The 69,963-nt window shown below is 51.1% G+C and overlaps 2 protein-coding genes across 2 annotated transcripts in view; both read left to right on the forward strand.

The window, feature by feature from the left end:
• Positions 1-1,218: 1,218 nt before the first annotated feature.
• On the forward strand, positions 1,219-19,273 carry RAB7B (RAB7B, member RAS oncogene family). Its single transcript, XM_016215875.2, has 6 exons — positions 1,219-1,306; positions 7,381-7,449; positions 7,960-8,086; positions 8,780-8,995; positions 14,097-14,222; positions 19,180-19,273. The coding sequence occupies exons 2-6, from the start codon at positions 7,397-7,399 to the stop codon at positions 19,258-19,260; spliced, it is 603 nt and encodes a 200-aa protein (XP_016071361.1). The 5' UTR covers positions 1,219-1,306; positions 7,381-7,396; the 3' UTR covers positions 19,261-19,273.
• Positions 19,274-60,876: 41,603 nt separating this feature from the next.
• SLC26A9 (solute carrier family 26 member 9) overlaps positions 60,877-69,963 on the forward strand; it is an 18,418-nt gene continuing 9,331 nt past the window's right edge. Inside the window, exons 1-10 of the mRNA XM_016215863.2 lie at positions 60,877-61,001; positions 64,071-64,210; positions 64,312-64,422; positions 65,035-65,210; positions 66,746-66,910; positions 67,452-67,604; positions 67,921-68,003; positions 68,739-68,886; positions 69,175-69,288; positions 69,478-69,555. Coding sequence (XP_016071349.2) covers positions 60,877-61,001; positions 64,071-64,210; positions 64,312-64,422; positions 65,035-65,210; positions 66,746-66,910; positions 67,452-67,604; positions 67,921-68,003; positions 68,739-68,886; positions 69,175-69,288; positions 69,478-69,555 — 1,293 coding nt within the window. The remainder of the gene's footprint in view (positions 61,002-64,070; positions 64,211-64,311; positions 64,423-65,034; positions 65,211-66,745; positions 66,911-67,451; positions 67,605-67,920; positions 68,004-68,738; positions 68,887-69,174; positions 69,289-69,477; positions 69,556-69,963) is intronic.

Raw genomic sequence — 69,963 nt, forward strand, 5'->3', positions numbered from 1 at the left:
CAATAAAGATATATTTTTTAAAAAATAAAATAAAATGGAGTCACTATAGTCAAGCTGCTCAATTACTAAAATCAAGTAGGTTGAGGCATGAGGCAACAATTCTATTCTTGTTTTAACAACCTGGGAACTTAAGCTTTTGAATTTGCTAGTCCTGCATCAGTCTCTGGATATACATCAAACCTCCAGAGAACCCTCTGATTACCCCCGAGGACTGAGGAAAGAATGTCCATGTGTCCAGGCCACCTGACTTCCGTTACCGTCTGAGAAGATTACCCCCTGAGACCAATCCAGAGGCTAAGAGTGCTGGACTGATTCTTCTCAAGAATGTGCTTTCTACTATAAGAACTGTTAGCTTTCCTTTCTTCTTTAGAACACTCTAGGTATTGCCTACTTATGTTTCCAGTTTGCAAACCCTGAGACCCTTGAACAAATCTCTATCATTCATTATCTCTAGCCAAAGCCTCCAGACTCTTTTTGAGTTTGTTTGTTTGACAGGTCTGCCAACCATAGTTACCCAAAGCATGGTTCCAGGAGGCTCAAGGAGATACCAAAATTAAGCTCGCGCTAAAAGCATTTTAAATTGCTGTAGTCTCCTAACTACTTCAAGTTGGGTCACACATCCTCATCTGAGAGGCCAGGAAGATGCCAGGACTTGCCTCCCACACGTCTGGGGGGTGTGTGTGTGTGTGTGTGTGTGTGTGTGTGTGTGTGTGCTGATGGGGTATGAGGTGGTGTGTATACAGGGCAAAGCCTCAAGGCCAGAACCTCCCCTGACCAGGCTGGTGGTGGGACCAAATCTACTCCACATGTGAGTCTAATACTTCAACAAACAAAAAGGCCTCTTTGCTGGGTGGCTTTCAGCAGCAGAAGCAGAAGTTCCTGAAACCAGCCAGAGGCTTTCTTTGGTGCCCACAAAGGCATGATACCTTCCAGGTCCTCCCGCCCACAGACCTCCCCCCTCAAGCCTTCCATTCCTCATTCCTCCCGGGGACAGAGTTCCCGTGAACTAATTCTCACAGGGCCCCGAATCCAGTCCGCTCTGAAGCCTAGCTTTTCCATTCCACCCACCCGCTCCACCCACACAGCTGAGGTCACCCAGCCCAGCCTCTTTTGCAACCTTCCCAAGTCTGTGCATGAGAGGGAGAGGAGGAAAACTCCGAAGGAAGTGACTTGGCCTCAACAAACTCTTTTTTGCTCCAAAGCCTTTTGCTCCGACCCAGCTGAGACTTGATCTAAGAGGAGACCCCCCAGACTCATAGGGAACTCCCGCCTGCCCTCGGAGGCCGGATGCTAAGCAGCCACAGCTGTAAGTACCTTGGAAGTTTTTTGGGTTCTTCTGCCTGTCCTAGCAGCCCCCAGAGGTGTTTGTGTTTTGGTGGGGAGGAGTGGAGGCAGGGCACACAAGGATGAGGCTTAGAACCTGGCAGCTGAGGGCTTAGATCCAGCCCAAAGACCCTCACACGGGAGGAGCTCCCAGGGCATGGCAGCAAGCCAGGCAGAAAAGACTCCCAGCCCAGCCCAGGGAACTGGGGCCCAGCTCGGGGCTCTGCACAGGCCAACGCAGCTGCTGGGACAGTCAGAGGAAGGACAGCCAGGAACTGGAGTCTTTCGAGAGGGCTGAGCCCTGGTAGCACCAGGAGTCCCCTTGACACATCAACAGGGTACCTTCTAGGATGGAACCGTCTCATCCTACAGGTCTCATCAGGAGGGGGGAAGCCCTGGAGTAGGAAATGTTCCTCTTGTTCTAAGTCATAAGTATGTCTCTTAGCACAGCTCTGCAATGCTAGGCGAGCCAATGAACAGAGTCAGGCAGACCTGGGTTCTAGTCTCAGCTTGCCTCAGGAATCTACTGGGCTATGATGGCATTTTGTAAATTGCAGAGTACCCTGTAATTGCTAGGCACTATGTATCAATAAAAATAATCTATTTGGGCTTACCTATCAATCCCCCAGCACACAAGTCGCATGGAGAGAGTACCTCGTCTGTGCCCTCAGCCATACATAGTGCCGATGCGTAGTAGGCCTACAGTACATGTCCTGGGTAAATGGACAGATAGATGGATGATGAATGGGCGGATCAATGGAGATGGAGGGAAGGATAAGAGATGGATGAATGAACAGAAGGATGGACAAATGGCTGGCTGGCTGGAGATGGATGGATAAATGGATTGGATGGGTGATTGGATAAATGGATGGGTGACTATTTATTGCAGACTCAGTATTCCCGGCATGGGTCAGGCTCTTTGGAGGGATACAGAGAGGTGTGAGGCACTGTCCTGCCCTCTGGGCACTGCCAGTCCACTTCGGGAGACAGGACTAAGGCTCCCAAAGAACAAAGAACAGGAGCGCTGAGCCTCCTGAAGCCAGAACTGTTGGTGCACTTCTCGGAGGGAGCAGGTCTAGACCTGCTAGGATTTAGGTGGATCAGACAGAGTTGTGAGTCTCCCTGGGATAGCCTCTTCTCAAAGACAAACTTTACTCCCAAGATTGTAAATCCCATTATATTTTAATGTGGATACGTTGTCATTTTCCAAGGCATGGGAGCAGGGAGGGGAGGCACTGAAAGGGGCGTGAGGTAATACATGGAGGGTGGGAGACTTTGCCCTCTTCAGAATTCTCCTCTCCCCTTCCTCACTGGTCTCCCTCATCCCCTCTCCTTGTCAGCAGAAATGACACCTCACCCAACACAAACAGGGCAGAAGATTGTGCCCGAGTCCTGCTTGGCGCCAGTGGGATGGGAAGAGAAGGGAAGTGGGAATGTGAGAACAGAGGAGGTCCGAGAGCTCTTACATGACTGTCCCCAAGACCCAGGGCTTTTATTTTTATTTTTGTGAGGGGCATCAACTCAGCCTTCCTTACCCCCAGGGCTGAGCTACACTATAGCTTTGGCGGATGGACAGGGCCAGGGCTCCAGGCTTAGATGTGCTTCCAGGCAAGAGGGGGTGAAGAGTTAGTCACCTGCGCTGGAGAGCAGTGGCCTGAGATCCCGCTCTGTGTGGACCTGAGCTGGCTGGAGCCAGGGCCCTGCATTCCAAACCTGCTCCTCCCTGTAACTTAACAATGGAGGGTGATGACAGCCCGGCCTATAGGATGCCCGGGTTTGAAGGAACGGAGTGATCTGAATGGGTGGGAGGAGGCTCGAAAGGACAACTTTTTGCCAAAGCCCAGCCAAAGGAGAGCACAGAGTGCATGGAAAGCCACCGTTTGAAATCTGGGCATGCCCCCTTGGTGAGCCCAGCCAGGGTCTACCCCCAAGCTGCCCTTCCTTGCCACTGACAGTCCTGGTCACCTTCTTGTTTCTGCCAGTTATCCTGGGCCCAAGGTCCAGGCTGTTTGAAACAGCAGCCTCAGCAAGGTCTTGGCCTTCTGGGAGTGGGGTTGGGGGATCTGCAGTGTCAGCACACTTTCAGGGCACCTCAGGGGAAGGGGACCAGGGTGGGGTGGGGCAAGGGGAGCTCAGAGTCAAGGCTGAGGTGAGTTACAAGGATCTGGAGGAGAAAAGAGTCAAGTAAAACTCAAAGAGAAGACTTTGAACCTCAGAAGGGCTGGCATGGAATGGAGCATTTTGTGTGCCTGCCCCCCGACCCCCTGCCCCAGGAAAAATTCACCCTGAGTGAGGGGAAGAAGCTCTATGGAGGCAGGTCTGGCTCCATCTTTCCATGAATGTGGCAGAGATGGCTTAAGTACGGGGCAGGAGACTGAACTAGATGTCCTTCCTATAGTGTGCTGGAGCAGGCTCCGCTTGGAGTTTGAATCAAGCCGTGGTGGGAATATTTATACCCTAGAAAGTGGCAGGCACAGCAAATCTGCCTCCTCCTCAAACCGCCCCCCACCCCACCCAGTTAACCATTTATCTGGGTCTTCCCCAATTTGGGGAGCCAGTTCTGCTATAAGAACATGACACATGCCACCCTGCAGAATAAGCCACAGGCATGAGTGATGTCCATTTTACCCACGAGGGAACAGACTCAGCAGCGTTAAGTAACCCAAGGTATATATAGCAGTGGGATGAGAACTCTTGGTTCCCAAACTCATGATCGCTCCACGGGACTAGGTGGCCTCCCTCTCCTGCCCAGGCACAAAATGATTCGTCCTGTCAGGAAGTCACACTCAGATGACTTTGGACTGCCATCCACCCATGTGCTCTATTTAAAGAAATGTCTTTATTTGACATTTTTTAATTACAGCAACTTAGGCTTGTGTAATAAATATTAATATAAGACATATAAAATAAAACAATAGCTCTAGCTTCTACTCTACCTTTCCCCACCTCCTAGTAATTATTCAGTGTGTCTATCCATAGCTTTCTGTGTATTTACAGGACAAGCATAAATATAATATCAAACATACAGTCACACATATAAGGTTGTTGTTTGTTTTTATACATTTGGGATCATACTATACAAAATGTTCTTTTTTAACTTAAATTATCATCATATCTGTCTGCTTCATTACTTCACTCTCTCTCAGAGTATGAATGGATTATAATTTATGTAGAGTGTCTTACTGATGGATATTTAGATCACAGGAATGCTTTTCAGCAATCATCTTTGTACAAATTTGTGTTTGAGTATACATGTATTCTGTAGGATAGGTTTCTAGAATTAGAACCTAAGTATGCACCTATTAAGTTTTGATATTGTCAAATTGCCCTCCAAGACTCTGACAGTTCATTATCTATCAACAATATACAAGAGTTTTACTCCCTCACACTTGCCAACACTAAATATTATCACTAATCTTTTTTAATTTTTGCCACTCCAGTAGGTGAATAAAGTAGTATTTTAAAATTTACATGTCCTTGAAAATTAGTAAGGCTGAGTTATCTTTTCAAAGCTTACTACTAATCATTTACGAGACTTCTGCTGGATTAGCTCATTTCTTTATGCTGTATGCTCTTTGGTTATCTGTGGCCTGCTCTGCACACAGCGGATTTTGGTTCTGCTGTACGTAACACACGGTTTTCCCTTCTTACGCTGCACCGGCCAAGCCCGCACCACCAGGCCCTCCAGCCTCTCTGACAGGGCACCGAGTGGCAGGGGGTGTGATCCTCATGCTAGGTTTGCAGAAGGCAGTCTAGGTGTGTGGGCTCTGGAGTTAGGCCTGGATTCAGCTCCCAGCTCCAAATCCAGGTTCTACCCCTTGTGGGCGATGTCCTTAGAGATGAACCACCTAACTTCCCTAGACATCTGTTTCTTCACTAGTAAAATAGACAGGATAATAGTGTCAAGCCCACAGGCTACTTTTTGGGTGCTAGTAGTCACAAAATAGCTAATATTTCTTGAGCCCTTAATTTGTACCAGTAAATGTATTATAATGATGTATTGTTATATGGTTTAACTGTGTTATACTAGTGTATTAATTTATTTAAGCTTGTAATGGTATGCATATTGTTTATTTGCATATTTACAAAGCCCTCTCACAGTGCTGGGAAATAAATGTTAGCTTACCGAGTGAGCCTCATCTCATGGCAGAATGGCCATCAACACGTCTCCCTGCCCCTCGGTCCTCCCACGACCACTCCAGCTCCACAGCCTCTGTTCCCTCCAACCCCACTGTACCTCTTGTCACTTTGGCTGCCTTTCTTTCAATCTCCTCCAACTCTGCTAGGGCCTTGTTAGACTCACCAAGCCTGAGCCCAGTGCCCTGGATCCTGTCCACACTTGTTCTATGAGTCTGAGCTCAGAAGGTGGGGAGGCAACAAGGCGCAGCTGGTTCACGTGCTACCTGTGTGGCCCTGGGTGAGTCACCAGTGACTTGGCTTCTCTGAGCCACAGCTGTAAGCATCTCACAGGGCTCTTGGGAGGATTCCCTAAGCTCCACAGAGGATGCAGAGCAGCCCCTTGCAGGTTTCTTTCCACACTTCCCTCTGCCTCCTTTTCATTCTGACTCCCTTTCTAAGGCCCAGTATTGGCTCTGAAGCTATGTTAGCACGTGTACCAAAGCCTGAATTCCTGCAGCACTTTCTCTGTGCCTCTGTTGGGACTCTTGACACTTTCTCTCTGGTGTAACTGCTCAGTCCCTGTCCTTTCTACCCTGGTGGCTCCCTGGTTGGAGGGTGAGGAGTCTTGTTTGCTTCATCTGTGTGCTCGTCCAGTGTCCAATGCAGGGCTTTGCATAGAGTAGACATGTGGACACTTGTTGAATGAATCTATGAACCACCGAGAAGACCTGTTGCCCACCACGCCAATCTAGCCCTGCTGGGTAGAAGGTCCAGTGCCACCAACTCTGGCTCCTGGGACAAACAGCTCTGAGCAAAGCCTCAATTCACCTTTGAGCCATGGAACAGCTCATGGAGGGACATTAATAATCCTAGGCCTCTAAGGGTTTTATTTTAACTTTGCACTAACTAGGCATGCCCAGGCAAAATTTTGGTGGCCCAGTGAGTTACAACTCCGATAGATAAAGCATTTGTCAACCAGAAGGGACCTTGAGTCTTTGGGGCCCAACTGGGTCATTCTTTAATTGGAAAGCCAAGACTCAGAGAAGGCAAGTGACTGGTCCAAGGTCACACAGTGGCAAAGTGATAACTAGAACATCCAATGCCTTAGGACATCCAATTCAGAGCTTTTTCCAAGTAGCAGGGGAAGCTCAAGCTGGTCAGCCTTTGACTCTTCAACCACTTTCCCACATTATTATAATATGCTCAAAATTCCATTTTAATGACTGTTTCATAGTTCATTGTGTGCCCTGATTTTTTTAATCACTTCTTTACTGTTGGATGTTTATGAATAATCCTATGAAGAACATTTTTGAACAAGAATCTTTGCCCAAATTTCGGATTATTTCCTTAGGACAAATTCCTGGTAAGTGGAGAGCGGGAACATGCTTAAGACTCTCACTACTTGCTGCCAAGTAGCTTTCCAGAAACATGTACCAATTACAACCCCACCAGCTGCCTCAAAGAAGAGCCTTTGATTCTGCAACTGCAGCAACACCTCTGGGTGGGGGAGGGGCACTCTTTCATCCAAAGCCTCTTGGGTAGTCTTGACAATGGACCCCTTGTCCTGCCCCCCTTTCCTCTTCCCATACCGCTCTCCATTCCTGGCTCCAAGCTTCCCTGTCTGCGAGGCCTCTGTCCAGTCCCCTCCGGCCTTCCTGGCACTCCAGGCTGCCTCTGAGATCAGGGCTGGTAGAGCTGAAAGGTGAGAGATGCACCTGTCTTGGGGGGTCACCGCCCTTCCAGCCTCGGAAAAGCCCCCAGGGGAAGTGAGGAAGAGACTGTGTGAGGGTGGCTGAGTCATCCACCTGTGAACCCACCCAGGTCCTCGGCCTAAGGCAGTGACCTGCACACCTCGGAGGAGAACGTAGAGGCCAGCCTCAGTGCCAACAGCCAAAGGGGACTCTGAGCAGCATGTGGGTGACTTCTGTTTCCCTGCAGGCTCTGAAGCCCCTCCATGAATCCCAGGAAGAAGGTGGATTTGAAGCTCATCATCATTGGGGCCCTGGGGTAAGTAAGCCAAGCTCGGCTTGGGGCTGGGGCTGAGAAGCAGACCCCTAGTCAAGGACAGTGAGACCTCCGGGACATGTTTCTACCTCCCATGGGTACCTTTCTGACTCAAGTTGGCACTAGGGAGGGCATCCCACCCAAGTAAGGGAGCTCAGTAGGAGAAAGAGGCTGGGAGTCAGGCTACCTGGTTTCTGGTCCAAGCTCTGTGTTAACAAACCACTTAGCATCTATCCGCCTTCCCACCTCCTGCCATGTACAGGGGAGACCTGACCATTGCTTTGGGGCACCCAGCTCTCTTCAAACCTCTCTGCTCACTTTGACTGGCTCCTACTTCTAGAAACGATTCCTTAGTCCCTTGTGATCCTTAGACCACAAATGTTAGAAATTCAGAATCTCAGGGAGAAACAGTGGTGAGGGGGGCGTGGTAAGATTTTAAGAATGGTATGGATGTGTGTGTGTATGTGTGTGTGTGTATATGTGTGTTCACACGTGTCTGGGGGTTTTCCTCAGTGTAGGAAAGACCTCCCTCCTCCACCAATATGTGCACAAGACCTTTTACGAGGATTACCAGACCACACTGGGGGCCAGTATCCTCTCCAAGATTATCATACTGGATGACACAACTTTGAAGCTGCAGGTGAGCAGCCTCCCTTTCTCTCTTCAACATTCATTCCTAAAAATCACCCCACATGCTCTGGACAGCCACTCACAGCAATGTGTACCAGGAGCTAGAATGGTTTGAGCCAACACCAGCAAACTTCAGCTAATGACTAAATCTGGTCCACCACCTGTTTTTATAAATAAAGTTTTTTGGCCCACAGCCATGCTCACTTGTTTACTGATGGTCTATGGCTGCTTGCACACTAGAGCAGGAATCATTGAGTAGTTGCAACAGACAGTATGGTCTGCAAAGCCTAAAATATTTACTATGTCACCCTTTACAGAAGAAAAAAATTTTAAATGCTGATCTCTGATCTAGAAGGATGAGCTTAAATCCAGGAGTTGGGGGGTCTTACTTCTAGTCTCAGGTCCCTGGAAAAGTTGGCCAGTGGCCTTGGCAAATCACTCCCAAGGTCCAAATCTATCAGCTGGGAATAACAATACCTGTCCTGATGGCTAGGGGAAAACAAGAGCTCAGATGTGGAAGAACTCTTGGACACTGAATGCGAGTGCCAAGACATGTAGTGTCAAGGGCGATAGGGTCAAGGCACCTGTGCCAGGGCTGCCTGCTCCCTACCCAGAAATGGGAGCTTTGACATGACATGATCCAGTTGGGCCAAACCTCCAGCCATTCATCACAGCCCCATGGGACGGCTTCTTCTTCCTCCAGATCTGGGACACAGGTGGCCAGGAGCGGTTCCGCTCCATGGTGTCCACATTCTACAAAGGCTCCGATGGCTGCATCTTGGCTTTCGATGTCACTGACCTGGAGTCCTTTGAAGCCCTGGATACCTGGCGGAGTGATGTTCTGGCCAAAATCATTCCAGTGGAGCAGTCCTACCCCATGGTCGTGCTGGGGAACAAGATCGATCTGGCAGACCGGCAGGTACCATTCATTCATTCATTCACCCAACACTATGTGAGCACCGACTGTATGCCAGACACTGTGTTAGACCCAACACATACAGGGCTGAATCACACACAGTCCTTGCCTTAAAAATTTTACAATCTAGTAGTGGATAGAGACACTCTAAAGGGTAATTATGATACAATATGGTCAATGCAATGACAGAGATAGACCTTGGAAATTTGGAGACCACAGTGAATGTGCATGTACTATGGCCAAGATCTAGAAAGGGCTTCCTATAGTAGGTGGCTTCCAGGCTGATAAAACAGCATGGGTAAAGGAGAGAAATAGCATGATATGAACTGAGAATTGAAGAAAATTTTGTCTAGAGTCAGGGAATAGAAGAATTAAGGCATCAGAGACAGGCAGGCAGAATCTGAATTAACCTGTAGAACAGTATTCTTAGCCAGGGAAAGTAGCATATATTTTTTATTAGCTTAAGCATACTTTGGGTCATGTGACTAACCACAGGGTGGCTTGTCTGTTCCATGGCAGCAGTGACCCCCGCTTTGTGTAGGTGTTCAGTGCGGCAGGGTCAAATAGAGCCCTTTCATCGTTGCCTATTAATGGGAAGAGACTAGATGTAGACTTCATTTGTAAAAGATGCTCTGGGTCCCTCAGATGCATGTCAGACACAAATCCCTGTAGCTACCATAACTCCAGGGGTCGAATGATGAGCTTTCCAAGTGGCCTCCTTGAAGCCCTTTTTGGGGTGGAAGTGAGACTTTGCCTGTTCTCCCTCCTGTGGGGGGGGGGCCTGCACCCACAACACAACTCTCTCCAAAGAAGTCCTTTCTACCCCTCCTTTTCCATCTTTTGATATCTGTGCTGTGCATTTTGGAGTCACCTAACAGATCCTTGGTCATGAACCTTTGGAAATATACGAGGTCAGGGGGCCTTCTGTCTCCCCGCCCACCTTATATCTGGCATCTATCAAATTGAAGGGCGTCCCCAAAGCTTCCATTTTAATTAACATCCTACTTCATACACCTGTAGATCGTAGGGTGGGACGTTGAGGGAGTTCAAGACTGAGTCTGACTCTTTCTCAGTGAAATAAGAGGCATCATCTTCTTGAGAGGGAACCAAGTAGGAGTTTTAAGAACGATGGTGAATCTTCAAGTTACTCTGGAGAGAAACCGGTGAAGAAGCTAATTGAAGACAAAGACAAGAATTGATGGGTGACACTCAGGGCTTAGCTGGAGGACACCAGGAGTGGGAGGCGGAGTCTGTGTTGTGTTTTTCTTCAACATCCCTGTGTGGGGTAGGAGCCAGGAACGAAGGACCTGGGACTAAGGTTCTTCCAGACAAGAGTAGCTCAAGGATAGGGCTTCCACCTCTGCGAAGTGGAAGAGCAGGGCAGAAGGAATGAGGCCCCAGGGCGAGGTGGAGAGGAAGCCTCAGGGACCCCAGGCGTTCAATGAACAAGGCTACTGGCAGGGTGGGCAGTGCAGGCGAAGGGTGGAGGGGCCCAGCCCGAGCTTGGGTGGGGGCATGAGCTTTGATCTCCAGGGAGAGGGAGATAAAGGCTTGAAAGAAGCAGTAAAGCCCCAGGCAAGCCCAGCCCCATCTCTGGGACGTGTGTCCTCAGTCAGTTCAGCTTCTTCATCTGTGAACTAGAGACCAGACACAGATTTCAGGGGGTTGTGCGAGGGTTGAATAAAAGATGCCTCTAAAGCATGTGTTGAGCTTGATAAATGGTAGGGGCGGTCATCTTCATTCTCTCCAAGGCAGGGCTGGGGGACCCGGGAGCGTCTCCTACTCGATAAAAGGAACATAAGTGTTTAAAACTCTGCTGCTAAGGTTTGAGAGGAAGAAAAAGTTCCCGAGATGGATGGGGGTGCTGGTTGCACAACCATGTGAATGTACTTAATGCCCTTCAACTGTGCACTTAAATATAGTTAAAATGGTAAATTGTACGTTTATGTATATTTTACCACAATAAAAAATATATATATTGCCAGAGTGATTTTAAAGAAATTACTGACCTAGGTTTTTTTAAAATCCTTACTCTTTCTAGAGAAGGTAATAGAGTGAGAACAATATTTGTTTAAAAGAACAGCTCTGCTAGCATCTATGCTGCAAGGGATTTACTCACTAGCTTGTGAATTCTTTGCTCTAAGTTCAGGTAGGCAATTTTTGACTTAACCACTGATTCGTAATGTTGGGATTAAGTTTTCTAAAAAGTATTCTTTATTTTTGGTAGTGGTTTAAGATATATTTGACACTCTTATTTTAACACATATAATTGATCATTTTAAATGTATATGAGATGGAAAAGCATCATAAATAAAATTATATAAACTAGACTGATTTTTGTCAAGCTTTTGGCCTCTGAACAACCATCAAAATTGTACAGGAGTCCTGGCTGAGGTGGCTTAGTTGATTAGAGCGTCATCCAGGGCACCAGAGGGCCCTGGGTTCAATCTCCGATCAGGGCACGTGTGGGAGGCAACCAATTGATGTTTCTCTCTCACATCGATGCTTGCTCTCTCTCTCTCCCTCTTCCTTCCTCTCTCTCTAAAGTCAATAAAAACATATTCTCAGGTGAAGACTAAAAAAAACTTGTAACAAGAGAAGTAGAATGTTAGTAGTATATTGTCAGCCAGAAGCAAAATTAATAGAAGTAACACTTCCAAAATTTTTATACTTCCCTTGTCCCCAAGTATCAGAGCCTGAGTTCATTTCTGCAGAGTCTAAGATATAAATAACCAGCATTTTATAAATAAATAAAAACAGGTCGATTTTAAAAATTATGAAACTGTAACTGGAATTGGAAGAGGCAAGTGAAAAGTTTCTTCCCAGGCCAGCTTTCTGAGGTTCAGTGAGAGAGGTGATAGGAATACCAAAAAAAAAATGTTAATTTGCAACATAATCTCCACTGATATTTTGGAGTTGTGTATTTAATCATTGCAGGTAAACAGAACAGAGAAAGAGTGAGGAAAAGGAAATTAAATATCTGTCATAACCCAGTCACTGTCCAGCAGGAGAGAAGGGACAGCTGAGATCAGGCAGCTAGAGTTGTGAACTTGTCTTCCTAGCTCTGTCACTGGGTGGCCTGGGGCACCAATCCTGGCTTCTGCCATTAAAGATAAAGACTCTCCCTGCCTGCTGGAGAGGCGGAGGCCTTGACTTCATTGCACTTCAATTCCCACTGCAACTCCCGAGTACCAATGACGAGCCCAGGAAAATGTCCATGACCTGGTGGGTGTGGGGGGCTAGGCTGGGAGAGGGGGTGGGAAATAAAGAAGGGAGGAGCAATCCAAAAAGTAAGTGGGGTCCTTGCCCTCAAAGACTTTAAAAGATACAAAGCCTATATTATTGTATGTCAACTGTAATTGAAAAATAAAAAATTATCTTTCAGAAAGATACAAAGCCCTTTGTGTTCCTAAGATGCCATCTGGGTATAATGTGCTGATTTCTAATGAGCATTTATTTGCATGTCACTAGCGAGGACAACGGTAATCAGTAGCCTGGCCGTCCTTGTTTCTTCCCCCACATATAGTTCCGGATTTTCCCCGAGCTGTGAGGCTTCTCCTTGGTGACTCACCAAGTCCTCGGTATCTGTGCTCCACAGGAGGGAGCACTCGTGGCCAATTCTGGGGTCCCTATTCCCAAAGGCAGGAGGATCTTAGAAATCAGAGGCTAAGACCAGGGCCTGGGGTTTTTCCCTGCTCTACTCAAGTTCAGCAGCAACCAGGAGACTGACTGGGCAGAGCCTGGATGTGGGGTGTAGAAGTCATCTGGGCTCCCCAAAAGGCAGGTTGCTTAGCCAACCCCAGTCTCCACCCTCCAGTGCTAGGTAGTAGGCCTCACAATGCCAGAGCAATGCTGGAGGGACAACAGAGGCATGTGAAAGAGCCCTGAGCCCTGTGCCCTGATGCCACTCCTGAGACCAGGGGAGCAAAGACCAAAGAGAAAAGGGACAGCATGGTGCCTTTCATCTCAACAAGATAAACTCCCAGAACCTGCAGGAGCAAGGGAGAAAACTTGATGCGGGCAGTCTTTGATCTCCCCCTGCTGTGCTGTGTTCTGGGAGAGGGCAGAAGGTCCTTTCTCCATGTGAAAAGCCTTGTCTCCCTTAAATAAAATGAAGTAATGGTTATAAAGTCCCAAGCACAGCCAATGTCCAATACGTGGTCATTTTCCCCTCCCTGAAAGAATTAGACATTAAACTCAGTGTTCCCGATGTCTCTGGGAGTAACCCGCAGTGCAGCCGGGACATTGCCCAGTCCAGCAGCCTCTCATGCGATCAGCCACTGGCACGTGGGTGGTGATGTGCCCATTCGGCCTCCACTGAGCGGCTCACGGCTCCAGGCCAAGCGCTAAAAAGGCTCTGACCCTGAACTCAAGGAACCTGCAGTCCAGTGGGAGGGACAGAAAAGCAGCCCAGTTCTCATGCCGTGTCCTGCACTGGGCAGCTCAGGTGCCGTGCAAGCGCTGAACTGGGGCTTCATCCGAACCGCCTTTCACAGCCGCGTGATCTGAGGCAAGTCCCTGAGCCTCTCTGAGCCTCAGCGTTCTTATGTCACAGGGTTATTGAGGATTAGATAAGTTAATATGACAAGATATCTAACACAGTGTCTGGCCTATAGGAGCTTATCAACTGTCCCTAGGACTCTACCCTGGAAAAAAGGGTTAGCAGGGGCCTGAGTTTCTGCCCAGCAGCAGGCCTCCTGGGTCAGCGAGCCCAAGGGAAGAGAGCCTTCTGTCCCTGGCCAGTGTCCGTCACGTCCATCCCCTTTTGAAGGGACTGGACAAGGAGCCAATGGCAGGAGGAAGCTCCCAGGGTAGGCCCTCAGAAGGCAGCACAGTGCAGTGGGCTCTAATTCGGCCACGCCTGCTCAGCCCCAACACTCATAGCAAATTCTTTCATTCTCTAGTCCTCAGTTTCCGCATCTGGAAAATGGAGCCACAATAGCCACCTCATAAATTGATGTTACGAAATAACGTGTAAAGTTACGGACACAGGGAAGGTTCTCAGCAAATGGGAGTGGTGGAACAACAGTGTGAGGATGGGACAATAGCAGAGCTGGTGGTGGTGGTGACACAGAAACAGTGATCGTTTCTGCCCTTCATCCAGGTGCCACAGGAGGTAGCCCAAGGCTGGTGTAAAGAGAAGAACATTCCCTACTTTGAAGTCAGTGCCAAGAATGACATCAACGTGGTACAAGCCTTCGAGATGCTGGCCAGCCAAGCTCTGTTCAGGGTGAGTGGCTGGTGGCCTCACTTGGCCCAGCTGCCCCTAGGATGGGGGAACTCCCGAGCTTCCAGAAAAGAACACATTGGGCACAGGCAGGGATGTGGGTGGAGCAGGATTGCTCGTCTTAATTAATGAGCTGCTGAATGGGCTCAACAGGACTCCAACTCTGGGGCCACAGGATGCCAGAGGTACCAAGCTACTTTAGAGTGTCTAGTCGGTGGTCCCTCCAACTGGCTGATATCAAAGTCATTTGTGGAGTTTCTAAAAAAAATACCACCCTGTGCCCCACCCCCAGAGGTTCTAATTAGTAGGGGTTTGAGAAGTGATTAATTCAGTCCTCCTGAGTGGGAGAGACGCCCCATGGTGCCAAGCATTTGTCCAAGTAGAACATCAAACCTGCAGGAATTGCTGACATTTTCCGATCAAAAGGATGGATAAATGCAGGCCCCAGGTGTGACCATTCTATAAGCATGTGTTGAGCGTGTCATGTGTGCCAGGCACTGCACAGGGCTTGGGGGCCCCTCGCTCTCATGGGGAGACAGATAAGCGCCTGAGGTTTCAGTATAGGTATTGTAAGGTGGGGTAGGACTTGGTGATGGGACCCCAGAGTAGGGCACACAGCCAGCACTCTGGGAGGAGGGGAAAGAGAAGGGAGGAAGATCAGAGAGGGCTGCCTGGAAGCAGCATCGAAGTTTTAAGGCCACTCTGATGTGGAGTCTGGCAACTCTGAAGGGGGCCCGTGAAAGATTAGCGTGGGGAGGGGCTCAGCTTGTTCCCTTACCCTGCCACATTTAATCAAGGTGGGCTTCTGAGAAGAGGGGAGGTCGTTGCAGCAGTGATTTTGAATTAAGGAAATGAGTAAATGAGGATGGGAGATTGGAGGCTTGTCTGGCCTGCTCAGCCAGCTGCCTGGAGAAGAGCAGGTCAGGACCAGCCTGGAGGTGTTCATGACGGAGAGGCGGCTGCCACCTCTAGCAGCTGCCCGGGGGAAGGCCCAAGCTGCCCTCTTTACGCCTCGGAGCCTCAGTCTCAGGGTTTGCCTCCGGGGCTATTCTTACGGTTCCCCTCCCAGCCCCAGCACCCACTGTCCCATAAAGGGAGGGAAAGGGCCGGCCATTTCTAGGCACGGCCGAGAAGTGTGGTTTATTACACAGCCCGTGAAGCTGGCTCCTAAAATACAGAAGTGCCTGCTCGTGCCACCGCCCTGGAAGGCAGAGGAATGCTCCTTGACTTTGCACAGTGATACGATAAACGACCCTCCACAGACAGTGCAGTGGAGCAACCATCGGCCCACAAGCAGTGTCCGTGTGAGGTTGGCAGCTGTCTTTTCTGGAGAAGGACTATCCTTTATTCTTGAAGTTATGTCCTTCCTGCTGTGTCACTTTTGTGATGTGGTCTTAGTAGATGGCAGCCTGTCTTCTTGGTATTTTTTAACACCCTACTTGGCAAAAGAATAGGTTGGCAGCCCCATGTCAGTCCCTCATCTTAATGGGGGAAATTTTCTGGTGAGAAGTCTGAAAGTCAGTGTGGTGTCTGCAGTCAGGCTGACCTGGATTTCATTCCTGCCCTGGTGGACCACTGAGCAAGACGCGTGACTTCTCTGAGCCTCAGTTTCCTCATCTGTAAAATGGAAATAATTCAATCCCATGGACATTTCTTACATTGTCAGGCTAGGGCTGGAGGTATGCGCCTCAGTGTCCCCATGGTAAGGCAGAGGGGTAGTCACAGAAAGACTGTCATGGAGTGAAATGAGTGCCACAGGGGGAGCAGGGGGAGGCACTGAGGGAACCCCGAGGCACTGGTGGTGAGATTGGGCAAGGGTGTCTACCCAAGGAGTGGCATGTGAGAGGTGTTGAAAGACGATTTGCAATTTGCAGATGGACATGGTTGGCCACTGTGGTACAAGCAGGAGTGGCAGAGGGTGGAGAGAAGGGCATGGCCAGAGGCCCAGGCAGGAATCCATGGGGCTTATATGAGGAACCAACTGAGGGTTTTGTCTGTAAGAGAAAGAAGCGTGGCATGGAGGGAAGGGGGCGTGGGGCCATGGCGAGTAACGAAGCCCACAAGGTCAACAGCACCAGATCAAGAAGGCCCAGTGGCCCCAGCCCGGACCTCAGACTTCTATGCTCTTCCAAAGCAGAAGGCCCCTGCTTCCCAGAGCACACTGCTGGGCCCCCAGGGTACACAGGGGCCAGCCTGGACCTCAAAGCCCAGCAGGGCATATCTGGGCACATCTTTCTACGGTGCCTACACTACTCAGAAATTTAGAGGAGGAACATTTTCACATTAAAACAAACATACCTAGTAGGGCATAGAATGTAAAATTCACATGGATTTTTTAAGGTGAAACTGGTTCTTTCAAATCTGTATTTTAAGGTCAGATGAGAATTTTTGAAGACATTTTTCTCCAAGGACCTCTCTCTCCACTCCTTCCCAGGGAAGTCCTGTGCTCATTCACTCTGGCCCAAAATGTTTCCAGAAGATGTGAGAGGTGCTGCTGGAATAGAGAGGGAAGCCCCAGACTAGGGTGCAAGGAGCCGGGGCCCTGAAGCTAGAGAGACCTGCCTGTAAACCCTGGCTCGCTGTGCTCTTAAGGAAGTCATGCAGCCTCCATAAGCCACAGCTTCCCTCCCTTTAAAGTACAAATAACAATGTCTTCCTCATGGGGATGTTGCAGGGGCTAAATAAAATAGTCTGGTAGCAGAGAGAAGGCATTAAATAAAAAGTAGCTATTTTTAAATGAGAGCTATATGTAAGGGTTTTCAGCAGGGCGTTTCATGCTGCAGAGAGGATGGGCTCTATGGGTGGCTGAGAAGCTACTGCAACAGTCCAGGCACGAGCGGATGGAGATGGTGACAGGGTGTAAAAGAAACTTTGGAGGGAGGACCATCAGGGGTTGATGATGGGAGAATGCAGGAGAGAAGGAACCAGGAGCTGTTAAGGTTGATCACCAGGTTTCTAGCTTGGCAAACAGAGGAACGATTGATTAGGGATGCTCTGGACCAAGACAGAGAAGAGAAGGGAAAGCAGGAGCATGACAGGGGGCAGGCGAAATTCGGTCCGTTGGAGCATGTGGCAGTCAAGGGTCCTTGAAGTGTGTGAGTCCTGCAGTGAACTCTGGATGGAAAGAGCAGTTTGCAAGTAGAGCGCCTTCAGAATAGGTACTCGGTTAACATTTTGAGAGGAAAAAGGTAGGAAGTTACTTTAGTGTCCCGCTCTGGCCACTTTCAAGAATTAGGGTATTTATTCCAAAATAGACTAAGAATGCCCTTATGATCAAGAAGGACACCCACCTATTTGGGGAGATTTGGGATGACGGGTTTTGATCTCACCAAGTTGGCAGTACCATCCTTGCTGGGCTGGCCAGGCCTGGCTCCAGCAGCATGCGTGGGCTACAGCGTGGAGGCCCAGTTCCCTTCGGGCCAGTTGGAGAAAGACAAACTGTCCTGTCCAGGAGGGAAGCAGGTGTGCACGCTGAGGCTACAGCACCTTCACGAGATGCCCAGGATGCAGGATGCAAAGGCAGGGCCATGGGGGCAACCAGGCTCAGAGGGACAGGCGCCCCTAATTACATCCACTGAAGTGGTGTGCACATTTGGATACTGTGAGTGACTTTACAGTTTGCCAAGGGGACCAGGGCCTGGAGAAAAAAGTTACACAGAAATCCTAATTATGGCCTGCCCACTACTTAGAAGTTTTACAGGAAATCCAAGGGGCGAGATAATGCCTTTATCGAGTGAACTGGTGTCATAAGTGGGAAGTGCCCAGGGTGGACTTGGACCTGGGAGGCTGCGAATATCACTGGGTGAGGAGAACTGGAGTGAAGAGCTCAGCGTTGCCAGTGTGGCTGAGGGAGTTTCTCACACCTTCCTGAGGCAGCACTCGTCTGTCCCTAGAACAAAGTGCAGAGGATCTCAGAAAGCCGCAGCTTCTCCGGGCACTCAGAACCCCTTCCCAAAGGCTGGCAGTGTGCACAAGGCAGCCTGCGGGCTCTGGGGTCCCAGTGGGCCTGGCGTGGACATGAGGGTGGGTCACAGCAGGCCCTGCCCCTGGGGACAAAAGACCGGATTTTTAAAATTCCTGATCCCAACCAAGGTCTCTTTGGCTTACATGGTGAGAGAGGGGTCAGGAAAGGACCACAGTAAGAGAATCCTGTCTTGCTGGGAGAAACGGATCATCCCATGTAAAAGGGGCTTAAATAGTAACGTTCTGCTCCTCCCTGTGCCTCATGTGAGGTCCAGAAATGTCAGGATTTTCACTGCAATTAGCTCAGTGGAGTGAGTGGGGCCCACGCACAGCAGAGGGGCCCGCTGGAGGACCGGACAATGCCCAGGTCTGCGTAGGCCCGAGCCCCCGCCCCAGGCCTGGGCGGTGCTGGGGTGGCACTGAGAAGTGGCCAGCTTGTCAGACTGAAGAGGGGACTTTTTCTGGATGGAGTCAGGACAAGAGAGTTTGGGAGGGTGGGCAGACAGGGGAAAAGGCCCAGTAGAATTGCTGAGTCTATTTAGGAAGCCTTCCTGAACATGGGAAAAACAGGACTGACAGGAGGGTGGGGGAGGGTGGGAGGTTACCACGGTGCAAGAAGGTTGGGGTGTGCAGATGTTTGCGGGGAGAGGTCTCCGGCAGAAATGAGGAGTAGTCTGTCATCATCTCTGCTGAGGCCACATGTCACCTCAGTTGTCCCCTCTAGAGAATGGAAAGTTATGGGACCTGGTTAGAGGTGAGGAGACCTGGGTCCCTGACCCAGCCACCCAACTGCTCTGGGTTCCTGGAAGACCCTAGAGGAGGTGAGGAAGAAAGAGGGTGAGGAGCCCAGTGGGTCCCTCCTCTGGGCCTCAGTTTCCCAACAGCACAATGAAGAAGGGACAAAAAGCCTGAACACTGTCGGCTGTTAGGAGACAGAGGGCAAGTGACTCTCTTTGCCCCTCAGATGTGAACGCTGACTTCTCCTTTCCTTCCCCAGTATCAAAACATCTTAGAGAATTACCTCACAGACTCCATCAAGCTCTCACCAGACGACCAGTCCAGGAGTAGATGCTGCTGACCTCCCAGACTCCCTCTCTGGACACCAGAGACCCAGAGTGCCCTGGGCCTGGTCATCTCAGGCACCACCAGCCCCACCACCTGCCCAGGCTTGGCCCAGGCTCTGTGGCAGAGCCCCTGGTTTCCTTGGGTCTGTGCTGGGCCCAGAATCAGAGGGCAGCCCCTCCCCCAGGCTGAGCGAAGTGAGCACAGGGCTGGGTCCTCAGGAGTCCTGATGAAACTCAGAATGTCACAGTTAAATCCTGGCCTGGAGGAGTCACAGTTTCCCCGCTGGCTCCAGCTTTCCTGCCACCGCCTTCCCCAAACACACTCCTGCTCCAGAATGCTCATCTCTGCAGACAGGCAGCGCTCTGGAGTCCTGTGGACTGGCTGTCCTGGCCCACGCCACCCAACCCACAAAGCCACAGCACAGCTCTGGACAAGGGTGCAGCTCAGCCTCACTCAGGAATCAGGGTCAGGAAGCGAGGGACTGGACCTCACATAAGGGCCTACCTCCACCTGTGGCACAGCTGCCCAGTCCTGGGACACCCTTCTGTCCCCTCAGCGTATAGGACTGAAGGACCCCAGAAAAAGCCACCAGCGATGGGATCATTGCTACTTGTTGATGCTCAGGCAGCTCCCATAAATCTCTCTGAGCCTCAGCTTGTTCACCTGTCAAATGGGAATGGCATATGCCCCGCCCACATCAGAGTGTGATTTTGAGGACCATCCCTCTGCCCAAATGTCAGTTACTCTTGTTGATACGTATTTATTTATCCTTTCATCAAGTGTTTTTGAGCATCTACTATGTATCATGCACTGAGGTCCAGTGAAAAAGGAAATAGACAAGGATTCTGTTTTCCTGGACCCTACATTCTGGTTAGGGAGAGAGACAACAAAGAATTTACACAGGTATTTTCAAAGAGTAAGTAAGTGCTTCAACAAAATGAAACAAGGCAATGGGATACAGAGGGACGGGAGCTGGGGTTGGGTGCTGTTTCAGACAAAGTAGTCCAGGAGGGCTTCCCTGAGGAGGTAATATTTGGCTTGAGGGCTAGAAAATGAGAGAGGGCCTGCCACCTGAGATCAGGGAGAACATTCCGGGGAGACAGAGCAGCAAGGGTCAAGGCCCCGAGGCGAAGATAAGCTTGCTGTGCTCTGGGAGCAGCGAAAGGACATTCAGTCGCCTGAGCACTGAAAGCTGCTGTCCCTGAGACAGCGGAGGGAACCCCGCCTCCTGGATGGTTCCTTGATCCTCTGCGGACTGGCCACCAGAGAGCAGCAGTGTCCTTCTCGCTCAGGCTGAGCAGACAGTGGCTGCTCCAAGGACACTTGAAGAGCAGGCTCTGGATAGGCGGGTGCTTCAAGATTCGTGGGTCAGAAGAATCCCAGTTTCTTAAGCTTAGTAAGAAATGGGAAAAGCTGCAACATCAATGATTCAAGCAAGAAATCCACATAAGTGACAAACGCTAGAATGAGGGGCCTGGAGAGCTCATGGATCCTCTGTCCCTACAGACTCTAAGGCCATAATGTTTCTTCTGGCCACGGGCACCATAGACAGAGGGGTGGACAAGATGACCTCCTCATGGCCACAGAAGTCTCCTGTCCACACAGAAGTATCCTTCCTGAGCTGCAGGCAGAGCTGGGGATGTTAGTCTATGACTTCTGAGTGTCACCTGACTCTGAAGATACACCTAGAGGTAGGGGGGTGGGAGTACAGTCGGGGGGAGTTGAGAGACCCTTCTCCCTTCCCCAACTGTGAAGTGAAAGCTGGCCTGTCCTGGCCAGTGGCATGGACTCGGCCCGGGGGCAGGTGGCCTGGAGCACAGCTCTGCCTCTGTGGCCTTGGTGGGCTGGCTGGCATTCTGCACATCCCTCAGCTCTCCTGGGAGGCCGTCGGACTGTGGGTTGGATACATGGAGTGTGGGAGAGTGTACGCAGCAGCTTGCGCACCGCGATGGACATGTGACCGTTTCTAAGTGTATACAATAAATAAACGTCTCCTTTGTTTTTATCCTTCGTGGGGTTTAGTTATTAAATAAAAAAGATATGTCTCCATAATTTAAAATGCAAAAGATACTAAAGGGAAGAAAACAAAAAGTAAATAAGACTAGCGATGTGACTGGAGGGCCCCAGTGCAAAATGAAAATGCCCAGCCCCTGATTCTAAAGTATTAAGAATTTCAAGACAGCAACAGTGGCTCACTAAGCCAAGCACAGGGACCTCTGGGTGCAGGCTGCACGGCCCCGGAAGCCGCCCCGAGTGAGTAACTACGTTTTCAGTGCCTCCAAGACGATAGAGCTCCTGGCCAGCCCACCTGGGCTGCAGACACACCGCAGCTTGTAGATAAGAGGACACCTTTGCAAGAGCTTCATGAAGATTCCAGCCTAGGCCCAAACTGCAGACAGAATGCTCCACGTGGGGGTGGGGAGTGGAGATCTGAGAACCCACAACATACCTCCTCTTATAACGAGGGAACATGCTGACCAATCCACAAGGCAGAGGGATCTGAACTGACAGACTTCAGACTGGCCCCACTCCCCACGCCCATGCCCACCTCTGAGCCTGAGCCTGGCCCCCTGGCAGTAAGAGGACCGAGATGAGCAGAGCTGCCGACCCAGGCTGCCCTGGCATCCACCAGAGCCCCGCTCGGAGGGGCAGCTCCCGGAGCCAATCAATAAGGAACAGGATCCGGGCCAGGGCTCTGGGAGGCACAGGCCCTTGGGGCTTGAGGCAAATCAAAACCAAATGTAATCACCAAATAAACCTGAGTTGGGCCACATGCCCAGAGGGGTTTGGGGAAATGCTGACTTTTTCTGCTGTTTGCTGCTGCTCAGCAGAGGCTCCCTCGCTGCCCACCCACCGGGCATGGGGAACGCGCAGCAGAGGCAGGCGCATGGCCGGCGCCCTCCACGTGGTCTTGTTCCTAGGAGAGCACAGGCCAGTGGTGGCTACAGAACAGCCTCGCAGGCAGCAGCTCCCAAACTGACCGCCCCGGGCATGGCAGGCCTGCTGGGCAGGGGACTGGCGCGAGGACGGGCCTGCGGGGCGCGTGCCCGGATGCTGCCTCTGGGGCGTGCGAGCTGGGCGCCGGGGGAGGAAGAGGGCAGGCTAAGTGGCAAGTGTAGTTCAAGCAGCGGGCGCTGGCCTGTACCAGGGCTCTGCGTGCGTGTGCTTTGGTGTGTGTGTCTGTGAGGTACGGGGTGCTTGTGTGTGCAGTTTGCTTGTGTGTGCAATACGTGTGTGTGTGTGCATGGTGCAATGCATGTGTGTGTGTCTGTGTGTGTGAAGGTAGTGTGGCGTGTTTGTGCCGGGCGCGTATAGTATGGGCTGTTTGCGGGGGAGGTGTAGTGTGTGTAGTGTGTGGGGGGGTGTAGGCTGTGTGGTATGTTTGTGTGTGGGAGGGTGTGTAGGTAGTGTGCTGTGTAGTGTGAGTATGTGTAGAGTATGTTCTGTGTTTGTGTGTGCGCTGTGCTTGTGTTTGGGGGGTGTGTGTAGGGGGTGGTGTATGTAGTGTGTGTGATGTGTTCGTGTGTGTGCTGTGTTTGTGGGGGTGTCTGTGTGGTACATGTATGATGTGTGCAGTGGGGGGTGTAGGTAGTGTGGTGTGTGGTGTGTGCGGTGTGTAGGGCATGTGCAGTGTGTGGCGTGTTTGTACGTGGGGTGTGCGTGTAGTGTGTTCGCCTGTGTGGTGGGAAGAGGAGCGGGGACATAGAAGGTCAGACAGTAGAGTGCCCTTGTTAAAGCACCAAAACACTGCCAATAAGCTCACAGGCTCGGAGACGACAGCGTGGGCACTGGGCGCAGAGGTGGGGGGACAGGAGCGCTGCTAAGAGCCTTCCTTGTGCCATTGAATCCCCAGCGCAGCCACGAGGAGGGCGTTAGCCTCATTTTTCCAATGGGAAGACTGAGGCCCCATCTCCCTGCCCCTGTCCCCTCACCAGGCCCTGTCCTCACCACCGGGCATCCCCTCCGATCCGCTCCCTTCTCCCCGGCCCTCTGCCCGCGGGTCCGGGTGAGCGGCAGGCCTAAGCCACACTGCCGCCCGCGGGCCCCCTGCCCGCCCTCCCGCCCGTCCCCAGCACTCCACACAGCAGCCACCCCAGTGGCGTCCACGAGGACAGAAGCCCTCTGTGGTCCGCAGGACGCCCGCCACTGGCCACCGATGCTGTCCGGCCTCAGCTCTGGCCACAGCCTCCCCGACTGTGCACATGTAGGACCTTCCCTCAGTTCCCCAGGGTGCTGGCTGCTTCTCCGCCTCCCCGCCTGCTGTGGCAGGAGGGACCTCTGTCAAAAACGCGGGCCCCTCTGTGGCCCTCCACCTGGTTCATCCCACCTTAGCTGTTAATTATCAGCTACAACATCATTTCCTCCAGCAAGGCTCCCCTGACACCCAGACCAGGTTAGGGGCCCTGCCATGTGCCCCACCGCCCCCATTATCTCAGTGCCATGGGACAGGGATTTTCATCAGTTTTACTCACCACCATCTCCCCTGTGCCCAGAGCAATGCCTGACAAGTGGTTGGTACTCAATAAATATTTTTGGAAGCGAGAGCACTTGCAATCCTTTATCATAATTGTTTGTTTGCCCTTAGACTGCCGTCTCCCTGAAGGCAGGGTCTGTTTGGATTCATATTTTAACCCAGCGCTCAGCACAGAGGTTGGCGCATAGTAGATGATAAATAAATATTGTGGAATACAACAGAATACTGTACCGCTGTCTTTTAAAAGGAAAATGATGCAATGTTCTATGTAATGACACGGAACAGATAGATATCTGAGACACCGTTAGGTAACAGGCAATAGCAGAGCCCTGCATGTGATGTGCTATCTTTTCTATAACAGAAAGAGGCTTCCCCTCACATTCACTGCTACTTGTACATAAAGAAAACTCTAGAAGGATGAATAAGAAATAAAAACGGTTGCCCTTCCAGCAGTTCCACTTCTGGGAATTTGTCCGAAGAAACCCAAAACACTAGTTCGAAATGTATCACCCTATGGTCATTGCAGCGCTATTTACAAGAGCCAAGATCTGGAAGCAGCCCAAGTGCCGTCAGTCGAAAAGTGGATGAAACAGCTGTGGGACAGTCACACCAGGGAACACTACCTGGCCGTAAAAAGGAAGATCTTACCCTTTGGGACAGCATGGGTGGACCTGGGGAGCATGATGCTCAGTGGAATAAGCCAGGCAGAGAAAGACAAACACCGTATGAGCTCACTCAGACGTGGGATCTAATGAACAAACTGAACTAGAGACACACTCATAGAGCAGGCTGACAGCTCTGGTGGGGGAGGGATATTGGAGGGGAGGGGTGGAGGGATTGCGCAAAACAGAAAGAAAGAGAGGAGTCACGGACACGGACAACAGGGTGGTGACTGGGGTGGGTGGAGGTGGGAGAGGGCATAGAGGGGATAAATGGTGATGGGAAAAATAAATAAGTGGTTGCCTTTCAGAGTGGGGACTGGGCAGATGCGTGTCAAGGATGAGAGCCAGACTTTTTCCATATATAATTTCACACTTTAAACTTCGACCTCTTTGAATGTACTACAAATTCAAAAATTTAAAAGAAGGGAAATGAACATTGGTGGGAGAAAGAAGGGGAAGGCCAAGCAGGGCCAGGCGGAACTCCAGCCAGGATCTGGCCGCCTCCAGGCAGTTTCGCCCCAGCCCTGAATCCAAGGCTGACCAATTTGGGTCCCGGCTCAGGAGGAGAAGCACCTAAGATTTTCCCCTTGCCCACATGCTCTGGCGCAGATGCCAAGTCTCCCAGGTGGGGCAAGATCACCTTGACTTTCCTTTGTTGTCCCGTGTGCCGGAGGAGGATCCTGTGACCTGGGCTGTCAGTCAGTAACCGGGTGTTTCCGATCTCGGGGCGCAGCTGTGCAGATAACTATCGAGTGTGTGCCGCTGGGCGAGTTACCGGGTGAATCACTGCACTTAGGGTGGGTGCTTCCCAAGGCCATGCACGGGGCCAGCCAGCCAGTCAGCACTCTGGGGCCCCCTTTCCTGAACCCAGCGCCCACCCCAGAAAGGCTCCTCCCCCAGCTGCAGGCTTCGAGGTGAACAGGCACAACTACTTTTTGGCTATTGAGTAAAAGGCTCCACGTACAGGCCCTGTGACCCCGCAGTTCACCCCTAAACATACACAACCCTTGCGGGTGTGCACCAAGGGGCACGATCAAAAATGTTCTTAGTCGCATTGTTTGTAATAGCAGAAGAAAAGCAAAACTGGAAATGACCTGGACGTCCTTCTACAGGAAATTTGATAAATGACATGTGGTGTGTCAAACAATGGAATTTGACAGCAGTAGAAATGGATAAACTAAGCCACGTACCTCGGCTGGGTGCATCTCGGGAGCATGCGGAGACAGCAAGCTGCGGAGGAAGGCGCACCTACACCATTTATGCGAAGTTCAAAGGGAAGGAAACTAAGCAGTTTACCTTCATACGTGTTTATCACAACGCAGGCGGTGAAGTAACAAAAATCAGACGAACAAGGGAATGGTGAACCCCAAATTTAAATGTGACCCTGGGGGGGGGGAATGCTGTAGGGACCAGACTCCAGGGAATGCTGAACCCCAAATTTAATGGTGACCCTGGGGGGGAATGCTGAACCCCAAATTTAATGGTGACCCTGGGGGGGGGGAATGCTGTAGGGACCAGACTCCAGGGAATGGTGAACCCCAAATTTAATGGTGACCCTGGGGGGGGGAATGCTGTAGGGACCAGACTCCAGGGAATGGTGAACCCCAAATTTAATGGTGACCCTGGGGGGGGGGGAATGCTGTAGGGACCAGACTCCAGGTTACTGGGCCATGCTGGGAATGTCCTGTTCCTCCAGGTGGGTTGCGGGGCCACAGGCATCCATCTCATTACTACATTTTGCATCTTTGATGGGTGTTACACATATTCTTTTTATGACTCATATATTCAAATTTAAAAATTTCAAGCACAGCCCCGGCTGGCATTGCCCAGTGGTTAGAGCACCGGTCTGTGCACCACAGGGTCCCAGGTTTGATTCCCAGTCAAGGGCACATACCTGGTTTGCAGGTTCCATCCCTGCGGGCGGCAACCGATCTATATGTCTCACAATGATGTTTCTCTCTCCTCCTCTCCCCTCCCTTCCACTCTCTCTAAAAATCAATGGAAAAATATACTCAGGTAAGGATTGACAACAACAACAAATTTCAAACACAGCCTGAGCTTTGGAGTCAGGCCCCCTCTTGACTTTCTTTTCCATAGCTGTGTGACCTTGGGCATGTCACCTGACCTCTCAGAGCTGCCACTGCCTCACTAGTACAATGAGGGACATAAAGCTTACCGCAAAGGTTCTAGTTATGTATGTATGGTGCCTAGCTCATATTAGGTGCTCAATAAATGGTGGCTAGTATTGGGTCAGGAGCAGCTATGGGGGTGTTTGTTTTAAGTCTACTTGTGAATACAGCTGTAGGACTCTGGGATCCCCACTGTGGTCTGAGGGCGCAATAAATGAGAATTGAAGAATAAATAAGTGAACAAATGAAAGAATTTATGAATTCTTTGTCTACCTCCACACCTCTTTCCTTGAGCGATCTCTGGGATTCAAATAATCTGCTTAGCATCGTGGTCACTTAAAACAAAATTTAAAATACAATGATCACACCTACCCAGAGTTCCTGGAAGCAGACAGCTGGCGAGCTTATTCCCAGAAGATTCTACCTCCATTTTCCAAACTGGACCAAAGGTCCCTGTGGAAGGAACTCACCATGTCCTCCCTGCCCCTACGGCACCTGGCACAGTTCTGGGCCCACGACAGCTGCTCATGAAGACAGCTGCTCTTTTGGAGGAGAGACTGTTGCTGGGCTGGGAGCTCTCCAGACATTTGTAGCCTCCAGATCGGTCACTCTTGAATCTGTATAAGTTTTCCTTGACCTTAAAGTCTTAGTACATTTGTCTTATATACAATGACAGCCCATGATTAGAGGAAAAGAAATAGTTTTCCAAATCCTGCAAACAGGACAGACTAATATTTATAGGCCTTTTGAGGCTCTCTGCCATGTCTCTGATTTTGTTTGTTTGTTTGTTTCCTGTTTCAGGCTAGATCTGGGAGAGGGAATTACTTGTGGAATCCTGGACAGGTCATATATTTGAAGTCAGATCATCTTAATCAAGCCCTTGTGTGATCTTGAGCAAGTATCACTTCTAGCCTCAGTTTTCTCTTCTGTAAAATGGGGAGAATAATTAGTTCTTGCTTATTTCACAAGGATGATATAAAAGTAAAAATAAAATCATGAATATGTTGTTGATTGGGAAACTGTACAGCTCTACACAGCATGGTCTAAAGAAAGAATACTGGATTTGAGTGAAGATTGTCGAGAAAGGACACTGGATTTGCAGTGAAGACTGTAGAGAAAGAACACTAGATTTGTATTGGTTGGTTCTTAAGTTACCAAATATGTATTGAGGCTGTTTATGTACCAGGCACTATTCTGAGTGCTTTATGAATGTCAACGCATTTAGTCCTTACAATAAACTGAATATTTGAGGGCAGGAACAGGTCCATACTTCGTTGAGTATGAAACAAAGGTATAATTATTCATATTCATAATCTCTATTTAATGATCCCCTACAGGTGTCAGACACTTATACACAATGTTGAATTTAATCTTCAACATATAAGTTATTATTATCCCTGTTCCCAGAGGAGGAACAGAGGCTCGGAGAGGTGAGTAACTTGCCGCAGGCCATTCACCAGTGGGTGACAGAACCAGGTTCAGAACTTGCATCTCTCTTACTTCAAAATCCATGATCTGTCACCAACCCCAAGCTGTCAACTGGCATTATTATTCATACTTATTCATGCATTCACCAAATATTTTGTGAGCACCTACTGTGATCTAGGTGCTTTACCAGGTGCTGTAGACATGGAGATGGAAAAGACAGCTGAGGTTTCCATCCATATGGAAGACAGAACCAATCAGTTACCAAATAAACCAGATGGGCACTGATTGGATACACTGGGAGTCCTATGAAGGTGGGAGGCAAAGGAGGGTCTGTGGGAAGGGCAATGCAGAGCTGAGTCCTGAGTGATGCGAAGACGCTGGCCTTGAGAAGGCCTTGGAAGAACTGCCAAGGCAGGGAAGTTGAGGTGTAAGTGAGCTAGGAATGGAGGCCAGTGGGCCTAATGAGCCACGGAAGAGGAGGACAGTGGTAGGAGGTGAGGTAGGAAGGGGCTGGACGTGCATTATGCAGGGCCTTCGAGACTGTGGAGAGAAGCACTGAGGTTTCCAGACAGAAGTGATGTGAGCTGATTTATGTTTTAGAAAAGGTATTATTATTAATTATTTAAATAGCATTGGAGTTTGTTAATAATAATCATAACAATGTTCTGTTTTGATTTAACTTGTTTAGAAGGTGAGAGAGAGCCAACAAGAGGGCCGGGAAGGTGAGGTAGGCTGGGAGTAGAGAGTCATTCAGTAGAGAGTCATTCAGCCAGCAGATGACTTCTGCGGGGGTTTCCCTTCACTTTAGCTTCAGCTGAATTAAGCCATTCTTACCTTATATATAATAATATACTTACCTTATATATAATAATAATGGGCTGTAAATGGACATAAGTAAATAGATTGCCAGGGCTGTGAGAGGGATCAGATTTCTTCCCCCTTCCCTTCCTACCTCAGGGAGAGAGGTGGCCCAGAGCCCTGGGGGAGAGGAGGCCCATTTGCTACTGTGTAGAGTAGGGTGTCTAATGAGCAGATACTTTTGGAAAATGCTTCTTAAGATCAGGCCCTTCTACCCAGGAGCCAGGCTCTTAATTTCTAGATGCAGTTGAGCCTCTGCCAGAACGTGGCCTGAGAGTCAGGCCTTCTGGGTTCTTCTTACATAGCTCTGACTGCCCTGTGGGAAATGGGCACCCACACTCAGCCTCATCTCCACTCCACTCCCACAAATGGCTTTAAGAGGGCAGCCCGCATGTCTCGGGGCTCTTGGGTGTCCCAGAAGCAGGACGGTGGAAAGGGAAGATGGCACTGCTGGGGCCCAGGAGAGACCTCAGGTGTCTGCACTGCCTGTCTCTTCCTCAGCCCCTTTGCCAGTCTCCTAACCCAGCCCTCTTCTCCCTCCTGGAGAGGAAGCAGATCCGCATCTTAGGAAGCTGTCAAGAAGCAAAGGAAAGAAAACCTCAAGAAAGAGGAACTTTTAGGAAGCGAAAAGATTGAATTTGAAAATTTCTGGAAAACTGAGTAATCCCGTCATTCAAAGCAAATGACATAGAATTATGCAAATCGTGATGTGAATCAGCACACGGTCACATTTCCTCCTGCTCATGTCCAGCCCCAGCTTTTGGGCTCCTGGAGGTATCTGGGCGTGAGGGCATCCTGGCAGAGCCCCTGTGCTTATGTAAGGCTGGAAGAGGTGGAATTTCCACTCCCTCTCACTCCCTGATTGCAGATTTCCTACTTGGCTGTTCCCCTTCGTTCCCAAGGCACCCCTGGAAGGGGCCTGGGGAAAGCCACTGTAGCAACTCCCTTCCCAACACCGCCCACCCCAGACTTCCCTTGTCCTAGTGACTGGACAGACATGTGCGTGCCATGTTCAGAGATGATGGGGCAGGTTTGGAGAAGTGAGGAGCTGAAAAGAGACTTATGCAAATAGAGTCTCTTTATGCTAATAATATGCAAATACACCCTGATTCCCTGTTCTTGGCCCCCTGGAGCCAAGAATGACTTGTCCATGTGCAGTGGACCAAAAAAAGGCCCGGAGAGGGTGGGGGGTTGGGGGGAGTTGGAGAGAGGCAAAGGGAAGAAAGAGAGGCCTGAGGGCCCTGGCTGACACCCCTAGATTCAAGTGACAACCTGGGCAAAGGACAGCAGAAGAGGCAGTCCAGGCCTCCTGGAGGGAGCTGCAGATTCTGGCCACAAAGCTTGGGACAGGTGGGGGTGGGGGAGTGTCTGCTGTGTCCTGAGCTTTCAGGACAGGTGCTGTCCCCCTTCACCATCCCCCCACATCTCTCCACCTGCGTAGAGATTATCTCCCTCTGTGCTATTATCTCCTACAATTGCTCATAAATGACATCCCCAGCGGCCTGCCCAGCACTTGAACCTCTCTGGCCAAAGCTGCTTGTGAGAGGATTAACTCCTCTTTGGAGAACCCACAATAGCTCTCCACATCCTTTGTGCCTCTGTTTGCAGCAAATATTGAAGCTCTCTCCTGAAACCCATTACAGGCCGTGGGGACAAAGGCTTTCCACGATCTCCAGGACAGAGCCAGCGCCAGGATGTTCCTGGCCACTGTACCTGCCGCCTCACCTGCCTTGTCTTCTCCAGTTACCCCCCGAGGGAAATAATCCACCTTCACACCAGGCACCTCTGTGCTAAGGCAGCAGGCAGGGGGATGCAATGGTGCCCACCCCTGGGCTTGCCCACTGGAAGGGAAGGGGAGAGCTGGGCACCCGAGGGATGGGAGAGGAAAGCATACGGATGGGAAAGGAAAGGATATGGGCCTTGGGGTAGAGCTGAGGACACAGCAGCAGGCACGCCATGCTCTCCTTTGCCATCGGGCCTTCCCAAAGCCTGTTACCTCTTCCTGGAACATTCTTCCCTCCCACTAATTCTCGGAGGCTACTTTTATTCATCCTTCTGGTCTCAGCTTAAACTTTGCCTCATCACCTCCTCCAGGAAGCGATCCTCCCACCTGGTATCTTAACTACCTGCTCACCATCAGTTTCTGTTGTCCCTCTGCCACCTCAGCCTCTGAGCCGCCAGGGAAGTTCATCATTGCACCCACAGTTGGCCCGGCTCCTAGAGCATGGCAGATACATGTGATTGAACAAATAAATGATTGAATGAATTCAACAAGGGTGAGCCGTGCCTGCTCCGTCAGTCCTCAGAAGTTTTACTAAAGTGGTGTTGAGGCACGAAGGTGCCGGGGCGGGGAAAGACCCAGAATCTCTCATGGTTTTCTATGGAAGCCCTCAGTCTAGTGAAGAATGCTGGGCTGAGAGTCCACCAGCCTCAGGGAGCTGGGCAAGTCCCTGGTCCCGCCCAAGCCTCAGTCCTCTCATCTGGCAAGTGGGAAGAATAACATTGGAAAAACAAGCAGAGAATGCTCTGAAAACAGCAAAGGAGTTGATGCATGAGCCGTGGCACTGGGGGCTGTGAAGGACCCTGGCTCAGGGGGAGAGGATACCTCATGAGAAGACAGGGAAGTTCTTCGGGCACAGTGGGGAGGCTTCGGTGGTCACCCAGCTGCCACCCTGTAACAGTGCTCGGTGGAGAGATGCAGGGGCTCTGCTTCCAAGTCTGAGGAGGGGTAAACATCTGGGAGTGGAAACTTCAGGGGGCGACCCCAGGGCCTGTGAGCTGCTGACCCTTTCACGCTCAAGGTCACGGTAACGAGCCTGGCCAGAGGGGGTGGGGAGTGGGGCTGAATCCAGCCACCTAGTGGGCAGTCCCTTATTTCACTTTGCCTCAGTTTCCCCTTCTATAAAACAGAAATACTAACAGTGCTACCTCATGGGGTTGTTATGGAGCTTAAATGAGGTAATGATATAAAATATTTCACAGTGTTCCCAGCAGGTGACAAGTGCCCAACAGACACAGTCATGGTTCCAGGCTGTCCTTGTTCTCACCTTGCCCTTGGAAGGAGGGAGATGTAGAAAGGTTCGGGAACCCAGCCCAGGTAATCGGTGACTCAGGACAGGGAGCGGGACACACACCTCGGTGCCCCATTTCTACGCCTGTTTCTTTGTGGTTTTGGACCTGAATCCTTCTCTCTCATTTCCTGTCCAAATCCAGGCCACCCTATGAGGTAGGGACAGGTCTCTCTTTGTCCCTCTTGCCCCCTTGGCAGTGCTGGGCCATGGAAACCCTCAAAATAATGTGTTGAGAGATGGGACCAAAGCAGAAGCAGTTCCTTGACCCCTCCCAGCTCCCCAGGGAAACCTGAACCAAACTGAGGAGCCCAGCTGAACGGGGGTGTCAGGGATGGCACTCCGCAGGCCTGGCACATGGGGCCGGGGCGCTGGTTCTGAGTGAGGCAGGAGCTTTCCCCAGCAGGACCGTCGGAGGTCGGGTGGCCTGTGGCAACCTGCTTGAACACTGGCAGCTAGTCGGCTCTAGAAGTTTCCTGCAGAAGCAATGGGGCAGTAGTTGAGGGAGGGGCACTCTCGGGGTGGGTATCTTCCCAAGGTGGAGGGAAAGAGCAGAAAGGGCATTCAGCCCTCCACGCCCTCCCAGGGTCACCTCGCCTCCTAATCCTCCTGGGGAATCAAGCCAGGCCAGGCTGTTTGAGCAAAACCACACTCGGCCACGGCTCCCACGTGTCTGTTCTGGGTGGATTGCTCCACAAGGAGGAACAGTCTCCAGGCTGAAGGGACTTTCTACCTGACCTTCAGCTCAGAGGGCAGGGATCTCGCGTCCCTGTCCATGGTTCTCCTTCCTGTACTGAGCAAGTACAGTAGACACTACATGTGTGAAGAACAACTGGACAAACTGCCCTCAAAAAACCCCAGCACAGAAGCTTCCAGGCCTCCTTCTGGCCCGAGTCAGTCCCTCCCTCTCACCAGTTCCCCCCTCTCACCTGTCCCCCCCTCACCTCACCTCGGTCCTTCCAGTCGTAGCCTAATCTCCGATGGTTGGGTCAAGAATCTAATAAATAAGGCTCTCCAAGTTCTTGGGTGGAGATAAGCACCCTCAGCCCTTTCTGGAATAAGTAATCCTAAAAATATCTTTCCTCACTTCCTTGGCCCATCTCCAAGCCCTTCCTCAAGTTTCCCCCTGGGCCCAAACCTGAGCACTCCTGGCTGGCTCTGCTGAGGGAGAGAACTCTTATGTGAAGAAATCTGAGGTGGGGGTGGCATGGGGTTGGCATGGGGGCAGGGACCGGGAGGTGAGAGAGCAATTTTCTGCTTCAAGGGCCTCCAGTCAGGGCACTGCCTTCCTGCCTAGGTTTTTGAAACTCTACTCATTCAACTGATCTTATCTTACCTCTTACCTCCACCAACCCAGACTCCTTGGGGCATCCTGGGAGAGTAGTCCCTCCCCCGTAGGTCCATGTGATCTCCCGTGGTGGCTCTCTCCCTTTCCTGTTCCTAAGCACTCCCATGGGAGCCTGTTAGAATGCAGATGCCTGAGTCCCATCCTCAAAAATTCTGATTGTAAGGATCAGTGCGGAGGCCCAACCTGCTTATTTTTAACAAGCCCCGTGGATGCTGATGGTCCAGGAACACTGTTCATGGTACATCTCACCGGGAGACCAAAGGAACCAAATGAGATATGGGCTGCTCCTACAAGGAGCAGAGACCTGGCCACATTGCCCACATTGGGCAGGATGCAGATGGAGAGGTGGGGTAGGCTTGAGCCAGGATCTTGGATCTGGCCACTGCAAAAAGTGGACCTTCTCCTGCCATCCTCCAACAAGGACCTAGAGCAGCAGGAAGCCAGTGGAGACAGGGGCAGGAAAGCCCCAGAAAAGAGAAGAAATGACACTGCCTGGCCAGTGGCTTCTGCAGTTCACTTGGTCACAGGGCATCTAATGGGCACCTAACAGGCAGAGCATGGCTGTCTGGTTGATGATGAGTTTGGTGGCCGGGTGAGGGCCTGAGTGGCCCCTTAATAACCTATAAGGCTGATCAGTTGTCCCTCTAGTCTCTGCCTCTGTCTGATGAGTCATTTCAGCCCTGACAGAGCTCAGCTCTATTCTGAACTTCCCCAGTTGAAAGATGACAGCAAACACACCTTCAGTGCCCTTCACCCCACCCAGCCCTGGGACCCCACCACAGTTCTGAAGTCCCAACCCCGAGATTCAATCAGGACCTGTGAGGACTTGCTGCCCACTGACCCCACCGCATGGAGGGAGTTCTGGGCAGCCAGGTCTGGACTTAGGGTCAGGGGGGGAGGGGGGGGAGTTCTGCAGATCTGGGCCTGCCACTAACTGCAGTGTGAGCTGCAGCGGGCTCCTGCATTTCTGAGCCCTGGTTCTGTATTTAAAAAGTGGGGCCTAGCAATCCCCACCTCCCAGAGTACCCAGGAGGGTCAAATAAGATCAACAAGCAGGGGAGCCTCACAGAAAACCCACTCTGAGGGGTTTTTTGTTTTGTTTTGTTGTTTAAATGTATCTTTATTGATTTCAGGGAGAGGAAGGGAGAGGGAGGGAGAGAGAGAAAGAAGCATCGATGATGAGTCATTGACCGGCTGCCTCCTCCACGCCCCCGACTGGGGATCGAGCCCGCAGCCTGGGCATGTGCCCTGACCGGAATCAAACCACAATCTCCTGGATCCTAGGTCCATGCTCAGCCACTGAGCCACACCAGCCAGGCGAAACCCTCACTTTGAATGCTCTATGGTCCTACCACAGCCCCCCAAGGGAAACAATGCAAAGAGACATCTATTCAGCTTCTCTGGTGTCCAAGGAGGTATGTTCCAAATAAAGGTGTCTTTGCCGCCGTCCTCCTTCTGGGTGGTGTCTAGCACCCTCTGGAAGCAAGAGCTTGATGCATCCAGTGTGTTCTCTGGTCACCAGACATGTCCTGCTCAGCCTCAGCTGGCCTGACCTTGTCATCCACCCTCAGATGCCCCACCCTCTGCACCCACTCACTCACCCTCCCTCTACATACCCAAATCCTAAGCGTTTCCCCAAGCCCACGATTCCCACCTGAACTGAGTTCTTTCATCACTCCCCAAATCAGAGCCCCCTGTTAGTTCTCAGTCCCCACCTGACCCCACACTTCCCAAGAGCAAACTCTAGGACTTGTCTATTTGATCCCAACCTTAAAACGCATCACACAACCCATCGCCAAATCTGTCCCTCTCTGGCGACAGAAGCTAGCTGAGGCTTTTGCAGTGTCAGGTGATGTCACAATGACCGGGCACAGCAATTCAGGGTTAGGGGGCATTCCAGTTAGTGGCCTGCAGATTGCAGTATTCACCGGTCCTGTTCAGGGGCTTTGGTGAAAGAGAGACCCTCCCTGGTAGTGCTGGCCACTGGCCAAGACCTCTGTGATCACAGCCCAATGAAAGTATGAGGAAGTGTTTTATTGGTTTGTTTGTTTTACAATACATTGTACTTTTAACATAGAGGCTAGAATTGGAGCCTTAGGGACCACTTAGTGCCACATCGCCCTCCCGCCTCCACTTTACAGATGAGGAAACAGGAAGTGACCTGCCCAGAGTCACCTGGGGATCGAGGGGCAGAGCTCAAGTTCACAGCACTCTGATCCTACTCTGAACGCTCCGCTGGGTTGTTGTGTTTTTATTTTAATTTACAAAGTGCTCTAACAGTCAAATTTCATTTAGTCTCCTCTAACCTGTGAGGTAGGTATTATCAATAGCATTCTAAGCACCCTCTTAGGGAAGGGGCCTCCCAAAGGTTATGGCACCTGCTTAACCACACGCAGCAGGCGTATCCGGGACTCTGTCCCTGGGGAGCCAGTCATGACAAGCTGTGTTAGAGACCTGAGCTCTGTGTTGCCCTGGGCTTGAGCGAAAGGGGTCCTTTACCTCCTAAGTGGGGGTGGGAGCTGGGAGGGAGTTTCACTTCATAAATTCTTACCTTAACAATGTCATGAGGGGACTGTTCCCAAGGTTACACAACTACTGTAAGTTAGTGGCAGCTGTTGGGACCAGGCACAAAGGAGATATGTCCTCCTTCCGGGTGGTTGCCTCCCTCTGTAGCTCTGCGTACAAAAGTCCATGCATCTGAAAGTCCCATGGTGGAGACATTTGCTGTGACCCAGAACTCATTCATTCACACACTCACTTATTCAACAAACACCTACTGAGCGCCAGCCATGGGCCAGGCAGGGTGCTAGGCACCAGGGACACTCAAGTGAATAGTACAGTCTAGCAGAGCCAGAGGAGATAGGGCTCCTGGGGGCGCTGGGGTCCCCCTGGCCCTCACCTCTTGGCATTAACCCATACTCTAGTGGGGGAGACAGACGTCTTCACAGGGAATTGGTCATTCATCACGCAGGGGCTCAAGGAGCTGAGCGAGGAGCACCTGGTGCAGGCTGGGGGGCGACAGGAGGAAGTGGGCTGTTTATAAGAACGCGTAGAAGCAAGACCAGCAAAAGGAAAGAAAGGGAATTCCAGGAAGCAGGAGGAGGCCTCACGAGCAAAGGTGGGGGGGGAACAAATAGCCTGGCAGGCACAACTGTCTGTATCTGCTTAGAGAAAGTCAGTATGCTAACTGCTGTGATTGGGTAGCTCAGGAAAATTTGATTATGGAGGCTTTTGCTTTCTTATTTGCACATTGCTATTTTGTTTGAAATGTTTGCAATGAGCAAGAATTACTTTCCTGAGCAGAAAAAAATAACTAATACACAAGAAAGGGTGTTTTGTGTATGAGGAAACCTTAAGAAGCATGGTATTTGGGGAGCATAAAATTGGAGGGGGTACTACTAGTAGCAGAGGAGAAAATCTAGGGAGCTGTCAAAAGTCCCCCAGGTCTAGAGAAGCAGTGGGTCTGACTCTAGCCCTAGGCGGTGTCTGGAGTGCTCCTTAATTGGGCCGGTCCTCGCCTCGGAAGCCGCAGGGCAGCCCAGGAGGAATGCCCATCAGGCCAAGCTAATGTATTCCAGCTAGAGCTCCAGGGAGTGAGCTCATCCCCAGGGCCCCGGTGCCCTCCAGGAACGCTCCCTCTTTCCTTCAGGCTGGGAGCCACGCAAAGGGGAGGCTGGGGGGCTCCCAGGCTCCTACTCAGGGTGTCGCTCTTGGTCCCTGTCTCTGCTCCACCGCCTCACTCCCCAGCCTGGACCTGGGCTAGGTTGGCAAAGCACAAAACGCCTGAAGCTCTTTGTGCAAGGTCATTTGCAAAAACAATATATTTGGCTTCATTGAACTTTCAAAGGGGTTTTTCAGTAAACGTCAGTGTTTTCTGCATGTGCTTTTTAAACACCCTCAGTATTAGCAGGATCTTCCTCTATTTGTCCTTTGCCACAGGAGCAGTAACTTGCAAGATGTAACTTAGGAGAATCATTGAAACACTCACAGTTTGTTTGTTTACAGTTTGTTCATCCATTTACAGTTTGTTCATCCATTCAGTAGGGCCTGTAGGAAATGGCTGCAAACTGAGGGTCACCAACAAAGTCCCCAGTCCAGAATAACCTCTCTTTCACTGCTCCTGGAATTTTATCTTGGAGTTAGGCACGGCTCACCTTTTTCCTATAGCTTTCTTTCTTTCATTAGTTCTCTCTCTTCTCTCTCCCTCTCTCTCTCCTCTCTCTCTTTCTTTCTACTACTAGAAATGGCCTGGAAAGATTAGGAGGAGTTACATCCCAGTAATTCATTTCAGGTTTTTGGTGCATATTTTCCTCCGTGGAGATCACAAACCCAGATAGTATTATCAGTTCCGTGGCTTATATAGCTCAGAAAGGGGACAGGGTGCCTGCAGATAGGTTGGGGGTACTGCTGGTGTTATCAATGTGAGGAAACATCCAAACCTGTCGAGAATTTCTATAAGAGTTCTTGGAGCCAAAACTGACAACAGTTGCTGGGAAGCGAGATCTCAAATGCTTCAGAGGATAACAATTTTGCATTTTATTTTTTGCATTTGAGATTAAGAAAGGGGAACATAAGGAAGATTCCATGAAGGTGGGAGAAAGCGAGGTGGGAATTGGATTACAGGAGAGTTGAGATGATGTGCTCCCTTGAAGGTGGTTACGCATTTGAGGGGTATTACTTCTGGCATTTCAAAGGTGTGTTAACCTGGATGCCCAAGAACAATGGGCAGGACCAGCTTAAAATTCTTTCACTAAAGAAGTTATAGGTCTGGGGCATGACTGCCCATCATGACCTTCCCAGCTAAGCATTTATGATCAGACCCTCCAGTAAGGTTACTTTCTGTAGAACCCCTTTTCCGTCCACGGTGAGCATTATCACTATCCCTCCTCTTTGAGGACTGAGGAGAGTCTCTCAAAAAAGGGGGGGGGGGGTGAGGGGAGAAACCAGGTGTTCAAAGGAAGAGCTTGATTTGGGGCTGAGACTAGAGTCCCATAAGGGCCAGTCCCCAACTTGACCGCTTCCCTTTTGGCTAGAACAGTGTGGAGCTGCTCTCCCCTCTGCCTCCTAGAGCCTCAGCAGTTGAGGAGCAGCTTCTGGAGGCAGGGGCGTCGTGTCTTATACAATGACAAAGATGACGGTTTCAGTATCAGTTTGGAAACGGCACAGGAGACGGGGGATGTTTCAGAGATGACTGATTTAAAAGTGAAGGCGTGAAAAACCATCCATTACCGATCAAAATCACATCATTTGTGCTAGAAAAACAGAACACTTACTTGAGAGGTTTAAGGGGAAAGGAGGCAGGATTTGGGGTAAGGCCGGCTTTCCTTACCTAGCTATGTGTTTGGATTATCTAAGGACCTTTTATAAAATACTCATGACTGAGACCCACCAAGATGCAGTGAATCTGAATATCTAGGGACTAAGCCTAAGAATATGTACATTTATATTATTTTAATCCTCCAGGTAGTTCTAAAAGTACAGCCAAGCTGGGAAACCTAATTGTGGTTAAGATGAGGATGGGGAGCTGGGGGGAAAGAACCACCGGGTTAGAGCAGGCGGGGAAGGGGGCCCAAGCCTGAGAAGATGTCAACATAAGGACTGTCCAAACCTGTAGAGAATTTTTATGAGTTTATCTGAGCCAAACTGACAACATATGCCAGGAAGCAAGCTCTCAGATGCTCCTGAGAATAACAGTCCTGCAGCTTCGTTGGGAATGAAGAGGGGAACATGAGGAAGACTACCTGGAGGTGGGGGCAAGGGATGGATTACAGGTTAGTTGAGGCTATGTGCTCTCTTGAGGGTGGTTACGGCTTATTTCAAAGGTGTGTTACCCTAGATGCACAGAAACAATGGGCAGGGCTTAAGACAAAGGTAAACCTTCTACTAAAAAGTTATATGCCTGGGGTGTGACTACCCACCATGACCTGCCCAGTTAGGAATTTATAATCAGATTGCCCTGTGAGGTTACCTTTCATAGATCCCCTTTATTTCATCCACAAAGGAAAGGACTGGAGGGAGGAGGCTGACCAGAGGCAATCTGGTCTCATTCGTGGTGGCCTCCGGACACTGAGAAGGCCCGTCAGGAAAGAACCTGGGCTTGAACCGCCACAGCTCAGGAGCACAGGCTAAGCGAGGAGTGGCGGTGACAGAGAGGAGTCTAGCCCATGTAGCACCCTCACATAGCACAACCAACGTCCTGATAAAAGGACTAACTCGGATTTTCTCCAGGGCCAGCAGAAAGGACTTAGAGTAATTTTCTGGGCCCCTTAGACCCCACATACCACTTCCCATTTCTCCCCCAGGCCTAAAGTGTCTTTGTCAAAGGCTGTGCCTCTCAGCCTAGGGCATTCCAGGGGGTAGGGGGCAGTCAGAGGGTCCCAAGCCCAGGGAAAAACATGGCACATGTTCTAGAGCCTCATACTCAGAGATTGGGCAGGGTGTTGGGGTGGGGGTGCTTTCACTTCACAAACCTGAACACAGTGTGTAGTGGATGCCTCAGTCACACACGCTTTTGAGAAAATACACAATTCAATGACACTTCTGAAACTGTCCCCATCTTCCCTCCCACTTTTCCTAACTTTCATCATGTTGGATCTTCTGGCAATTGTCTTTGGGTCTTCCAAAATGTTAAAGCTTTATGTATTACAATTATTTGGTATGTGTCAGCTCTACACAGTGGCTATGGCCTCCCTCCGGGAAGGGCATGGGACTGGCACCATCCCTGCCCCTTCTCCTGCTCCTGCCAGCGCAACATTGCTCTTCTATCAGCAAAGCTCTAAGCCTTCTGTGCTGTACCTATCGCCTGAGCCTAACAATGACTATAAATCAATTTTTAAATTTATCTTTATTGTTTAAAGTATTACAGATGTCCCCTTTTTCCCCTCCATTGATCCCCTCCACCCCACATCCACCCCCCCTTCCCCACACTATTGTCTGTGTCCACAGGTTATGCATCTTTGATTAATCTCGCCCACCCACCCCCATCTTCCCTCTGAGATTAGATCTACATTAAAGAAACGTCGCCGCAAGGCCGGTGTCCCCCAGTGGATTGAGCGACATCCCATGCACCAAAAGCTCACATGTCGGATTCCCCGAAGGGGCACCTACCAAGGTTGTGGGGTCGATTCCCAGCAGGGGGCGGGCAGGAGGCAGCCGATCGATGTTCCCCTCTCATCGATTCTCTCTCTCCCTCTCCCTTCCTCTCTCTCTAAAAAAAATCAATAAAGACATATTTTTTAAAAAAGAAAAGAAACGCCATGCCCACTGAGCGCGGCAGGTTCTGCCTTCAGGCCCTGTCCTTAGGGAGCCTCAGAGGAAGGCGGAGAGGAGCCTGTGGGCCCCATTCAGAGATAAAATCCAGAGCCAGCCACCACCCCAGCGGAAGGCGGCCCAGCCACCGTGTCCCCCGACTGTCAGTTATCTAGGGTGAATGGCGGGTTATGTCAGATCCCGGGGTCTGAGCTGGGGGAGGGGGAGGGTGTGAAGAAGGCAGAGCCCTGCTGCCCTGAGTGGGAAGTGGGTGTCAGGTGGCGCAGGGGCTCCCTGGAAGGGCAGGTCGCAGCAGAGGGGGAGGCTGGGGCCTGAGAAACCCGCGCCTCACATGTCTCTCTGGGCCCAGCCCTGTTTACCTTTAGCCGGTCGAGGACAAACCGAATGGGTGTGCCCAGGTGTTGATCATGCCCTGTAAACACAGCTTCCCTGTGGTAAGTGAAGATTAGATTGGGACACATGTTTTTGGGTGGGTAAAAAAAAAAAAAAGAGTTCTGACTTTACGTAAAACAAACTCTTGCCCAAAGAACTCGAAGTCATTCAGCCTAGGGAAAGAAGCCTTCTCAAGAGAGCGTATTGGCCCTGGCCGGATTGCTCAGGAGTTAGAGCTGTCAGCTCTCAGACTGCAGGGTCTCAGGTTCGATTCCAGCCAAGGGCATGTACCTGGGTTGCAGGCTTGATCCCCGGCCCAGGTCGGGGTACATGCAGGAGGCAACCAATCTATGTCTCTCTTTCACATTGATGTTTCTCTCTCCCTCCCCCCCCTTCCACTCTCTGAAAAGCAATGGGGAAAAAATCCTCAAGTGAGAATTAAAAAAAGAGAGAATATATTGTATGATCTCATTTACAAATGAAGTTACAGAACAGGCAAAGCTCATCTGTAATAAAAAATCAGGACACTTGTTGGGTTGGTGTGGGGTGGGGATTTATTGGAAAGAGCCGTGAGGGAACTTCCTGGAGTCATCACTATGTTCTGAATCTTGGGCGGGGGGGGGGGGGGGGGGGGGGTGTTGAATTGCACAGGTGTAGACATTTGTCAGAACTCATACAGGGTACACCTGAGATTCGTGCAATTTGTTGCATGTAAAACATGTCAAAAGAAATAAATGACTGTGAAAAATATTAAACTCTTGTTAATATGAAGCTAATGTGTTGGCCTAGATGATACACCTCACTTTAAAGGGCATCCCAAACTAAGAGGGGTTAATGGATGGACAGAGGGATGGACAATTGGGTAGACATGTGATTATAAGTGATAAAGCACATATAACATGTTAATGGTAGAATCTAGGTAGTGGGTACATGGTGATCACCGTTGAAGTCTTGCAACTGCTTTGTATGTTTAAAATTTTTCATAACAAAATGTGGAAATAAAAAGAATTCCAGTGTCCAGGGAATCATCCATCCCACCTCCTTAATACCCTCTCAGCCCCTCTCACAGGGTCTTGGTTCATTTGACTTGGCAGAGTCTGGCTACATGACCAGAGGGGTGGGTAACCCTTCTTTCACCCTCCCTGGCCCAGCTTCCCTCCTTGCTCTGTCCCCTGAGTTCACTTGCCCAGGTAGACCTGCTGGCCATTCCAGATGTCTCTGGCCCACTGGACACAAAGAAAACCTGCATCTCACAGATTCCTCACCATTTCCCTGTTCTAAGGACCAAAGAGTCCTTCTTCCTTGATGACTCCTGCCCAGCAGGCAAGTAGGCCCCTCACTGCTGTATCCAAGCCCAGAACTCCCTCTTTTTCTCCCATTCCCAGGCACAGAAAGAAGTAAGGGATATAGTTTCTACTATACCTCTTACTTTGTTCTTTTATTGCTTTTCCTTCTGCCTGGGCTTGAAGGCACTCATCAGGAGAGATTGCATGCCTTATTTATCTGGCTTCCTTTGGGCAAGTCCAGTTCAAGGATCTCCCCTACCCCCACCCTCATCCCCACAATCAGAGGGATAAGCATTTCTTTTACATTTATAGAGACTTTCATACTTCCTTCAGAAGATTCCACACTGTCCAGTCTCTGATCTAATACCCTCACCCCAGGAAGTTCTTTTTTGTGTCTAACTCAAGTCCTGCAAGCTGCTTTTCCATAGGAGCCAATGGATCTTGGGGTCTGTGGCTCTTGACATGTGGGCATGCTCGTGTCGGGTGCACAGGGCTATGTTTGTGTAATTGGTGGGGCAGCAATATCAGGGGCAGTGGGGTTAAACCAACCTTCCTTCTCCATTGGCCCTTTACCCTGCACTCCACCCAAGCACCTGGTGTGGTGGGGCCACTCAAGGTAAAAGTCTCCCTGGGCTGAGGACTTCTCTCGGGAGCGGCCTAGCGTGATTCACCCCAGGTGGACCAGTCTGGGTGTCTCTTCCTCCCCAGATCCCAACCTCCCAAGTCAAGGCCTACAGACCAATTTACCTTGCAGTCTTGGAGTAAGGGCAGGAATTGGATGGGGACAGGTGTGTGGGAAGGACAACAAACCCTCCACTTGGTCTGGAAATGGCAGAGATGTCCTCCCCTTTACAGAAGAAGAAACTGAGGCCTGAGTTGGTTAAGTGGTTTGCCCAAAGTCAACAAAACGCCCTCTCCTCGATGCCATCCTCAATCAAAACATGTAGATTTTCAGCCTGGCAGGGTATAGAAATAAGAGCACAGACTAGAAGTCAGAGACCCTGGGCATTTCCCTGGGGCAGGTAAGTCCTCCTCAGTTTCCACATGTAAAATGGGGTGACGAGCTCCTGTCCATGTCCTGAGGCTGTGGCCTACGATTAGATGAGAGGATGCATGTGGAAGCATTCTATAAACTGGTGTTCTACAAATTCAAGGAGTTTTTAAAGCACCATTTTTTTCTTAGCCTCAGCTAGTAGCACAGCTTCACCCATCACTCACTTCCCATTCTCACTTTGAGCCAAGCAGGAGGGCTGAATTCTCATCAGGGAAGCTTGCCTTAACAGAAGCAGAGGTTACGAAGATTCTGCTATTAGAGATGCACAGGGCAGTCTGTCCCAGCGGACCCTAAACTGGGCTCCACAGCCTGGGTGTGTCTGATGAGCCCTCTAGGCCTCTATAGTCAAGAGGGGAAGAGTCCCTCTAGTCAAGTCTCAGAGACAGAGAAGAGAACCCAGGAAAGGGACCTTTATGGCCTCTTTCCATAGGATTGGCCCAGCTCTTAGAGAGTGGGGACAGGACCACAAGCAGAGCTGGAGGGGTTGTGCTCTCATTACACTCAGGTCCCGTGTGTGCTGAAGACTAAATTCCAGTACAGTGGTGGAGCTCAAACCCAATGTCTTGCAGAATATAGGTGTTTCTCTCTCATACAAGTCTCAAGGTGAGTTGCCCAGGCTGGTGGAGCCCTGACTTCATGATGTTGCTCGCAGGCTCCGGTCCCTTTCATCTGTTGCTTTCCCATTTACCAGGCCATTGTCATCACCTGTGGAAGCTGAGTCACCAGCATGTCAGGAGGAGGCACATCCAACACCTTAAGGCTCAGACCTGAAAGTGGCTCACCTCACTCTGCAGTCCATGGTGAGGGCTCAGTCACATGACCCCACCTCATTGTAAGGGGGGCTGGGAAACGGGGTCCAGCTTGCCACCAAGTGCCTCCATCAGGGACAGTAAAGCTATCCCTGATGGTTGACAGCTAGTAGTCTGTACCACAGCACCACCACACAACGTGACATGGATCGAAGAGAAGCCACCACATATGACATGGCTGCTGGTCACAATGTGCACTGAAACATTGGGCCCTCGAGAGCTGGACCTCCGAGAGATGGCAGAGCAGAATTCTTAGGAGGGGCCCTCTCTCCATGGCAGTGGGCAATAGACGATAAGAATGAGTTTGGAGCGCTAGCCGGTTTGGCTCAGTGGTTAGTGTCAGCCCGCAGACGGAAGGGTCCCGAGTTCAATTCCAGCTAAGGGTATGTACCTTGGTTGCAGGCTCAATCCCCGGCCCCTGTTGGGGTATGTGTTGGAGGCAACCAGACGATGTGTCTCTCTCGCATCAATGTTTCTCTCTCTCCCTCCCTTACACTCTCTCTGAAAAGCAAAGGGAAAAACATCCTCGGGCGAAGATTTAAAAAAAAGAATGAGTTTGGAGCCCTGGCCCGTGCGGCTCAGTCGGTTGAGCCTTTCCCATGCACCAAAGGGCCACCTGTTCAATTCCCAGCCAGGGCACATGCCCGGATTGTGGGCTCTATCCCCAGTAGGGGGCGTGCAGGAGGCAGCCGATCAGTGTTTCTCTCTCACATTGATGTTTCTCCTCCCTTCCTCTCTCTAAAATCAATAAAAACTTATTTTTTAAAAAAAGAAGAATGAGTGCTCTCTTCAGCAGCACATATAAAATTGAAGCGTTCCATATTAAAAAAAAAAAAAAAAAAAAAGAGTTGGGAGCAGGTCATCCTACCCAGGGCCCCTAGGGACTCCCAGGCCTAACCACAGGAAACTATAGCCAGGGAGGGAATTCAGGCTCTGAAGTCAGAGGGAGGGGGCACAAACCTGCAAAATGTGGGTAAGTCACAGTAATAGGAGCTCACCAGCTGGTGGAGTGTGGCTGCAACTGAAGCACCTCTTTGGAACCCTTGGCTCTCACAAAGCATGGCTGAAACCTCAATAAATGATGGGTCTTCTAATTGCCCTGGGGCAGGACCCAGGATGGGTATGTTCCGTCAGTAGATAAGCACTCATGTTAGTCTGCTTAGTACAGTTTGGTCTGTGAAGGACAAAATAGAAGCAAAACACCCAAACCCTATGCTCCAGGATGGTTGCCTCTTGTAAACCATTAAAACCAAATCCCTAACAGCACGTGGTCAAGTGTCTAGCTGCAGTTATCACCTGAGAGTACTACAGGAGTGTGGATACAATCCGAGCAAAAAAGGTGGGCTTCATGGAGGAGGTGTGGCTTGAGCTGAATGACTTGGAGAACAGAAAAGGGAAGGGAGAACATTTCAAGCTGCATGGGAAGAGGGCATTATAGAAAGGACAGGGTTGTGTAAGCCCTCTGGAAAGTGCCAGCCCCTGTGCTAAGTGCTTTTAATGCATTACCTTGTTCAATCTTCCCAACGTCACTTGGAGGCAGGAGACATTTTGCAGATGAGGAGACTGAGAGTTCAGAGAAGTTGACTAATCACACAGCTTGTTCTTTGGGAGCCAGAGCCAAGCCCAGATGCTCTGGTTACAGAGTCTGCTCTCAGCCTCCACACCAGGGCCAGCAGCAGCATCGGAACTTCCCAGCAGACTTGCTGCTGCCCTTGGCGCTCAGCCCCGACAGTCACATCGGTCACATTGCAGGCTGATGAGCCCCTGCTGCTTCTGAGCTCCCTGCCTGGTAGAGGAGTTGGTGTCCTGCCCGCAAGCCTGGCGCCCTGCCTGCCCCCTAAGATGTCTTCAGTGAGAATCACAGCCAACTAATGTACTGGCAGGATGGGACAAGCTAAATGCTCAAGAGGCTCCTGGGGAACAATGCAGCTCTGTAAGCAGCCCAGGCCGGAGCACAGCCCGGGAGGGCCGACAGGAACTAGCCCCAGCCAACCAAGGCATCCCGAGGACTCCTCAGAATATGCTTGTGCTATGAATCTGTTCTCTGCACCCTGCTGGTTAGGACATGCACTTCTTGAGCCTTGGACCCCAGATCCTCTCAGCCAGCCTCCTTCATATCCCCCTCTGCCTGCTGTGCAGGGAGACTCAGAGAACTGGCCCCAGCAGAGGTCCCTGGTTCCCTCCTGCACCCTCACACAGGGACCATGTTCTCAGGGGATTCCATGCATGTCTCACATCCTTGTGACTCCCAGAGGGAGAACAGCATTCTGGCTTGTGAGGACTGAGAGGCCTGAGGAACTCTGAGTGTGTCTCAGTCTAAAGCCTAGGCTTGGTCCCAGCCCTCCACCCAGAGGCCACCAATTTCTGGTTCTGAGCAGAATCGCTTCCTCTGTCTGGAAGCCTCAGAAGCAGCCGATCTGGGAGCCACATCCTGCTGGGCTCCCAGGCCCCTGACACTGCAGACCTGCTTCCCCCAAACCTTTCCTTGCACAAAGCCAGCTGGCTCTCTACAGCCAGCACATGCCCATCTCAGGAGGGTAGCTTGTCTCTGAGAATGATTGAGTGATACTAAGAATGGGGAGCGAGAAAGGTCCCCAAGTAACTTCTGCCACCTTTCTGAAGGGAAAACTTGGTTTGTGCTTCAGAGCCAGGCTGGAGGGGTAGGCTGGGGGTCTGGGGTGAGCATGAACACAGCTCTGCCTTTGTCTCTCTGTCCCTCCTGTCTCTGGGCCTCAGGTTCCTCATCTGTAAAAGGAGGGGAGTGGCTCAGATGAACCTTAAGGCTCCTTTCTCTTCACCCCATTCTATGGTATTGTGACACTCCCTTTCCTCAGACCTCAAATGCTTGGGAGTCTTGGCCAACTCAAGTCAGATGGGTCCTGTCCTTACTGTTCACACTTCAGAATCCAACCTTAGGTTCCTTTTAACTGACTCTCCCCAAGCTCTGTCATCATGTGTGTTCTAGGAGCCTCCTTCTGCCTGCTCCTTTCAGCAACTTAACCTCCCAAAGACTGGTTCTCCTGGGTCTTGTGTCCCCAACTCCTAGCATAGTGTCAGGCACATGGCAGGAGCTCAGGTTCCCTGAGCTGAAAGACCAGACACAGGCATCACCCTACTCACCTTGCCTCCCTTGTCTCCTGATCAGCCTAAGATGCTTCCAGCTGGGGCTCTGAGCCCCTGGCTTCCCTGAGAAGAGAGATGAGAACCCACCTCTCCTGGAGTCTCTCTACAGCCCTGCTAGTCCCCATGCATTCATGAAACTCGCAGCCACAGGGTCAGGTCAGACCTGCCACTGCAGGGCTGGGCAGTGAAGACTTTTCTGTCTCCAGCCTTGAGGTGTTTGCTTAAGTCACCAGGCTGCTCTGCCCAAAATATGATTCTATCCACACCCTTGGCACAGGTCCCACACAGGACACATGTGCAAAAAACCAGCAGGTGCAGATAAGACCAGAAGCCCAGGGATGGACGGAGGGTTAGCTTCAGTTTCTTATCAGGAAAGTAGCTGCTCCTTAGCTGGACCAGCTCAAAGGTGACGTGTGTTAGGAAGGTACCTTGTGAGTACTTTTGCTTTATCTGCATAGCTCAGTAAATCGCCAAACCAGTTTGCTGTGAGGGAGTGAGAGAAGTGAGCGAGCGAGCGAGCGAGCGAGCGAGAGTGAAATGTGAATAGAGGAGGAAGAGAAGCTCTGGGTCAGAGAAGAACACAGAGCTCAGGGGTGGGCTTTAAAGCAGAGAATAGTGGATGGATTCAGAAGTTAGGAGGCTAGGGAACAAGCTGGAAACTCCTGTGCTTCCAGGGGCAGCCCACACCCTATTCCTCTTGGAGTGGCCAACTGGGGTTTAGAGCTCAGGTCCCCAGGCTCTAGCTGTGGTGTGCCCTCTGTGTCCCCTCCTGGGGGAAGTGTTCCCTGACATCCATTCTCTCCCCTCAAGGACAGAGGGGGAGTGCCTCTCCTCTGCACCTGCATAGCACTTACGTTTCCATATGACAATGGGCTCTTCACCTCCTAGACTGCCCACCAGAGTGAGACATTTTCAGGGCAGGGGTTGTGTCTTACTTATCTCAGTATCCCCAGGACAGGATCCTGGCACTCTGAGTGAGTGAATGAGTGAATGAATAAATGAATAACAGCTTTCAACCCTAGGGGTAAGGGTGGAGTAGGTTGCTACCAAAGAAGAATCTATATGCTCCAGAGAGAAGTATAAGGTCGATGCTTACCTACTTTCACTGTGACTTAACAAAACTCAAGACTGTGAGCTGCTTTGGATGTTAATGTGTTCCTTGCTCCTCACTCTCTGTTTCTGAGTCTGTCTCTTTTTCTCTGTGTTTTTATTTCTGCCATCTGTCTGTCTGTCTCTTGTATCTTTGTTTCCCCTCCAATAGCCCTAACTCTGTCCCACAGTTTAATTCTATCCAAGGTACTCCTAAGATGCCCTGTGAATCATCAGGACCTCTCTAATTCCTGTTCTCTGCTTCTCCAACCTCTGGTCTAGCTTCCTCCTTCCTGGGCTTCCCACCCATAACTAGTCCCCAGATTCTGAGGCCCCTGTCCATCTCCCTTGGTGACTTTAGTGAAACCTCTGGGTTCATCTATCCTTTTTGTCACTATTTTTTATGCAAGATCTACACACCAAGACTTTTGCTAAGACAGTAGGAGAAGGGCTGGGGAGGAGAGCCGACAAGTTCCCAAACTCAGAACATGTTCTGGAGTCCCAGCCATCTTCACCTGCAGAGATATATCTGTAAGAGTCTAAAAGGTGGGGTCTTGTATCATTTGTACCATCCTTAGCTTTGCAGGTTCAAAGATGAAAGTGATAAAATGGACAAAACATGGGATTTGAAGCCATAATATCTAAGTTGGATTCCTGCCTCTTCCATCTAGTTCTTTTTGACCTTGGGCAAGTTATTTCACTTCAGTCAGCCTCAGTTTCCTTATCTGATAAATGAGAGCAACATGGCTAAATCACATGGTTGTTATGAGAATGAAACCAGATAACCTGTGTGAAAACCAAGTGTTCCTATGGAAAGAAAGTCAGTTGGACTCAGGGGAGACTGACTCACATTGGCAAAAACCACACTTGACCAATCGATAGGCCACAATGTTTGTGGGCCATTTTAAAGAGAGAAATGTGCCTGCGGGCACTCCCTAATGTTCCAGTCAGTTGGGCAGTGCTCTAAAGGAACCAAATTATAACAAAAAGTTTCCCTGACAGGCATAGTATCTCAGCAAAGGGACTTAGTTGTTTGATCTTTTCTTTTCCTAGTGCATATTCTATTTATTTTTAATCATTTTTTATTTTCAATTACAATTGACATACGTCATTATATTAGTTTCAGGTGTATACCCCAGTGACCAGATATTACCTAACTTAATAAGTGATGATCCCAATAAATCCTGTACCCATTCAGCACCACATCTAGTTCTAGAATCTTATTGACTCTATTCCCTATGCTGTGCTTTACATCCCCATCACTGTTATATAACAACCAAGTTGTACTCTTAATCCCTTCACCTTTTTTGCCCTTCCCTTTAATCCCCCTCCCATCTAGCAAACAACAAAAAGTTCTCTGTATCTGTGAGTCTGTTTCTGTTCTGCTTATTCATATTGTTTGTAGATTCAGTTGTTGATAGATATGTATTTATTGCCACTTTATTTATCTTTTTTTTTAATATATCTTTATTGATTTCAGAGAGAGGAAAGAAGAGGGAGAAAGAGAGACAGAAACATCAATGATGAGAGAGTCATTGATTGAGCCCACAACCCGGGCATGTGCCCTGACCAGGAATCGAACCCCGATCACCTGGATCCTAGGTCGACGCTCAACCGCTGAGCCACGCCTGGCCGGGCTTCTTCTTCTTCTTAAAGAAGATCCTTTAACATTTCATGTAATATTGGTTTGGTGGTAATGAACTCTAGCTTTTTGTCGTCTGGGAAGCTCTTTGCCCATTAAGTCTAAATGATAGCCTTGTAGGATAGAGCACTCCTGGTTGTAGGTCCTTGCTTTTCATCACTTTGAATATTTCCTGCCAATCCCTGCAAAATTTCTTTTGAGAAATCAGCTGACAGTCTTATGGGTGCTCCCTTGTAGGTAACTAATTGCTTTTCTCTTGCTGCTTTTAAGATTCTCTCTTTGTCTTTAACCTTTGGCATTTTAATTATGATGTGTCTTAGAGTGGGCCTCTTTGGGTTCATCTTGTTTGGGACTCTTTGTGCTTCCTGGACTTGTATGTCTATTTCCTTCACCAAGTTAGGGAAGTTTTCTGTCATTATTTTTTGAAATAGCTTTCAATTTCTTGTTCTCTCTCTCCTCCTTCTGGCATCCCCATGAAACGAATGTTGGTATGCTTGAAGTTGTCCTAGAGGCTACTTACCCTATCCTCATTTTTTCCTTTTGCTGTTCTGATTGGATGTTTTTTGCTCCCATATATTCTAAATCAATGATTTGATTCTCAGCTTCACCTACTCTACTGTTGATTCCCTGTAAATTATTCTTTATTTCAGTTCGTGTATCCTTCATTTCTGACTGGTTCTTTTTTATGCTGTTGAGTACTCACTAAGTTCCTTGAGCATCCTTATAACCAGTGTTTTGAATCCTGCATCTAATAGATTTCTTGCCTCCATTCTGTTTAGTTCTTTTTCTAGAGTTTTGTTCTGTTCTTTCATTTGGGCCATGTTTCTTTGTCTCCTCATTTTGGCAGCCTCCCTGTGTTTGTTTCTATGTATTTAGTAGAGCTATGTCTCCTAAGCTTGGTAGTGTGGCCTAATGTAGTAAGTGTCCTGCAGGATCCAGTGGCACAGCCTCCCTGATCACCCCCACTAGGTACTCGAGGGTCACTCCCCATGTGGGCTCTACACCCTTCTGTTATACTTGTGTCTTGATTGCTGTTGGCATGTCAATGGAAGGGATTTACCCAGGCTGATCAGCTGCAACGACTGGCTGTGACCACTGACCACTGACCTGCAACCACCTTGGAAGATCAGCTGTGCATGGGCCCACCACACAGAGCAAGACTTACTTCAGCAGGGTTCTAGTACCCACTGAGTTCACCCTTTAAGTGTGTTGCTTGTAGAGGTGGTTGAGTGGTGGTGCTTTCACATGGTCTGAAGCTGTCCACTGTGTACACTGGCTCTGGGACTCCTGGGAGGTGCAGGCCCAAGGTCAGCCACTGCTTGTGTTCTGCCTAGGGCAGAAGTGATATGCAGATGCCTCCTTCTTGTGTTGGGCTTGGAAGTGCCCTGGTAAGGCCAAGCTGTGAGCCAAGGCCAGCTGCTACTTACACCAGGCCTGGGGCCACTTAGCAAAAGGTTATGGGGCTTGCTGAAGCCAGATGCTGCTTATTTGAGAGATTTTAAGAAAATCTGAAGTATGAGCCAAGACAGACCATTCCTATGGTAAAGCCACTGGAAACAGCTTGGGTGGACCCAAAAGTTGAATGAGGTAGGGTCAGGGTATTGCCAGGGGAGGGCAAACAGCGTGAGTCAGGTTGATGGATTCTCAGATGTGGTGCCCTTCTGCTGGCTCTGTGGGGGAAGGGTTCATCAAAGGAGCAATGGCGTCTGCCAGCACTTCTGTCTGGGAGAAAGCTGCCCCTCCAGCTCTTGCCCTAATGCCAGACAATTTAGTTCCTTCCCTGTGTGTGTCTGGTGCCTTTCAAGCTGCTACCCCTGTGCTGGAGCTCAGAGGGAGTGAGTCCAAGTAAGTCTGTGCATGGGCCCTTTAAGAGGAACTGCCTGGGACTCCAGTAGACTCAGTCTCCCTCAGTTCAATCCCCACTGCTTTTTACAGCCAGAAGTTATGGGGACTTCTCTTTCTGGCACTGGAACCCTGAGCTTGGGGGCCTGGTGTGGGGTGACCTTCACAGCCCAGATATCTCTCCCAATTTTTATCCACCACACGTGAGCATGGGACTAGCCCGTTCCTTGTCTCTGCCCCTCCTACCAGTCTTGATGAGGCTTCTTCTTTAATTTTGTAGTTGTAGGGCTTCAATTTCAAGTGGTTCTGAATGATGGTTGTTCTTTAGTGTAGTTGTAATTTTGATACGGTTGTGGGAGGAGGTGAGTACCACATTTACCTACACCACCATCTCAATTGGAAGTCAGTTGTTTGATCTTGATGGTCACTGTCACCTGGCAATAGGAAGAGCCTGATGACTCATCTGCTTTTTAAGAAGTGCCTGCCTAAAGTTTAGAGCATGTTAGGCTACCCATACCACTGGACAGTGCTGGAGACATATGAACAAATTCTCACCTTCTGGCTCTGCTTTGTTTAAAGACTATCATAGTCATTCACCCATTCCACAAATCTATACTGAGCTCCTACTAAGTGCTAAGCAAGGGATTATGCAGTAAGTATACAAAAGTGAGGGAAACAGACACTGCTCCACCCTCCTCATGGAGTTCACAGTCTTTGGAGAAAGACTATAATTGAATGCATAATGACCCATCCATTGTGAACTGTGTATTGTTACCATGGTAAAGCAGAGGGAGCTGTGGGAACATGGCAGCTAAGCCAGTGCAGGAGCCTGGGGAAGGGTTCCTTGAGGAAGCATCCATGCATGCATCTTTCTTCAGCAGGTGGCAGGGCATGCTTGGGTGGTTTGCATTCTAGCTTTCTTTAGTGGTGTTCAGGCCCCTCACTGCACCCTGACAACTCTGAGTGACCTCGGGTGTTTCCCTAGTCCACACAAGCAATGCATCTATAAACTCTCCCTTGGGCTGGGCTTGCAGACAATTCATTCTTTTATTCATTCAACAAATATTTATCAAGTCCCGATTATGTGCTAAAGTGAGCTCATTTCACCTTCCCAGGGGTACTTTTTGCCTTACCAAGTGAGGCAGTGTTTTACTGAAGTCCCCTGTATTGATTCCAGCCTACCTCAGAGCCTCTGCTTTCTTCTGGAGAGATGGGAGGACAATTCAGGACTAGAGTAGTAGTGCCCCAGAGGTTGCAAAGGAAGGGGCTCTTGGCATCAGGTGGGGACTCTCCTCCCAGGAGATATGTCAAGCAGTATCCACTCACCTTTCTGAGCTTCTCCCACAGGGCTCAGTGGGTTAGGGGTGAGCAGGCAGCTCTAACCAAGACAGCAGGCAGCAGCCTGAGCAGAGATATGACCCAGGACGGCATTAATTCCTAGAAGTGACAGAAGCCTATGAATTAGAAATTTGCTAGCCTGGAGGTCACCTTACATATCTATCGTTACAGGTCCAGTGTCTTGAGCTCCTTCACCATATCCCAGACCCCCATGTTCTATGTGCACCCTACCTGGGAAGTTAGGAAGCTGAGGAGTACTTTCCTCATTGTGCTGATGGACAGACCAAGGCACAGAGCTTACAAGCAACTTAAGGTTGGGGACAGAACTGGGAACCAGGTCTCCACTGCAGCCCCAAACCACCCACGGACTCTGAAGGCTCAGGGTTTGTCCCCTTCCTCAGGGGTGTTTAGAGGTCTCCTGTCCCCCGCAACACCCCCCTCCAGCTCTCCAACCTTCAAAGCAAGCAGCCCCAGGACCCCAGGCACTCTGGTGGCCTCAATGGGTCCCATTGTCCAAGAGGCTGTTTGGCTTGACCCCAGCCCCATAAGCAGCAGGACAGCAAGCTTGGAGAGGGGTCTGCCTTGTCCCCTCCTCAGCCTCGGCCGGCCGCCTGTGGGGCAGGGGCCCCACTGAATGTGACCTATTGTCTTCTGGGTGGATTTAGGAAGTGCCAAGCTCCCATCAAACAGCCCTGTTCCTCAGGTAAAACAAAAAAAGGGCTGTTCATTTGGGACCTTTTTCCCTTATCTCCTTTTCCTATCTCCTTGGGCTTAGCTATGGTGTAGTGTTCAAAACCACTTCCCCTCGGAGCCAATCAGAAGCTGGGGCTCACCCCGTGGCCCTGAGGTAAAGTTATTTATAAACGCCTCCCTGGATTATTTGAGCAGAACACTTTCGCACACCTCGGGAACACCTTTCAGCTGCCCGCTCCCAGACACACCTGCAGCCCTGCCCAGCCGGCTCTGCTCGCCCCCCCCGGTAAGCCCCACCCAGCCCACCCCACTGGGCACAGGACTTGAGGAGGGATGACAGGAACCTACTGGTCAGGGGGTGGGCTGTGTGCCAACCTGAGCACAGTGGGAGGGACGCTCTGGGTCTGAGCAGCCCCCGGCCCTGGACCTCCGAGGAGCCAACTGGGTCCTCACTTGCATGGGAGGACCTGAGCTACAAGGCAGGAGGCCAAGGGAGCTTGTAGGACGGACGCTCGGTTGGAGGAGGTCTCCCGGACCCCAAAACAGAGTGAAGCGAAGCAGCCAGCTCTTTGCAAAGGAAAGAACAAAAATATTGGACCTTCCTCGGGCACCTGCCTTTGAAGCTGCTGGCTGTACCTCTCCCTTTCTTTTCAGTCTTGGAAGCAAAAAGCTCTTAATGCTTGGCTCATGGGCCTGCTCTGTGGGCTGTCTCCCCCTCCTTCTGCCCCCCAGATGTCCTCTTTTATTCATTCACTCATCCACCAGCTCGGGGCACAGGCGCATGGAATCTGTTTGTCGCCATTAATCCTGAGAGGTTGGAAGAGGCGGCAGGAAGGGAAACTGAGGAGCGGGAGAGGACTATTGAGGATCAGCTTTTTCAGACAGGTGGGATCAGGACCCAGGGGACCTGACTCCCAGGTGAATCCTTCAACAAGGAGGGTTTGGGCCAGCTCCACTGGCTCCCAGCCTCCTAACCACAGCTCTGAGGGGTCCCAAGTCACCCTCAGGTGTTGCGCAACCCCTGTTCCTCACAATTAGCCCCCAGGGCCCCCAGCCTGGGGAGCAAATCTTTCATCATTCCAGCATAAACACTCCATTTACACGTGGCCCCACTGGGTCTGAGTACAGGGAGCAAAGCTGGCTTAAGGGTGTGCCCCTCGGAGAGGCCTAGCCCCTCAGGTCAAGAGAGGGTTTTCCCCGTGGATGGCTTCACTCACATAGACACCCCTCTCCCGGAGCCCACGGCTTCCTCACCCTCTCCCCTGGGCCCTGGCATTCAGGACCTGGTCAGACCTCCCTGGGCAGCACGGAGACCAGCACCTGTGCCTCCACCACCATGCGGATGGACTTCCTGGGCTCTTCCCAGAGCCTGCTCAGCTGTTCCGATGCTCATTTGTATGAAACCCTGGGACAAAGACAGACTCTTATCTCTTAATGTTGAGGGTCCTCTCAGGGTTGGCACAATGTAGTGGGTGTGTGCCCCAGGGACCCAAACAACCAGAGTCTGACCCAGTGCGCTCCCTGAGGGCATGGGGGCCAGATCAGCACCAACCAAGCTCGGGGACTCCTTGGCCGGCTCTTCACTGGTCTCCTTGTCCACACACCTGCCTGCCTCCAAGGGAGCCTAGCCCTAACCTTACAGACCTCTGGCTGTCTAACCTAAGTGCCCACTTCAGGGATCCCATGACCTTGTCCAGGACTCACTGCTGGAAAGAGTTTTTCAAAGTCCAGCCTCAGTCTTTTTGCTGGAGCTTAAGTCTTCAGCCTGGCACCAGTCCTGTTCCCAGCAAGAAAAGCAGAGCGGGAGGGAAAAGCAAACTTACAGATAAGGGTGGGGACGTGGGGGGGGGGGGGTAGTGAGTCTAGGATGCCACTCCTTAGAAGAGCCAGAGTATGGGAGGCCAGTTCAGGGGCATCTCACGCTCCCCCTCACATTACTAATGAGGAAAGGAGGCTGGGGTGAGAAGGGGAGAGGAAATTTGCCCAAAAAACATGGGGACAATAGAAATAAAAGGAGTGTTGATAAATGCCTTGGAGGCCCACAGGCCTGTGCTCTACCACCTTATTCCTTCGGCCACGAACATGGCCCCCAGCTGGGAGCCCAGCCCTCCTATCCCACCCCCAGCGCCACCCCACCCAGCCAGGCCCTCAGAGGCAGCCCTCTCCCTGGATGAGGCAGGAAGGAGCCAGCAGCTAGCGCGAAGGGAAACCTCAAAGTGACCTTCCTCTGCCCAGGACACAGCGACAGCCCAGGTAGGAACCAGTGATAAGAACCAGGGTGGGTTGGCCGAGCCAAGGCTGCTCCTGTGCCTGGCACGTGTGCACATCAAAGAAACCCCCAAGTGCACAGCGGACAGGGCTAAGGAGCAGTCAGCCTGGTGGCAATGACAGGATCACCTCCAGGCCTGCAGAATCCCCACGCGCAGGCTCCTCGCCTCCTTGCTCCCCGATGTCCTGCCCTCTTCTGAAAAGATTTCGCTTTTCCTCTCACCAGTCCTGGAAAATTTTGGAGGGACAGTGCATGGGCCGGGTGGAGGGACAGATGTGCAAAGGGAGGTCAAGGACGCCAGAGTGACCTGCCTGAGGTGCAGGGCAAGGAAGAGAGTCGCACAGGGTGATTGCAGTAGTGATAACAATAACACGGTCAGAATCCTCTGCCCGCTCGCCATGGCCGGGCACTGCTCCAAGCCTTTCTATGCATTAACCTGGGCACTGTGCCCAAGCCCATCTCTGCCCACAGTATTCTGATGATGTAGCCAGACCTAGTCATTGGGTGAAGACACCTATGGGCTTTCTTTTGTATGAGCTTACTATGAGGGAATTAGGGTTCTAATGAGGAGTCCTGGAGAAGCCCAGGAGGGGGTCCCGTCTGGCCCGTGCCCTCCCCACAAAGTCCATTTCCCCTTTGCACGTCCTTATAGCTCCTTAGCTCCACAAAACCTGTGGATCCCCTTGCCCCCAGATGTGACCCCACTCCCCTGCCAAGCCTTGGGAATTGTCACGCACCCACCTCTCCTATGCTACACCTTCCTTTCTGCCCTCTACCCCCTGAAGTCCCACAGTCCCCCTCCTTTAGGTCTCTCCAGTAATTCAGAACCTGCCCCTCCTTTCCTCCACAGTGGGGAGGGGCAGGGACACCCTATTGTTCCTCAGTATTGTCGCATGGCACCTGCTATTTAGCCCTGATCCGGTGGGGGGTGGAGGTGCTATTTGATGGGAGGCAGGGCTGGGTGAGACACACCTGCAACTGAGCCCTTCACTTTTTTCAGCGATGCTAACAAGGTTCACAGGGCTCTGTATTTGTGGAACTAGGGGTCAAGTCACCACATCTTCTATACCTCACTCCCTTTCTTGCTCCCTCTTTCACCTTCCCACCCTTAACTTTGCATTGCAGAAGCCCCTAAACTCTCTGAGAACCATCTAGGAGAGGTGGGGCCTCCGGCCTGCTGGCTCACCCTTTTCTGCCTCTCCCATCCCCTTCCTCCCCGGCCTGAAGGACTGGCTCGGGATGAAGTAACCTCTCATCCTAAGCCCCACCCCACCTCAACCCCCATTCTTGGAATTAGGAAGTACGACGAGGGCACCTCCTCACCAGGAGCTGGGGCAGCTCCGGTGGCTGCAGATTTGCTGCTCTGCCTGTTATTGTCCTGGGAACCCGGAGGCCAGGAGAGGACTCAGAACTTCCAGCAGAGCCCTCGAGAGGAGAAACTCTGTCCTGTTGGCTGGGATGGAATGTCACCAATGTGGTGTGGCACAAACTAAGGACTGAAAAAATCCCCAGAGCCTCTTCCCCTCCACACCCTATTTCTGGAATGAAATGGGCAGAGTAAGCGGGGAAGGAGACAGGTTTTGCATTCCAAGAAGGCAGGAGGGTTTCTTCTCTGTTAGCCTCTGTGAGTGGCAACTGCCCGGGCCCTTAGGCCCCATCTGTAGAAAGTGCGCCCACAGGGGCAGAAAAAGTCCTGAATCACCCACCTGTGCTCTCAGGATTTCCCCACCATTGCCCCTTTTCCTCCCTCCCTTCCCTGGAAGTGACAGCCAGGAGTGGCCAAGGCCAACACTGGTGTGCAGGCTGGAGAGCCCCAAGTAAAGGAGATCTGAGGAGCAAGAGATGCCAGGGCAGGAGGGCAGGGAGAGCTTCGTAGATCAGGAAGAGGGCAGGAGGAAGGAGGAGAGGGGCGAGGGGGGGAGGAACCTAAGCGGGCAGCGAGGATGGGCAGGCCTAGGAAGGAATAGTGAGTCCTGGAGCCTGGGGAGGAGGGAAGCGTGGAAAGAGTCCCAGAGGTAAGGCGGAGCCCAGCTTGGCTGAGGGTCCTGGATGGTGCAGTGGCACGCAGCCAACAAATTTACCAAGTCCACCAAACAGGGCCGGAGAGTAAAAGGACAAACATGCTAAAAATAAGGAGTTTGGGCCCGGTGTGGCTCAGCGGTTGAGCACCCACCTAGGATCCAGGGCACATGCCCAGGTTGCGGGCTCGATCCCCAGCAGGGGGCGTGCAGGAGGCAGCCAATCAATGACTCTCTCATCACTGATGTTTCTATCTCTCTCTCTCCCTCTCCCTCTCCCTTCCTCTCTCTGAAATCAATAAAGACATATATATTTTTTTTAATTTTAAAAATAAAAATAAGGAGTTTGGGCTTGATCCCCCTGGAAATGAAGAAGCTGAGGGTTTCTGAGCAGGGCATGTAGTCTCAAGACAGGGAATCAGTTAGCAGGCTATTGCAGCCATCCAGGTGTGAGATAAGAGCTGCGGAGGTGGGGGATGGGAGACACACTGGAAGGAAGTAGTAATGGAGCTGATGAACAACTGAATGTGGAGGCTGGGGGAAGCGAAGGGCAGGGACAAGTGTGGAGGACAGGCCTGGGTGGCAGGGAGAAAGGTACCACTGAGGAAATGGGAAACAGGGCCAGCCAGGGGAGCTGGGTTAGTAGGGGCTCAGTAGGACCAGATGGTAACAACCCCCTCCCCACAAGTGCATTACTAGAGCTTAGAACTTTGAAAGCTGCTGGGGAAGGGGTCACTGCCTGCCCGTCTGCATGGAATCGAGGTCTCCCATCACCCCCTCTTCCAAGGGGTTCCCCTCTTCTGGGTCAGCCCCCTTTGAAAATTTCGGCTATTCTTTTGTAAGTAGTCTTCTGTGGCCTGGATAGACCCCCCTAAACCACAAGTCTTTCCCTGAAGCCAGGCTGGAGCTGTGGGCTCCTCCAGAGAGGGCCCTCCAGGCAAATGACCTGGAAAGCTAGATCCTTCCAGCCTCTGGAGAGGGTGGGAGCAAGGCAATCTGGCTTCACTGGAGGGTGCAGGCCTGGAAGTCTCTGAATAGTCTCTCCTTGGAGGAAGGAAGCACCCTCCCATCTTACCCCTCGCAGTCATCCTTGTTACCTTTACTGGGCGCCTGGAAGGCCAGCCACTTCAGAGGATCTCCACAGTCAAACCTGGGACTCTTATTAGCCCCACTTACAGATGAAGAAACCAAGTCTCTGTATCCAGCTCATCTGGGTCTAAAACTTATGCTGTTTTCCTTATGCCGCTCTGCCTCTCCTTTCTCCCACTGGAATGTCTCACATGCCATGACTCTTACTCAATTCAGCCCATGTCTTCTCCAAAACACCATTTATTGATTCACTCAACAAGCATTTGTTGTGTGCATACTAAGCACCAGGCACGGGGCTGGGCACAGGCACTTGGGCAGGTTCAACCCCACTGCCTTCCAGCCAGCGGGGCTTTGCCAAATTTCTAGCCCATGCTTATTGCTGTTGGTGGACCTTGGGGTCCCACAACAGAATGAATGGAATGCACCAGCTCAACCTTTGTGTCAATTTGGGAGCAATCTTATTATAATAACAACTCACATTTGCAGCCTTCATTACATTTTACACAACCTTTCTTGACCGTTACCTCATTTGATCCTCACAACCCTGTGAGACAGCTGTTACCCCATTTCACTGACAAGGACCCTGAGGTTCAGAGAGGTAATGCCGCCCCTTCCACCCACCAATAAAGCCAGACCAGACCCAGGTTTCTAGAACCTTGGTTAACGCACTTCCCATCTCTCCCCCGTGTTCTCTTCCACAGAAGGCATCGACTGCTCCCCTCTGATCACCTCCCATGCACCCAGGTTCTCCCTAGGAGTCAGGGTACATCCCTAGGCCGGAGTGTTTTCTCACTTTCAACCCCATCTCAAATCTTTTGCCAAACTGGCCACAGCCACCCTACACATCCCACCTCCCAGAAGTCAACCCTCCCTCTAACCCTGCCCTATGGCTTCCCTCTCCCTCCTGCCTCCTCCAAGGTCCTCCAGGTGGCTTCTCCCAGCTCTGGAGGGCAGGGGACAGGAGGGGAGACCAGTGGTTGGAGGAAGGAGGGGGAAAGGTTCCTAAAGGAACCTCCTCTGGACTTCCAGGGCCCTGCACTTAGCTCTGCTGGCTGGGCTCCTGGAACATCAGCAAGGTTGCGCAAAACTTGAGGTGGAGAGAAACACCAGTATACAAGGGTGGAGGGAAGGTTAGGCACAGGAAGCACGAGAGAGCCAGCTGGCACCGACCGTCCTGATTTCCCCAAACATACCATTGTCCCCCATCCCCCAGGGAAACCTGCTGGTGAAGTCCTGGGTGTCTCCTTCAAGAAGCAGCCTCCTTGAGGTCATTTTGGCCTTCCCCTTGCCCCTGGGCAGGCTGTTTTCTCTGTTTCTTCCAAGCTGTCCGGCTGAATGGTATTAGCCTTTCTGCCAGTGAAACTGAGGTCTGGGGAGGGGGAGGGGCCAGGGGAGGCATCAGGGGCCTTGAGGGGAGGCAAGGGGTAGAATCAACCTGCCGAATCCCAGCTGGGTTCCTGCCCTCGCACTCCCACCTTTTCTTTGCCTGGTGTTCAGTGGGGATGACGGTGATGTCACAGGGTGCCAAACAAAACAGCCAGGGGGAGTGTGTGCATCATCAGTGCCCGGGAAGGAAGGCCACTGAAAGAAGTAAGTCTAGTGGAAGGACTTGAAAGAAGGAAGGGAGGCACCTTCTGGATGGGGGCGGGGAAGAGCAGCATAAAACTGCTGCAGCAAAGACTAGAGAGAGAAGGCCCAAGCTGGCACTGAGGAGGGATGCCCCCCATCCTCCCGTTTTGCCTCTCCCAAAGCCTGTAAATGCCCCAGACATGAGCCAGCCCAGGCCCCGCTACGTGGTAGACAGAGCTGCGTACTCTCTCGCCCTCCTCGACGATGAGTTCGAGAAGAAGGACCGGACGTACCCACTGGGAGAGAAGCTTCACGATGCCTTCAGGTAATGTGACCCAGAGCCCAGGCTCCTCTCCTCTGCTCCCCACCTAAACCCCTCCTGCACCAGGCATGGCTCTTGCAGCAGTATCCCTGAGACAGAGCCCGGGAAAGCTCAGGGGATGGGTAGTTTGGAACCCTGAATTGAAGATCCTGCAATTTCACCTATCCTGAGACTCCCAGGGAGGGTGGGGATAGGAGCAAGGACCACCCACAGCTTCAGCAGGACCATCCCCAAAGCCCTGCATCAGGCCTTGCCATAGTTTCAGTCCACTCAAGTGTTTCTTGAGTTCTTAAGGGAGCTAGAGATGGGCATGCTACAGCATGGGGCCGGGGGCATCAGAGCCCTTACTTCGATGACCTATCCCCAACTTATTAAGAAAAATCTGAAGCCACCACCATCCCATGTTCTTTGTTCTCTCCTTCTCCTAGATAGTCCTTCCTTTTCCTGGTCCAGAGAATGCCCAAAGGTGGCCCCTAGAGGGTACCTACCAGGATGTGGTCCTGCCAGCCCCTGGGCTATTTCTGGTCTCAGATCCTGGAACTGTGGTGGTGGGTGGTTAGGCCTTGCCTCTAAGGAGGGGCTACATGAGGTGCTCCATACCCGCACTCCAGAAGCCTGAGGCTACAAGCGTTACCTTCCCCCTTCCCAGACTTCTGGCGAGCCTCTCTCAGGCCACTGTAGGCTGGCTCAGTCTTCCTCACTCCCTGAAGGAAACAGCTGATTCAGTTACCTGGATTGAGGTCACTGGCAATGGTTGAAGTGGAGATGCAGGTGGAACTGGTTCAGACCAGGGGAATCACCCACTTCAGTTTTCACCAAAAACCCAGGCCCAACCCTACCTCTCCTCAGAGGTTCCATCTCTGCCCAGTTACAGCTAAGGTATTCAGTGCCCAGTGCCCAGGCACTGTACCCACAGCTGTGCTCCTTGGATAGGTGGGCTCTGCCAGCCTTGGTGCTCAAAGAATTTAAGTTTAGATTGTTTCTATGCTGCAGAGAGGAGGGCATCTGCTGCTGTCCTAAAAGATCTGGATGGTAAAAATTATACAGGGATGTAGAGAGCTAACAATCCCCATGAGGCTGGCACGAGAGCCTGAACAGTGCCTGGCACACATAAGGTGCTCCAGTAAATATTTGTTTAATGAATGAATGAATGTCTAGAAAGCTAATCCCTCTGCCCACTTCCCTCTTGCCTTCTGGAGCCTCTGTATAGGTATTTGGCATCAATTTCTAGCTCTTTTCTCAGGCTTCAGATTGTTTTGCTCAACATATGACAGGCTTGCAAGTAAGGCTGGGCAGGTACAAACCTTCAAGTGAGTTGTTTTTCTTTCCCTAGCCAGCTCTCTATTCACATGTCCAGTTTTCCCTGCCACAAACAAACCTGAGAGTTCCTACAGGGCTGGTTCTCTCTTAGGACAAGGCTTTAGAGATGCTTTAAGCTGTTTACCACCAGTCTAATCCCCCACCCACCATCCCAGGGATGGAAGAAGCACCCCCCTGCCCCAGAGAAGACTAGGGAGTCAGATGTGGGTAGTGATGCTTTTCCATGGAGCATTGGTTGGGACAGAAATCTGTATAGACTATACAGGGCGCAAAGCATTATCTGTGTGTATTTCAGCCTTGGGTGAAATCCAGGGGACCCAGTGTGAGGGAAACTATTGTTGAGCAACAGCAAAGATCAAGAAAGGAGGCCTAATCAGAGCGGGCCAGTGAGTCATCAGATGGGCCCTGGGTGTTTGAGTTCCCTCAACTGCGAGAAGAAAAGTAAATGCCTCCCACCCTCTTCTAGTCATCAATCCCCCAGCTGTCACCCTCCAGTTTGTAGGCCCTTGTTCCTACCGCTCCCGAGTTTCTATGAAAGGACCTGGAGGTGTTCAACAAACAGGGCAGGGATCAACTCTCCCCGCCCGGCGTTGACCAATGAGCAGCTCCCCGTGTTTTCCTCCCCCGATGAATTAACAGGGGAAAGAACTTGGTGTTGGCGTCATCGCACATGAAGGATGGTGGGTCCACAGAGGCACACCCTGCAGGGACAATGGAGCCTTCCTTTGGAGGGAATTCTAAGAGAGATGGCAGCAGCCCCTACTCAGACTGAGTTTCTTTCTATTTTTTTTTTTGTACTGTTTGAATTTTTACAGTGAGATCATAGTCACTTTTCATGGAAAGGTTTAGCGGTAAGCCTATAACCTATTCCTTCTTTTTACCGAGGATCCTTGGAGGGAAAAGATCCCCACTCAGGTCCCCTAGTAACTAGAGCTTTGGGTAAGCAAATGGATGGCATTTACTACTGGAAAGATAATGGTGAGTCTATATCTGTAAAATGCGTTTAGCAATACAGGGGTGGGCAAAAGTCGGTTTACAGTTGTGAGTACGCAAAACAGAGAGTTTACTCTTGTGTTATTATTTACTAATGATTGTCTTAGCCTTCCATGCGAACTGTAAACCTACTTTTGCCACACAATGTATATACTTCGTCTGCACAGACAGTTTATTGTAAATACACTCGGACAGACTGAGTTTCAATACCAGCTCATCCTTTCCCTTATCCATTCATTTATTCAACATATATTTATGAAGCACCCCAATGTATGCACAAGGTATACAGAAATGAACAAGAGAGCCAGACCATTGTGGGTTTGCCGTTTCGTGGGAGAGAGACCAAAAGGAAGCCATCAGCCACAGGGCACCCGTGGAGCTAAGAAGCCCGGACAGGGAGGCTGGGTCTGTGTTCCATCAGACAGGAACTCAGGGAAGCCTTTCCTGGAGAGAGGCCAACCGAGATGGGGGCTGGAATTGACACATCGGGAGGTTAAGCCACCGTGAAAGTCATGCCTTTAGGCCAAGTCTGGTAGACTTCCCGCGGCAGCACCAGTCAGGGGCCTCCAGCTATGCACAGGGCATGCGGATGGCTCTCAAGAGAAAGCTTCTGCCTTTTCTTCTCAGTATCTTACACGCTGTTCAGTATGGGTGCTCACCATATTCTGAGTGAATTTTGAACAAATAAATGACCAGTGACAGGATACTGAGTCCAAGCTGGGGCAGCGCTGACTGGAAATCTGCCCCTTTGCCCTCCAGATGTTCCTCTGCCAAGATCAAAACCGTGGTGTTTGGGCTGTTCCCTGTGCTCTCCTGGCTCCCCAAGTACAAAATCAAAGACTACATCGTCCCCGACCTGCTTGGCGGCCTCAGCGGTGGATCCATCCAAGTGCCACAAGGTGAGGGGTCCTCTCAACCAGGCCTGTTCCTCTCCCACTCCCACCTTCTGTGGCCTCCATAACCCACGTGCCCCTAAGCCTTCATCTCCCGTCCTCTGCAGGCATGGCATTCGCTCTTCTAGCCAACCTTCCCGCCGTCAACGGCCTCTACTCTTCCTTCTTCCCCCTGCTGACCTACTTCCTCCTGGGGGGCATACACCAGATGGTGCCAGGTGAGCCGGAGGACAGGCGGTGTGAAAAGGGGTTCGGGTGATTTTCTATCTGCATTCTCTAGTTGGAGCCGGGTGGTTGTTGAGGGACCGTCACTGTGTCAGTCCCAGGTCCTCTGTGACCTTGGAGAAACCTCTTAGCTTCTGCGAGCTCAGTCAGCATTACTTGTTCTGCCTTCCTCCCTGGAATGTGGGGAAAACTTGGTGGAACAAAATGAACTGTGTGCCATAAAGTGCTAAACAGCTGTGAGAAATTACCTTCTAGCCCCCAGGCTGGTCTCAGCAGGCCACTGCGGGGGACATTTGGAGTTCTCTGGTACTAAGTGAGATAGAGAAAAAGGGCCTGGTCACAAGGCCTGTTTCTGGGTTGGGTTCTGCTTGTATTTCCAAGCTTGATTCCTCACGTGTCCAATAAAATAATATTAACAGTTGAGATGAAAGCACCGTGAGAAGTGTAGATCATGGTCAGATGGGAGTGGTGATATGCTGGAGAGAAGCCTTGGAGGCCTTGGGCTCCATCCCCTTGGGGATCAGGGAGCAATCCTGGGCCCCTTGATGGTTTCTGTAAGTTTGGTCCAAGCCTCTGACTTTTGCTGGCTGGGTGGGGCACCACAGGTACCTTTGCTGTTATCAGTATCCTGGTGGGTAACATCTGTCTGCAGCTGGCCCCAGAGTCAAAATTCAAGGTCTACAACAATGCTACCAATGAGAGCTATGTGGACACAGCAGCCATGGATGCGGAGAGGCTGCACGTGTCAGCGACACTAGCCTGCCTGACTGCCGTCATCCAGGTGAGGGGGATGGCCAAATCCCTGCCAGGGCCCTGGCCAGGAGAGCATTAAACCACCCTGTCCCTGACTCAAAGACCCAGCTTTGATGTTAAAGCTGATTTAGGGCTCTACCTCCTCCCTCTTCTCCATTCTTAGGGCTACCAAAAACTTAGAAAAGCTAGATACCTCCTCACCTCCCTCCAGCAGGTCCATAAGACCAGCATTCAGACTTAATAAATCTGTCCTGAGTTTGGACTGTCTCACAGACTCGCAGCCTCTCTCCACTCCCTTTCCAGAGCCAGCTCTCTGCCAGCACAGTCCTTCTATTTCCTGACACCCCCTTAGCCCCTCCAGCCTCCTCTGCTCCAAGCCACAGCATCACCTGCACAGCATAAATTTCCTTTTCGCCACATGCAAAGGACTCTGCTAGGTTTTGTGAAGCACAGCCTAACAGAATGCCAGAGCAGGAAGCAAACTGAGAGGCACCTTTCATTCATTCATTCATTCAGTTAATGTTTCTTAGTTATTTCACTGTGCCAGGAACTGGGCTAGGCCCTGGGGATAACAGATAAGTAAGAAAGAGGCCCAATTCTCCAGAAGCTCCCAGTCCAACAGAGGAAGTAGCCATGTCAACAGATAAATTTGTGGGCATTGAGATAAGCAGCATAATAGAGCTATGTACAAATAGCTGTGGGAACACCAAAAAGAGTCAGGAAAGACCTCTCCTCAAAGAGAGGGGGTGATCTGAGTCTTAAGGGAGGACTAGCAGTTGGCCAGTAAGCAAATGAATGAGGCATGCAAGGACGGTCCAGGCAGAGAAAACTTACCCCCAGAACACTATGGCCTTAGAGAGGGCAAACTGACCAGGAATGGCAAGGCAAGGGGTATAGTGGGTCTGGAGGGCAGCGGGCCTTTGGGGATGGGCCAGAGAAGAGGCCAGAAAGGTAGACATGGAATAGACAATGAGATCTGAAGTCTGTCCCCTAGGTAGTTGCTTTGTGTCCAATTGGCAGTCAAGGATAATTTGGGCTATGGAGAAGACGATGGGTGGTAGGTGGATCAGAATCAAGGCAGAGAACCTGTTGGGGATATGCAGAGAGGCAGGCAAGAGTGCTGGGGGCCTAGCCCAGTGGTGGCCATGGAGAAAACTGTTGAGATAGGGGTGGACTTGAGGAACATCTTGCCAGGAGCAAAATTGACTGGGCTTTGGTTACAGATAGGGTGTGGGAGGTGAGGGAGAGATGACTCCCACAGTACTGGTTGGCCAACTGGGTGGATGGCAGTGTCATCCACTGACAAAGGAAACACTGAGGGAGGACAAGTTTCATTTACAGATGAGGAAACTAAAGCCAGAGAGGTGGGGTGACAAAGAGGCCAGTGTCCTTCAGGGACCAAAATTCTGCGGTCACAGTAAAGAGCAAGACAAGGTCCGGAAGGACTCATTTCCCCAGAGTTCCTGCTGCCCAGGGCTGCACAGAACTCCAGCCCTGGGTTTGGGTCAGGCAGGTGTGGGAGCTGCTGACCCTCTTGGTCATTCCCCCCCCCCCTTCCCCCAGATGGGCCTGGGCTTCATGCAGTTTGGCTTTGTGGCCATCTACCTCTCCGAGTCCTTCATCCGGGGCTTCATGACGGCTGCCGGTCTGCAGATCCTGATCTCGGTGCTCAAGTACATCTTTGGACTGACCATCCCCTCCTACACAGGCCCAGGGTCCATCGTCTTTGTGAGTCCAGGACTGTGCCTTGCGAATGGGGAGGGGCTCAAGCTAACACAACAGCCAACCTCACTCTTTGAAGTAGTTGTACACTTCTCATCATGAGATGCTCTCAAGCAAGGGCCAGCTGTCCCGGTGTTAGGAGAGGATGCTGAGAGGGTTCTCACATTAAGAGGGAGGGTCAAATGCACGACCTCGAGGGCTGGGTAAGGTTCTCTGTGGTTAATCCTTGCAGAAAAGGAGAGGTACACTCTTCATCAGTTCCCCCTTCCACTGCCTGGGAAGTCCTTCATTATGTCTTTCATGATCCCTCCTCCTTCTAGAGAAAGAGAAAGGGAATCAACATGCCTATCCCAGCATGAGCTCCAGACGTGCCCTTTGGGAGAAGGCAGTGGAAAATGGTATAGTGTTCCTGACCACGGTCCAGGTTCTGCTTTGGCGTGCCTCCATGAGCACTGACAATATCCCTTCATGGGGTCAGACATCCAGTGGTGGAGGTGGTGTGGGAAGAAAGGGTGGGAGCCCATAGGCATGATGCTCTCTCCACCAGACCTTCATTGACATTTGCAAAAACCTCCCCCACACCAACATCGCCTCGCTCATCTTCGCCCTCATTAGTGGTGTGTTCCTGGTGCTGGTGAAGGAGCTCAACGCTCGCTACATGCACAAGATCCGCTTCCCCATCCCTACTGAGATGATTGTGGTAAGGACCTGGCCTGGGGCTGGGCGTTGAGGGCCAGGAAAGAGAGGCCATGAGAAGAGGCATCCAGCTCCAGCCAGGGCCAGGGAGCCCCTACGCACCCTCAACCCCCTCCAGTGTCAGCCAGTAGAGCATGAAGTCCAGGGTGAATCCTTTCCATCCCCCTGAATTTGACTCTCTTCCTATTCCTTGGGGTCGTCCCCCTCAAAGAGGCAGGCAAGTGGGATTTGGGGTCCCAGAGAAAACGGAGGCTTGGGAGAGAGCCCTGCACTGACCCCAACTTTGAGCCAGTCCCCATTTTCCGCTTTGGGGTTTGCAGGTGGTGGTGGCAACAGCTATCTCCGGGGGCTGTAAGATGCCCAAAAAATATCACATGCAGATCGTGGGCGAGATCCAACATGGGTGAGTCCAGGGGGCTGGAAAGTGTGATGCCAACCCCACCGCACTCCCCAGCGAGGCCTGGGCTCAGAGGCTGAGCTGAGAGGAACCCTATGACAGTGCATTATAAACCCTATGACACTGACCAGCTATGAATTGCTACTATTACTTATTATGAGAAGAGCCACACGGGGCAAGGCTGGCTGTTTTATGAACAGTCTTAACTGCCACACTCACCCCAGAAGTATTCGATGGATGCTGTTAAAGCAACGCCTCTTAGATCAGCCTTTATCTGGCTCTTTGCCCTGTTCTAATGCATTGACTCTTTTTATCCATGTGGACAGGAAGCCATTGGATAAACCAAATTCATTAAGCATCCATTCTGTGCCAGGCAGCAAACTGGGCCCTGGAAGGGCTCAGGCAATGCTGTGCTGCAGAGCAGGGGAGGGGAGGGTGATGTTCACAACTCTGGGGGCTAGTAGGTGTAAAGGGTCCAGAATCTGGGTGTGAACAAACAAGGTTGTGCCAATTACTGGCTCTGTGACCTTGAACAAGCCAGGCCTCTAAGCCTCCAGTTCTTATTTTGTCAATGGGAGTGATGGCCTACAGTGTTGTACTGAGGACTCAGATCGAAAGGGTAACCACGTGAGACCCTGGCACACAGTGGGGCTCTGCTGGTCCCTGCGAGTTGCTGAAGGACTCGGTACCCTCCCTCTCCTCACACCCTTGGGCCCTGCCTCCTCTCTGGCTCCTTGGCAGGTTCCCTACTCCTGTGTTGCCTGTGGTTTCTCAGTGGAAGGACATGGTTGGCACAGCCTTCTCCCTGGCTATCGTGGGCTATGTCATCAACCTGGCTGTGGGCCGGACCCTGGCGAGCAAGCACGGCTATGACGTGGATTCTAACCAGGTAGGTCCAGCTACCCCTGACAGGACTGAACCGGATGGGCCAAGGCCCAAGAAGCCTGGCAAAAGATATCTTGGGGCTCTGGACTGAGGTGAGGAAGGCTGCCTGCCAGTGGGGAGAGGGTCTCTGATCCCAGGAGCTGACCTCTGCTTGATTGGGAGTGGATGGCTTTATAGGAGTAGGTCAGGTCTTAGGCCCAAAACCCAGCTTGAATGGCTAACTCAGTTTGGTCCACTCCCTGCCACCCTGTCCCCACACCCCCAGCACCCAATCCTGCCCTTGTCGCCACAGGAGATGATCGCCCTAGGCTGCAGCAACTTCTTTGGCTCTTTCTTTAAAATCCATGTCATTTGCTGTGCTCTCTCCGTCACTCTGGCTGTGGATGGAGCTGGAGGAAAATCCCAGGTGAGCACTATACCAGGGGAGAGGGGGAGGGGAACAGAACAGTTGCCCAGAGAATCTCAGAAACCTGCAAGCCAGGCCAGCTGCTTCTCCCACCTTCCTCTCTCTTCCCTAGTCTCCACTCCACCAAAGGCATCTACTGGAAACAAATCAAGAGCAATACTCTCTATTCCCAACTCTTTCTCTGAACAGGTGGCAAGCCTGTGTGTATCTCTGGTGGTGATGATCACCATGCTGGTCCTGGGGTCCTATCTGTACCCTCTGCCCAAGGTAAGAGCCCAGCAGGAGAGCAGAGGCCAGCAAAAGACTCCAGTGCGAGCAACCCCTAAGAGTTATGCAGCGCTTTACAGATTGTCACAACCTGTGTAGTAGACAACATGGGTTTACTCTCCCCATTTTACAGGTGGGAGAAACTGAAGCTGCGAGAGTCTAAGTGATGCTCCTGGGGTGGTACAGCTCACAAGTTCAGGGCTGGACCCAGGCTCCAGCCTCCAAACAGTTGATTTGATTCCCCAGTCTGCTGACAAGTGCCCGTGAGCACCAGCATGGGAAGGCTCTAGCCATGGGCCATTTGGGTGTGAGAGGAGAGGGGAAGGGCGAAGAGGGACCAGGATGGGCCCCATGGCTCCAGCACCTGTGCTTTCCAATCCTAAGCCTGAGTGCAGAGATCTGGGAGCT

This window comes from Miniopterus natalensis, chromosome 19 (assembly GCF_054644295.1).
Source record: "Miniopterus natalensis isolate mMinNat1 chromosome 19, mMinNat1.hap1, whole genome shotgun sequence".
Taxonomy (NCBI): domain Eukaryota; kingdom Metazoa; phylum Chordata; class Mammalia; order Chiroptera; family Miniopteridae; genus Miniopterus; species Miniopterus natalensis.

What these genes read in the sequence shown, in the direction of transcription:
- RAB7B (XM_016215875.2), top strand. Translation starts at nt 7,397, where the DNA reads ATGAATCCCAGGAAGAAGGTGGATTTGAAGCTCATCATCATTGGGGCC. An exon ending in ATCATCATTGGGGCCCTGGG is followed by an intron (nt 7,450 to 7,959) that starts GTAAGTAAGCCA and finishes GGTTTTCCTCAG; the next exon opens with TGTAGGAAAGACCTCCCTCC. An exon ending in TCGATCTGGCAGACCGGCAG is followed by an intron (nt 8,996 to 14,096) that starts GTACCATTCATT and finishes CCCTTCATCCAG; the next exon opens with GTGCCACAGGAGGTAGCCCA.